Source organism: Quercus robur, chromosome 8, assembly GCF_932294415.1.
Source record: "Quercus robur chromosome 8, dhQueRobu3.1, whole genome shotgun sequence".
Taxonomy (NCBI): Eukaryota; Viridiplantae; Streptophyta; class Magnoliopsida; order Fagales; family Fagaceae; genus Quercus; species Quercus robur.
This window is the reverse complement of record NC_065541.1, coordinates 46,685,133-46,757,221: the sequence shown is the minus strand read 5'-3', so window position 1 is coordinate 46,757,221 and position 72,089 is coordinate 46,685,133. Positions and strand designations below refer to the sequence as shown.

The 72,089-nt window shown below is 33.2% G+C and overlaps 3 protein-coding genes across 6 annotated transcripts; 2 read left to right on the top strand and 1 right to left on the bottom strand.

Moving 5' to 3' along the window:
* Positions 1–2,951: 2,951 nt before the first annotated feature.
* LOC126696692 (trifunctional UDP-glucose 4,6-dehydratase/UDP-4-keto-6-deoxy-D-glucose 3,5-epimerase/UDP-4-keto-L-rhamnose-reductase RHM1-like) lies at positions 2,952–6,629 on the top strand. Of its 2 annotated transcripts, none has more exons than XM_050393374.1 (3): positions 2,952–3,112; positions 4,194–5,781; positions 5,880–6,629. In XM_050393374.1, the coding sequence occupies exons 2-3, from the start codon at positions 4,207–4,209 to the stop codon at positions 6,342–6,344; spliced, it is 2,040 nt and encodes a 679-aa protein (XP_050249331.1). In that variant the 5' UTR covers positions 2,952–3,112; positions 4,194–4,206; the 3' UTR covers positions 6,345–6,629. The 2 variants fall into 2 exon arrangements, with proteins under 2 accessions (XP_050249331.1, XP_050249332.1); XM_050393375.1 differs by lacking the exon at positions 2,952–3,112 and adding an exon at positions 3,145–3,219.
* A 21,637-nt stretch (positions 6,630–28,266) lies between these two features.
* Positions 28,267–37,184, top strand: LOC126696690 (probable galacturonosyltransferase 15). Of its 3 annotated transcripts, none has more exons than XM_050393373.1 (7): positions 28,267–28,427; positions 28,520–28,910; positions 29,724–29,767; positions 32,448–32,600; positions 35,263–35,844; positions 35,953–36,255; positions 36,587–37,184. In XM_050393373.1, the coding sequence occupies exons 2-7, from the start codon at positions 28,682–28,684 to the stop codon at positions 36,869–36,871; spliced, it is 1,596 nt and encodes a 531-aa protein (XP_050249330.1). In that variant the 5' UTR covers positions 28,267–28,427; positions 28,520–28,681; the 3' UTR covers positions 36,872–37,184. The 3 variants fall into 3 exon arrangements, with proteins under 3 accessions (XP_050249330.1, XP_050249328.1, XP_050249329.1); XM_050393371.1 differs by having other exon boundaries at positions 32,445–32,600; XM_050393372.1 differs by lacking the exon at positions 28,267–28,427 and having other exon boundaries at positions 28,434–28,910; positions 32,445–32,600.
* Positions 37,185–44,498: 7,314 nt separating this feature from the next.
* Positions 44,499–70,436, bottom strand: LOC126696689 (agamous-like MADS-box protein MADS1). The gene is made up of 9 exons (XM_050393370.1): positions 70,269–70,436; positions 69,880–70,115; positions 62,387–62,468; positions 52,620–52,681; positions 52,429–52,528; positions 52,273–52,314; positions 46,051–46,092; positions 45,809–45,975; positions 44,499–44,973 (listed from the first exon to the last, which is right to left on the bottom strand). The coding sequence occupies exons 2-8, from the start codon at positions 70,104–70,106 to the stop codon at positions 45,832–45,834; spliced, it is 699 nt and encodes a 232-aa protein (XP_050249327.1). The 5' UTR covers positions 70,107–70,115; positions 70,269–70,436; the 3' UTR covers positions 44,499–44,973; positions 45,809–45,831.
* Between the last annotated feature and the right edge of the window lie 1,653 nt (positions 70,437–72,089).

Below are 72,089 nucleotides of genomic sequence, written 5' to 3'. Positions count from 1 at the left end.
ATTAATAAGGAAAGAATAACTTAGTATTATTTCCTTTTTGTTTGTTTTGACATTAATATTTTCTGAAAATGAATCATTTTCTAAAAAGTATTTTTTTTTTAAATTATCTCATTTTTGTATGTTTTATACCAACCTTAAAATGAGTTGGAAAATTATCTCTTGACTTCCCTTTTTTAGGTTTATGTAGGATGGAGTTATTTTTTTTATCAAACTTTGCATGAGATAGAGTTGATTTCCAAAAGAATTTAGCAGAAAATAACTCTATCTCATGCCAAGCTAAATAAGAAATTTTACAAAAAAATTTACAAACTGCTAATGTGGTGAGTGATTATTAATAAATAAAAAAGTGATATTAATGGCGAGTTTAGATGAAAACTAATAAGAGGTTAGCCATATCAACATTTTGTAAAATATTGTAAAATAGTTTGTGACTATAGCATTACTCATAAGAAAGAATAATACTAAAGATACAAACTTTTTTACAAAATATTTTACAAACTGTTAATATGGTGAGTGATTATTGATAAATGAAAAAGTGCTATTAATGGTAGGCCTAGCCTAGATGAAAACCAATAAAAGGATAGCCACATCAACATTTTATAAAAATGTTATAAAATAATTTGTAATTGTAACATTACTCATAAGAAAGAATAATGTTAGAGATATAAATTTTTTTACAAAATTTTTTACAAATTGCTGATATAGTGAGTGATTATTGGTTTATGAAAAAGTGAAATTAATGGTGGGCCTAGATGAAAACCAATAAGAAGTTAGCCACATCAACATTTTGTAAAAATGTTATAAAATAGTTTATAATTGTAGCATTACTCATAAGAAAGAATAATGTTGGAGATACAAACTTTTTTACAAAAAAATTTACAAACTGCTAATATGGTGAGTGATTATTAGTAAATAATAAAAAAAATGATATTAATGGTGCCTAGATGAAAACAATAAGAGGTTTGTCATATCAACATTTTGTAACAATATTGTATAATAGTTTGTAACTGTAGCATTACTCAATAAAAAAAGTTAAAAGATAATTTTTCATTGACCCCCTTTTTTTCCCCGATACTAACAAACAAAGGAAAATGCAAAAAATGTCTTAAAATAATGTTTTCCATTTAAACAAACTGAGTAATTTATGTATTAGAATGAGCTTATTTTTTTCTGTTCCACTTCACTCAACTAGTAAAGTTTTGTGATTGAGTAAGATCTGGTTTCAAGTCCCGCTTACACATAAAATCCATGTCTTATCATTATGGGGTAGACTTCATAATAAGTTCAAAACCTATCCTATCAATTAAAAAAGAAAAATAAAAAAGATGTGCTTAGTTTTATTGCAATAAAGGTATTAACAAAACAATTTCACATCATTCTCAAATTAGCCTACCATATCATACATAAGCCCACCATAATATGTAATTTAATTTTTTTTCAATGACTCATATATATATATATATATATATATATCTGTGTGTGTGTGTGTGTGTAACCAAAGGTGAGAGAAAATCGAAATAGAATCCAAATTGGATTTCAGTTAGAGTTTAATTTTGTATCATGTGTCCCTTCTAAATCCTTTTAATTTTTTTATCTAGTGAGTTAATTCAATGTAAATTACAAGGAATCTAATATAAATGACCCATAAAAAAAAAATCCAATCATATACCTAATTATATATCTAAAATTAGAAGAAGTTAGGGTTTGAAAGATTATGTTCAACGCCATATGTTTGTCTATCTAAAAATAATTCAAATTTATCTACTTTTCACATAATTCTATGAAAAATTGTTGTTTACTAGGTTGAAACTTATATATATATATATGGCATGCATGTACTTTTTTTCTAAAAAAATCGTACTCGTGTATATGCATGAGGTTCTAACTAGTATAAATTGATAGAACAATAGAGACTCTTTTTTTTAACAATTTATTTTATTTAGAGGTGTTTACACTCCTCTCCCTTGAAGTTTAAGGGAATGACATTCCACCCCAAACTTGAAGGAAAAAAAAAAAAAAAAAATTCCCCTTTTACATCAACTTGACCAAAGTATGTTAAATTGATATTAAAAATGTTGTGTGCTAACTTACTTTTTGATTAAGGGAAAATTTCTAAAATTAACCTCCCTCTCAGAATTAAAATCAAGTGTTTTAACTTTTTAATTAAAAAATATTAGTACAACTTTTGCTTCTTTTATTTTTTCAATGGGTTGCGGAGAAATTAGTCATTGCAAGTTTTTGGTATTTGATAAATTTGGTATTTTAATTCTAAATTTATTAGTTTTTTTTTACTAAATATTGTTAAAACTTTAGTAAAAAAAAATCTTATAAATATTTAGAATATTGGATTACTAATATAAACCTAAGAAAGGGGTTTTTTTTTTTTTTTTTTTTTTTCTTTCAAATTTTGGTAAAATGTCTTTCTCTTTGACCTTAAAGGATGAGAGTATAATTACACATTTTTATTTAAAATATAAGTTGACCAAAAAAAAACTAAATCTCTCTTCAAAAAAAAAAAAAAAAAAAACTAAATCTAAAATAGGAGATTAAAAAAAGAATCTTTTTATTTATTTATAGGTTTTCTCTCTAATTTATTCTGAATCAATCGGTGAATCCCTACAAATCTGTAGGAGGCTTTAACTACAGGAACTATCAAAGTACGAAGCAATTATTCCATCTGTGTCGGCGAGCGTGCGCTTTCGGTACATGTCATTCATCTTCTCGTTGAAATCTGATAACAACCCCTAATTGAAACCTCATAAGTCATACCCCACGTTATCGTTTGTCGTGTTCACTCAAACTCAATACGTGGCCACATTTTATTGGTCAATTATTCTCCAACTACCAACTGTATCCCACACAATAACTTCTAATAGTACTACGTATTTAAAAACACAACAAACAAAAAAACAAAATACTTTCCAGTTAGGCATATTTATAAATACCTGGATCGTAGGACTTTCCCTCCTCATCCTATACACAATCTTCTGTCTCCGTGTTCTCATTGTCAAAATTCAGATTTTTTTTTTTTTAAATATATTAAAAAAAATTCTATAATTTTCTTTAATATTTTTTTTATATTCTGGGCTTTGGTTCAATCTCAGGACTACCTGTAAGTATCTCTCTCTGGTTTTTTTTTAAACACTGTACAGTAATGTCAATTAATGGCTCTCAATTATGGATTAGTTCTGTTTTTATGTTTTCAAGTTGCTTAATTATGTAAGTTATAATTGTGTTTTTTTTCATTGGTTTCGTTTTGCTATGATCTCTAGTGTTATGTATATTGTTGTTATTTAGGCATGTTAGTTTAAGTGTTCCTATGATTTTTCTTTCTTTGTTTTCTCTGTTTTGAGTTTGGGATATTGTTCAGTTGTGGCACTGTTTTGCAGATCTGGTTGTTTGTATGCATTGTGTTTCTGGGTTCTGTTTAATTTTCTGGAAAATAATGTGAGGAATATGATCTGGGTTTTTGTTTATCTTGATTTTGGGTTTGTGGGTTTTTGCTTTTTTTAGTATGATATATTGGATTCACCTTCTAGGCTTCTACAAATGCAGGGAGAGAAACAGAAAGAGATTTTTTGTGTTGCTATGGAATTTTGCTTTGCTTAACATGTTGGGAACTGGGAAGTTTGTACTCTTCTGTTTGTTTCAATAGAAAATAGTTCAGGGGAAAAGGCCTTATGTTTCCGAAGTGTGTTTTTCAAGAGAAACGTGAATAAGAGGTGGAATAAAAAATTGGTGGGACATGATATACTTTGTCTAATTCTTAAGGTCAAATGTAAATTTAGATTAATAGAGCTTTTTTGTTTTGGGGAATAAGAAAGAAAATATATTTTTTTGGGGTAAATATCTTCCAGGAAATATTGTCTATTCACCAGTACAGCAAATTGAGATGAATTTCTATTGGTGGCAGTCTGCCTTTTTCACTTTTGGGAATTATTATGTCTTCACACCTCAATTCAAATTTTTTTTTCTTTATTATTATGTTTTACTGAGATGCAGACCCGAAAAAATATTCTCCTAAATCTCACTTGGTCTTAAATTCCTTTTCTTTTGTTTTTGTTATTGTTGTGATTTTCTATTCTACTTGTTGAATATTTATCTGTTTCTCCCATGTTTCTAGGTATACTTTAGCTATTGTATGCCACTTGTTTGAGATTTTGAGTCGATTTTTTGTATGCTGTGTAATGTAGAAGTTAGTTGGAGATGGCCACTACATATGAACCAAAGAACATCCTCATCACAGGAGCCGCTGGCTTCATTGCATCCCATGTCTGCAATCGGCTCATTAGGAACCACCCTAATTATAATATTGTTGTCCTGGACAAGCTTGATTACTGTTCAAATTTGAAAAACCTGCTTCCCTCAAAATCGTCCCCTAACTTCAAGTTCGTCAAGGGAGATATTGGCAGTGCTGACCTTGTCAACTTCATCTTGCTTTCCGAGTCCATTGATACCATTATGCACTTTGCAGCCCAGACTCATGTTGACAACTCCTTTGGCAACAGCTTTGAATTTACTAAGAACAACATATATGGCACCCATGTCCTTCTAGAGGCCTGCAAAGTTACTGGCCAAATCAAGAGGTTTATCCATGTGAGCACCGATGAGGTTTATGGTGAGACAGATGAGGATGCTGTTGTGGGGAATCACGAGGCTTCTCAGCTCCTCCCAACAAACCCATATTCTGCTACTAAAGCTGGGGCAGAAATGCTTGTTATGGCATATGGGCGATCATATGGCTTGCCTGTGATTACTACCAGAGGTAACAATGTTTATGGGCCCAACCAGTTCCCTGAAAAAATGATTCCAAAATTTATCCTCTTGGCCATGAAGGGACAGCCTCTACCAATTCATGGGGATGGATCTAATGTTAGGAGTTATCTCTACTGTGAAGATGTGGCGGAGGCATTCGAAGTCATTCTCCACAGGGGTGAAGTGGGCCATGTCTACAACATTGGGACATTGAAAGAAAGGAGAGTGATTGATGTGGCCAAGGAAATTTGCCAACTTTTCTCTTTGAACCCAGATACCTATATTAAGTTAGTAGAGAATAGGCCTTTTAATGATCAAAGATACTTCTTGGATGACCAAAAGCTGAAGAGCTTGGGATGGTTCGAACGTACTTCATGGGAAGAGGGTCTAAAGAAGACCATGGAATGGTATGTCAACAATCCTGACTGGTGGGGTGATGTCTCTGGAGCACTGCTCCCTCATCCAAGAATGCTAATGGTGCCTGGAATTGAAAGAAAGTTTGATGGGCCTGATATCAGCAATTCTGATTCCACTTTTGTGGTAAATAATTCTAATCAGAGCCATATGATAGTTCCAACTCCAAAGAACAACCCCTCTATTCAGAAGCCAGCTCTGAAGTTCTTAATTTATGGTAGAACTGGGTGGATTGGGGGCCTTCTTGGGAAGATTTGTGAGAAGCAAGGTATACCCTTTGAGTATGGAAGGGGGCGCTTGCAGGAGAGGTCACAGATCTTGGCAGATATTCAAACTGTTAAGCCAACTCATGTTTTTAATGCTGCTGGAGTGACTGGCAGACCTAATGTGGATTGGTGTGAAACTCATAAGCCAGAGACAATCCGGACCAATGTTGTTGGTACTTTAACCTTGGCAGATGTCTGCAGAGAGCATAACCTTCTAATGATGAATTATGCTACTGGCTGTATTTTTGAATTTGATGCAGCACATCCGTTGGGGTCTGGAATTGGGTTTAAGGAAGAAGACAAACCTAATTTCACCGGTTCGTTCTATTCGAAAACCAAAGCCATGGTAACTTCTTACACTGTCCATTTTCAATTCTGTTTTCATCTTGAAAATTTTCTTATTATAGTTGCCAACTGAAATCTCTTTTCCAAATGTTCTGCCAGGTTGAGGAGCTTTTGAGAGACTATGACAATGTTTGCACCCTTAGAGTCCGTATGCCAATATCATCTGATCTCAGCAACCCACGTAACTTCATCACAAAGATTACACGCTATAACAAAGTGGTTGACATTCCCAACAGCATGACTATCTTGGATGAGCTGCTGCCCATTTCAGTTGAGATGGCCAAAAGGAATTGCAGGGGCATTTGGAACTTCACAAATCCTGGTGTTGTGAGTCACAATGAGATTTTGGAGATGTACAAGAACTACATTGACTCCAATTTTAAGTGGGTTAATTTCACACTGGAAGAACAGGCCAAGGTTATTGTTGCCCCTCGCAGCAACAATGAGTTGGATGCATCCAAGTTGAAGAAAGAATTCCCTGAACTTCTGCCAATCAAGGATTCACTGATCAAATATGTCTTTGAGCCCAACAAGAAAACTAGTGCTGGTGGAGTGTCAAAATAAGCATGTCATGAGCACCAATTTATGCATTCTTATTTTCTGGGTTACAGAATTTGCTTTACTATCATCTTACCATTTTTATTCATCATTCAGATTCTTCATTTCTATCAGTTCTTGTAATTTTTTATGATATCTAGGATGGTTCGACAAGCTGTATTGTTTGTAATTTCAGTTTGGTCATTGTTGAAACCAGTTTTGACTGGCTTCCAATTGTCTAAATATGTTTTGTGAGCTTATTGTCATGTAATTTTAAAATAAATCAATAAATTAAAAGATGTTTAGTATTTATTAATATTTGTACCTGTTTTACTTTCAAATTGATTTTTAAGCTGATAAATGTATGTTTATGTTAGTATGCAGACATCCCAAGGAATAATTTTTCAATTGCTAATGAAGTGTGAAATATAAGCAGGGCGTTAAAATTTGATGTGAAGCTTGTCTGCTGGCTTCTCTAGAGCATTAGATTGAGACGTTCAAAATCCCTCAACAAATTTATATGCCATTTTTCTCAATGAAAGGAAGAAAGAAAACCGTCCAGTGGTGTGTACACAGTATTTCAAAGGATAAAACCATATACATTAGCTAAAAGAATTTCCAAACTTTGGTGTCGTCTATGTTGAAATTTGTTCTCATTCGTAACCCTAATAATGGGCCTTCAACCAATAGCCTTGAAGCTTAATTAGTTGATACCTCATGATATTTTAAACGGAAACATTTAGAGTTTAATACCTTAATAATGGGCTTTTAGTCAATAGCCTTGTAGCTTAATTGGTTGACACCTCATGATATTTCAAACGAAAACATTCAGAATTGAAATTTAAAATTTCCCTCCCTCTATTGTGACTATTAGATTATTAATATATATATATATATATATATATATATAAAATAATGGCCTTTAAAATTTCTTCAATTGATTATTATTCATGTGTTTCTGTTGTAACATGTATGATTGTATTTGTACATAACTGAAATGTGTGTTCTTACTGATTTTGGAAAGAAAATATTTCACGGAGATTTTTTCTATTGATTTGGGGAGGGATTTTCGGGATTTAAAGTTAGAAAAGATTAGATTTTGATTGATTTTAGGGACTTCTTCAAAGAATTCTGATTTTGGTTTTTGGAAATGATTAGAACCCAATCCGGCTTATTTGTTAAGAGAATTTTAGATTTTCTCACCCACTAAAGAAGCTATTAATTAAGCCCATCCTTTTAAGAAAACACTACTCAAGGTGGACCTTAGCCCATCCTTTAAGAGCCCATGTAATGTTTCCTTAAAAACAAGCCCAAAAGTTTTTTTTTTGGAGAAAAAGTTTCAACTCATAGCATCTACTCTTGATTATAGCTCTTTAGTATAGGCTGAAATTGAACCTCAGATCTCTCTTATTCAACCATCAAAGATTTTACCAGTTGAGTTAACTGGAACCTACAAAAAAATGCCCAAATTAAAAGACCGTGGAGTTAATAAGATCCGCACTACACATAGCTTATATCATAGTTTAAAACTTTACTAATGATTATCACATAGGCTTGAAAACAGGATTTTAGTTAAAGTTGTAAAATTGTGTTTTAAAAAATTACAAAATTTAGCTACAAAATTGGTTGTAGTCTTATGTTATAACCTTACTTAATATCTTTTTATTAGATATGAATTTTGACAAATTCACCGTTAAATTACTTCTTCTTTTTATATCCCTCATATTTGCAAAATTTCTAGAAAATTAAAGATCAATAGCCATGTCATTAATAAATTATTTAAATTGTAAGTTTTTATAGTTTAATATTGTGCAGAAAACATAAACTTATAAATCATATAGTAAATAACATCTAATTGACACAAAAGTTGATATGTGTATTAAAAATGTAAAGAACATACAACTCAATGGTTAGATTTTCAAAATATGCAGTAATATTTATTTTATTGAGTAAGGTTGTAACTTTATACTACAACCAATTTTGTAACTAAAATTTGTCATTTAAAAAAAAAAAAAAACATGATTTCACCATTTCACAATTATAATTGAAATAATATTTTCATAAGCTATGTGCAACAATAATTAGCATTAAAATTTAGGTACAATACATTAGATTCTTTAATTAAATTCAAATATATAACTATTTTAAATTTAATTGTCCCTGAAAATTATCATTGTATGTATTTAATTGTCCTTCCATTACCAACTACTATCTTGGCACCAATTGTAAGCCACAAGTTGATCATGGAACCTATGACGATCGTGAGGCTCTCTCTCTCTCTCTCTCTCTCTCTCTCTCTCTCTCTCTCTCTCTCTCTCTCTCTCTCTCTCTCTCTCTCTCTCTCTCTCTCTCTCTCTCTCTCTCTCTCTCTCTCTCTCTCTCTCTCTCTCTCTCTCTCTCTCTCTCTCTCTCTCTCTCTCTCTCTCTCTCTCCATGGAACCTACGACCTTATAACCTCTATCCTAGTCGTCAAAGAACAAACCTAATCCAGCAGGTATGGTTGCGTTTTTCTTTTCCTTATTATTTTTATTAAAGTTTTTGTTCAATTATCATTTATAAAATCTTTACAACACCTTTGACAACCAAAATATTGTTGACCTAAAGAATTGTTAAAAGACTGAACAACCTTATCTTTGGGTTTTTCTAAAAAATTATTATTGTTTTTCAAAAATTTTGAAAATATTTGGCAAGGTAAGCAATCCCTGTAGATATTATTTCATCATCAAACACACCTTCATCAACATTATCTACAGATTTCAAGGTCATAGATTTGAACTTGTTCGTCTTGGGTAGGTTAGACTCATAAGATTGAAGGGATCCTACAAGTTCATCAACAGGAATAGTGTCCACATCCTTGCTCTCAATTATGGCTGTGACTTTGGATCTAAAGTCTTTAGTCAAGGATCTTAAGATTTTCCTAATTATCTTAGGTTCCTCATAAACTTCACCCAGATTAAAAGTGGAGTTTACTATGTCATTCAATTTGACATAAAACTCATCAAATGTCTCATCATTTGCCATTCTAATGCTCTTAAACCTAGAAGTCAACTATTGCAATTTATTAATTTTTATAGCTTTTGTACCTTCATGCACATTTTGTTGGATATTCCAAGCAGTATGTGCTATCTCTACATTAAAAATCCTTTTGAATTCTTCTATTGAAACAGCATTGAATATCTTATTCATAATCTTATTATTAAAGCTAGTTGTTTCTTTTTAAGCATCAGACCATTAAGCCATAGGAGTGGCAAGTCTTTCCCAACCAGTTTCCACAAACATCCAAACTCTCTCATCTAGAGATTTCAGGAAGGCTTTCATCATCACTAGAGAGTGACCACGTTCCATAATAGCAGGGGTAAGGATCAACTCTAGGGAAAACTACCTAATCAAGAGCAAACCTGTTCTGATACCACTTATTAGTTTATTTAGACACATGTATACTCAGATTATTTAACCTAATTAATTAACCAAGTTGTTACTTAGATTTATTATTTAGATCTAGGTTAAACATAAACAATCATATCACTAAGTGCGGAAAAGTAAAGAAGACAAACAATATGGTGACACAAGAAAACTAACGAAACCGTCCAGTTTCAAGGTAAAAAACTCTAGAGATGATTTAACCTAAAGAATTCTCAAGGTAACAAATTCACTAAATAGAAAGGAAGTTTTACAATAGATTTTTCCTAAATCTAAGGCTGTCTCTTGTAGTACTTACTCACGTGACCACACGTAGCTCCAAATCCTCAGACACTTCTATCTAAATTTGTAGCATACAAACACTCCCGTTTGTGACTCTGAGATCCCACTCAAAGTTTTAAATCATCAACTATGTATGATCTTGTATGCAATAACTTATCTCCACCGGTTCTTGTATATGGATCTTCTTTCCAATAGATGCTTATTGAGTTATAAGGTTACAAAACCTCTCAAATCTTACAGGAGTAACTCACAAGACTTCCTAGAACATCTGAAACATGACTTAGAGTTTTCATTTTATAATTAACAGTGTTGGACTCAAACCCTAAACATTTCGCTGGCTTTTGGACCTGATTTAAATTCTGCAAAAATCGACTTTCGATCAGTTGAGCTTGTCTCTCGATTAGTCGAGCAAGGCAGTTTTTGAATTCATCTTTCTGCAACTTGACTGTTCTTAAATCTTGACTTAAACCATCTTGAACAATGTCTAACACTTGTTCTAAGACATGAAGATCTTAACCTAAACATATTTTTGTTCTTGGTTTGCCAACATGCATAAAATTAGAACCTAAACATTTAATCCTAAATATTTAGAACCTAACCTACAACGATAAATTTAAGCGAACTGTTTATTACATTTAAATATTAATTAACTTTTTATTGTATTTTTTAATCTAAAAACTATTTTTCATACTTTAGATGAGATGCAAAATTTTTAATTAAATTTTGGTATTTAGGCTTTGTAATATCTCATTTTCAACTGATATAACAATTATCAACTTTAATTTCTTCTTACTTTTTGAAATGTAAATTTACTAAATAAGCTTTTGAATTTATGCTTTGTTAAAATCTCATTTTTCAATCGATGATAACTATTCCACTTATAGTATGCACTTGTCAACCGATTAAAAGCTAATTTTTTGTTTAAATTATCTACTGTTTGCAAGTCTCACACAATGTTTTGTCTTAGTTTTTATTTTAAATAATTTAACTTTTAGTTTTTGTTATAAATAAATTAGGTATAAATGCACTTTTGATCCCTACATTTTGAGCAAATTCGTATTTTGGTCCCAAAATTGATTTCATTCCTATTGTCATTCCTAAAAAAAGAAAATCGATTCTATTTTAATCTTTGCTGTCAACCCACTAACAGAAAATCCTACGTGGCTAACGGAGTGCCATGTTTGCATTGATGTGGCACTGACATGGCATTAAAATATCATTAAAAATTCTATTTGGCATTTTTTTAGTGCCACATCAGCATTTTAATTATTCTTTCAAAAACCACATCAGAAAATATAATTTTGATTTAAACTGAAAATACAAATTTGATTTAAATTAAAATTTTAACTTCTCAAGTCTTACATTTTCATGCATTTTATGTTTTCTTAACCAAACACAAATATACAAAAGATTTAGGTTTTAAGTTGGAAATTAGATCAACTTCTTTAGTTCTCTTCTCCTCTCTCTCTCTATCTGAGCTATTCCATGGCTACGTACCATGAGCCACCACCGGTGGTGATTTTTCTCCAAACCTTTATCCTCACGATCTCACTCTCTCTAATCCTTCGATACTCACAAATTGGCCAAGCCTCTATGGCCGAACCTTGAGCTTCTCATCATACTGAATTGGCAAGGCCTCTCTTTCAGTGTCCTTTGCTCCACCGCTTCGGTCACCAGAGGTTCGATCTGGGATTGTTTTTCCATCTGGGTGTTGTTTGTTTTAAATTTATGTGTTTTTCTTTTCCATGTGGGTTTAATGATTTTTCTTGATTTATGGGTTTCAGTGGAGGATGGTGTTTGGATATGGAAAATGTGAACATCGCCGGTGGTGAATGTGGCATGCAGCAAGAGGAGAATTAGTGCCCATGAGTGGGTATCTGGGTTTCTTTGATACTTGCATGATTAAGTTTGTTCAGATCTGGGTATCCTTGCTATTGATCTTGGTATGTTTGTGTTTTTGTTTTTTGGAGAGAACGTGGTGTTGTTTGTTTGGTTTAGATTTGGGTATCTTGCTTGCTCTTGTTCTGGGTTTTTTGTGTGTTTGTTTCTCAAGAGAAATTCTGGGTTTGTGGGTTTGCTTCTGATTGAGTTAGTTACTAGTTTCTGGGTTTATTTCTTCGGTTTATTTATGGTTTGGTTTGGTTTCTTTGGATTTGATAAAGATTAGATTTGGTTGCTAGAAGAACATGAAGAACAAGTTCAGTTTATCACCACAGACTTATGTTCTTACGAAAAAAAAAATTATGAAAGTAAAATAATAATAAATAAAATTAGATTTAAGGGTTTTTTTTTTTCAATTTTCTGACATGGCTTTTTAAAAAAATTAAAATGCTAAGGTGGTATTAAAAAATTCCAAATAAGATTTTTTATTATTATTTTATTAGCCACGTCAGCGCAAACATGGCACTCTATTAGCCACGTAGAATTTTCTGTTAGTGGGTTGATGGCAAGGACCAAAATAGAATCAATTTTTTTTTTTTTTTAGGGATGACAATAGGAACGAAATCAATTTTGGGACCAAAATGCGAATTGGCCCAAAATGTAGGGATCAAAAGTGCATTTACGCCAATAAATTAACTTTTAGCTTTTTATCTCACATTATACAAATTAACTACCGAAAATAAATAATTTCAAACATATAATCTCTTTATGAGATAATCGGTCTTAAATAGAATTTCATCAACTTGTGTGTGCGCGCATGCACGCCAACACTATCATCTTATTACATTATTATAAGAGAGAAATATGTTAATTTTGCTATAATTTATTGGTTATATGCTTTTGTTAGTCTCATAAGGGACGGGCGTGTAATTTTAAGGCCAAATTTCATAGCTCTTGTATGATTTGGAATAATCTTTCATATTATGGGAGGTGAAATAATATGTCATGTGTTCATCCTTACACTTTATAGGTGCAAACAAAATTCAATTCACATGCATGCAATATCTCTTTCAATTAAAGAAAATGTCTAAATCAATTTGAATTCAGATTTCGTTCAAGTGTTTGCAAAGAAATTAGAGGAAAACTCATTGTGAAAATACAAATGAAATGTCAATAATTATACTTCCAAGGAGAAGATTTGATCTGTCATTTTGATCATCTCTATTTGCAGGTAGAAATGAAATAGTAGAAATTTGTCGTCCTTTTGTTTAGAATATGATTGATACGCTTCAATTTTCCTGAAGAAATTGTCTAGATAAATTTAAAAAAATTAGTTTATATATATTCTATGAATAAACAAAAATCAGACGCTAAAAAGGTGCAGAAATTAGTATATAGTCACTATAAAAAAAAAATCTTATAGCTGTATTTTAAAAACGCGGCTATAGCTCCTGAAAACGTGACTATAGGTCGCACTTTTTTAGGCTACGTTTTCAACCATGGCCTAAAACCTATGACTATAGGCCAGGACCAATGGCCGCGTTTTTATGAACGCGGCTTAAGACCCACGTGTTTTGTAGTGAGTACTCCATTATTTTTAACTTTTGGAGAAGTTTCGTTACCAATAATTCAAAACAAATTTAAAAAAAATGTCATTATAAGTGGCATCTTTTGACGTATTTTCAGAATGCACAATTCAGCCAAAAACATGGTTTTACGTTTTTTCTAGGCTAGCATTTATATATCTCATTCGTGCATGGTTGCTTCGGCACCTCATATATTTGAATAAATTTTTTCTTCTTTTTTTTTGCACATTTACATTAGAAAATGTGTGAAAACTAATGTTCTTCGTAAGATGCATTTATGATTTAAACAGGTGCTTCAATAAAAATTAAGTTTCTCTATCTCATTGATGGGCTCTGTCTTCGCTGTGCATATGCTACATATATATGGCAGGTAATAATAGTAGGCTAATTATTACATATATGGGGACCTGGCCTGTATCCTTTATGGCTTGTTTGGATGGAGGGGGGAAGAAAGAGAAGTGAAAAGGAGTAGAGTAGAATTGGTTAAAAATAAGTTAATTTTGTACTAAATATACTTTACTCTACTCTACTCTACTCTACTCTCCCTCCCTCTTTCTCAATCCAAATAGACCATTAATGATCAAAAAAACACTTTCCATTGAGCTTGTGTGTGTGTGTTCTATACTAATGGCCTGTTTGGATGGAGGGGGAATGAGGGGGAGTGGAGATGAATAGAGTAAAGTTGGTTAAAAATAAACTAATTTTATGCTAAATTTATTATATTCTACTCTATTCCTCCTCTCACTCTCTCAATCCAAACTGATAGTAACATAATATATATATTCACAGATGGTCTTGATTTTTGTTTGTTAATATTCTTTTTATACTTGTTTAAGAATAACAAGCTGAAATGCTATGACATGACACCACAATTACAATATGTAACTTTACCCATGATTTACATGCTTTGATTTGGTAAATGGTATAATTGTGTATCAATCAGTATCATCAGTATTCTTAAAAAAAAAAAAAATAAATAAAAAAAAAAAAAAAAAAACAGTATTATCAGTACGGACTACGGAGTAAATAGGATGAGTTCAACTTCAAACCAGCCAACCCAATAATTTTGAAGAAGCTAGCCAAGAAAAAAAAAGGGGGTATAATGAGCTGGTGACACGTGAGACCATAGAAAAAGAATAAATAAATTATAGTTTACGAAAAGTGATTGTCATATCATATTCCACACAAAATTCCAAGTTGTTCGCTACAAAGTGATTCTTAAAGTTTCACCTGCCCTACATCACATGCAAATAGCAATATGCATGACTTCATTCCACTCAGCTTGTTCTCTAACGTAAAATCACGAGTGGCCTTTCAGTCTCAGAATCTCAATCATATGAATGATGGCATGAAAGACTGCATATATATATATATATATATACAGATAGATATGCGGCCAAAGAGAAAGATTAATGAGTTTATGCAGTGAATCGTTCTATTACTGTCATATGCCTAATAGTAATTAATAATATTGGTAGATATGGAAAGAGAATCAACCCAGGTTAAGATAAGGTGACTTCCTTTTGACCTCTTTTATATTTACAAGAACAATAAAATTTTTGTCCTAAATATTTGAGGTCGACTATGAAACCTTTTTTATGTGTAACATGATGGGAAAAAAGAAGAGGAAAACAAACAAACAAAAAACATATATATAAAGCAAAAGATGGTCTGGGGAATATTCTAAGAATTGTTTATTCCATCCTTGGAGAGATTTTTCCAAACCTTGTGTTAATTTCATTAAAAGTTTGTTTCCTAACTCTGATCCAACAATGGTTCTCGTACTACCTTATCATCTGCATCTCCATTAATAGATTCTTTCTCTTGTCTTGAGTATCCTGCTTGGTAACTGAAGCATAATTGCACTGTCATTTTTTACTTGTTTATATTCTATATATCCTAAAGCCATTTCAATTTCATAATCCTTTAGTAGCTTCTGTATATGTTAGCATTAATCCCATGTACCTTTACATGCATAACAATAAGCTATCATCTAAAAAAAAAAAAAAAAAAAAAGTGCAAGTCTTGGTCCTTTCTGCTTGTTATTATTCCATGGATATGGTGATCTTGTTATTCTCTTTTTCATAAGGTTGCAAACCCTTTTGCAGAAAGTAGAAACAAATAATGAAATAAATTAAACAAAACCCTTTTGCAACAAATAAAGGTTGCAAACCCTTATTTAGTAGGTTAGAATAAATAACTGTTGATATGCACTCCATGACCAACCCCACCCACCTCTCCCAAAAACTCATTTTCAACATTATTTTCTAGATTAGGGTTGGGATTTAGGAATAGTAATGGAGACCCTCACGGAATTGAAACCCAATAGTCTGTTTTTACCATATGTATTGGACTGTCAGATAGAAAGAGCTCTGTTGTCTCTCCCTTGTTTGACTTAGATTTCATCCTCAGACTTAATATTTATTTACTATTTCAGTTGAAGCATTGAGAATAGAGTAGCGTAAGGAATTTTGGGGTTATTTTCAGAATTTTCACATAATAATTATTTTTGCTTTTAAATAATAAAAAATTCATAAATCATTATGGTTTGAGGAGATTTTTTGTGCGTATTTGTGTGTTTTTTTTAACTTATACCATTCTTTTGAAAACATAAATAAAATGTTGTTAAAATTAAAACGTTTGAAATAAACAATTTTAATAATAGAACATACCATATTCCAGAGATACTTTAGAACAACCATAGATATATTAAGGTTCACTCATCAGTAGTGGATTATATTTTAGGGTGGTCATAAGAAACTTAATTTATACAAAATTTAATTTAAAAAAAAAAAAAAACACATGCAAATACATAAAATCTCACAATTTTCTTCTACGAGTTTTTTTTTTTTTTAAATTGTTGTAGGATAGTTTCATTATCAATGATGAAAATTAATGATGAAAATTACATCATCCCTTTCATAATTTTAGTTCAATAAAATTTTCTAGGGTTTTTCTTTTTGTTTGTAAGGTTCTAATATGTTGTTAAAGATACCAAAGTTTAAAAAAAAAATTTGGCTACAAACTTAGCTGTAACCTAAGGGTACAACTTTCACTAAATAAATTAACATGACCAAATATTTTGAAAATCTAACTATTAAATTTCATGTGCTTTATAGTCTTAAAACACATGTCAAATTTCATGTTAATTAGATGTTATATACTATTCAAACCATAAACTTTATTTTTTATGTATAATTTTATACTACAAAACTCGAAATTTAAGCATTTGATTAATGACATAATTATTAATCTTTGACCTTATTAAAATTTTGCAAGCACGGGATATAAGAAAAAAATGTAATCCAATGGTGATTTGTCGAAATTCACATCCAGTAAAAAATTATTGAATGGAATTGTAGCTTTGGTCTACATCCAAATTTATTGTTAAACTTTGTCCAAAGTTTAATTATGTTGGGTTTAAAAAAATTTAGGGTGGTCACAATTTTTTTAAAGGTAAAAAAAATTTTAAAAATTTATATAAAATAATTATTTTTTTCCAAGTCAAGATGGTCAAGACCATCTTGCCTTTAGTGTGAAGCTGCCCCTGTCACCCATCTCTTTACCAATGCAAAGTTTTTGCGAGAAACAACATCTTTCTCTATATTGTTGACCAAGACTAGGGCTGAGGCAAGGAGACTTTCTATCCCTAATTCTCTTTACATTTAGCAGCTAAAATTCTTTCAATACCGTTCCAAAGGGGAAAGGGCTTAGGTAAGATAAAAGGTTACAATTATGAGGTGTCTAGAAATAGTATCTTAAACTCCAAGGGGTTGGTTATGTGATTCCTAAGGTCTCATGATATTTATGAGATCCTGAGTTCAAAACTTCTTGCAAGCATCTTGGAGCCAACCCAAGGGAATCCTCCTTATAATAATCTGGTGTGTGTGGGATAGAGAAACTATATACAACCGAGAGAATAATAAGATACTTGAAGAGATCTGAATACTCTCATTTGTCAAAAAAAAAAAAAAAAAAAAGATAGAATCTCAATAAATCATTTACCAAAAAATAAAAAGGCATCTCAAAAAATCATTTCCTATGCAAATGATTTAATAGTGTTTGGATCAGAGAAATGGGGCAATATGTAAATAATTCAGGAATGTCTTAATACTTATGCTGCTTTGTCAAGGAATAAAAACAAAATATTTCAAGACTAACAATCTATTCAGCAAGATGTTCAACAGTTCACATCTAGCTTAGCAACGATTAAAAATTGCATCTTCCAATATCCAGTAATTTGGGATGACAATTTTTCCCCGTTTTGCTTAACCTGCCTCACCTCACTCAGTTCTGCAAAAGTGGTGGAGTGGGAATGGAGCAATATTTTTTCCTCTCACTCCGGGTAAGGTGAGGATGGGTTTAGACTTTTTAACCCCACCCCACCCTACTCTATTAGTGTTAAAGACTTAATTTGTATTACTAAGTATTTAAATGCGTAACTATTCAAATGTTTTGTTTTATTGTGATATTGTCTTATTAAACACTTTGGATAATATTATTCAGTCATTTCTAAAAATCAGTTTGATTTGATGTAAAAATTTTAATTGTAATTTCAAGTATATTAATGAAACATGTTTAAAAAAAAAAAATTGTAATAGGTATGGGTCAGGGTACGTATGACAAATTAACATGAAATAAAGTTTTGCCAGGTGAGGATGGGGCAAGGTAGTTTGTCCCATCATGTGGGGTGGGACAAGAACATGGTAAGACAAAACCATGCGAGGCGGAAATAAACACCTCATCCTTTGGCTGTGCCTAGCCCCATTGCCATCCCTTTCTAGTACAAGTTGGCAGATCAAGGAAAGATGCCTTTAGTGGGCTAGTTGAGAAAGTAATCAAGAATTAGTAACCTCCTCTGTTACTATATATATATATATATATATATATAAAGTTTAAGTTATACCTAATGTAACTCTAAGCAATGTTACATTACAAAATAACTTATTATTGAATTCATATTTTGAAAATCTCACCATTTGATTATATGTTTTATATGTTCTTAACATATATGCCAATTGGATGTTATTTATTATTCAATCTATAAACTCATATTTTATGCATTATTTTAAACTACAAAAAATTGAATTTAGAAAATTAATTGATGACATGACCATTGATTTTTTATCATCTTGACATTTTGCAAGTATGAAAAATATACAAAGATAATGTAATCTAATAGTGGATTTATCAAAATTCATATTTAGTTAACTAGGAATAACTTGAACACAACTCATATAGTTGTACATATTTCTAAGTTAATCAATTGGATGCCCTTCAGCTACAACATATTACAGATTCACCTCCCCTAAACTCTTAGGTGTGGATAACATTTTTTGGACAACCAGCATCTAGGGTCCTCTATTGGTCGATCAAAAGCAACGGTTTGATCCTCAAGCCCTCTAGCTAATAATGAATGGTTAGCCTTGTGTAAAACTAAGATTCATAATAGAGGTCAAGCCTGAGTATCTTCTGGGTATTCAAGCCCTCTAGCTACAAAATTCACTCTTTTGTTATCCGGATTGCAAATTTTTCTAAACATAGAACTTTTTTATTTTTTATTTTTTTTATAATGAATATAAAGTTAATTCCATCACTTTAATGCCCTTAAAATCTTAAATGTACCCGGCCTTTGACGACGTGTGATTATCTGAGATGAAATAGGTCCTTTGTTGGCTCTCTTTCTTTTAATAATAAATTCATTTATTCAAAAATAAATTTAAAAAATTGCATAATTCTTCTGATCCTAACAAACATCAAGGATAAATCCTCAATAAATTCTTGACCGTGAGATGTGACTTCTTAATCAACTATCGATATCATGGTTGCCACTTGTGGATCTAAACTTCAATCTTTTCATCATGAACTCAATTCGCATGTTACTAGGCCCGACAAATCTGTGGGTAATGGCTTCTTTTGTGGGCCACTGCAAGGCCTACATGCACCACCTTTACGCTATCAAACTATCAATTTTTTTTTTCTCTCTTTGGACAACGGCATCAATTTATGTTAATTTGTTGCGTAATGTTAGCATATAAATTCAAAGTTTGATTTCTTTTTTTTTAAAAACATATAGATTCAAAGCTAAGCCATGTGCATGCTGCTATAGATTGAGCCACGTTTACTCTTGCAAAATAAATTCGCTTTGACTATGCTCCTAACATATCTTTCGGATCAAAGATTAATTATATGGTGAAATGACATGAGAAATGGACTGTTATACTACCGACGAAAAAGAAAAGCAAATATAAATAATTTTTAGTGGGTTGTAGACCTCCAATTAACTTAATTAATAATAAAAAATTCGTCGAATCGTCTAAAAAAAATAATAATAATAAACTATTTTTACTCAATCATTCTTTTTAAATTCAATGAATTGAAAATTCAAAGTTCCGTTTGCTTCTTATATAGTTGGTGTTTGAAGTGTTAGAATTTAGAAATGATGAGATAATATTTTTATATTCTTTGATGAGATAATTGAAAACTCGCTCTCCTATCCTTTATGTGCAGTATATGATTGATGATTTGAGGCTTTTTGTTTTGTCCTATATCCTATGGGAATATATATATTAGTTAAATACAATTAAATATTAACAAAAAATAAAAGTACAATGAAAATACAAGTATAGTGAACAAGGAACACAATATTATTATTATTATTATTCTGTTGAAAAACAAGGAACACAGTGTTGAAAACTTGACATAGGTGACCACTTTTTTTTTTTTTTTTTTTTTTTTTTTTTTTTTTGAGAAAAACATAGGTAACCACTTAATTATTCAGCTAAAGAGAAGTAGTGGTCCAAGTGGACATTTAATATATATAAGAAATCAAATATAAATGCTAGTAAGTAGCTTCACATTATTTATTTATTGTGCACTTTTTGACGAGAGCTTTACATTTATGTTAGAATAATCTTTCCTGGAAAAAAAACAAAAGAGATATGGAACTAATCCGAAGAATGGATTCACCTTTTTTTTTTTTTTTTCCCATGATTTTACTTTCTGGTGGAAACTATGGGACCGTAGTCATCGTTAAAAGAAGCCGACAGTTGAGCCAAATAAGGAAATCAATTAAGTAATATTACTATCCGGTAGTTGGTACTAAGCTTTTATAAAATAATAATTCCATGTGTTGTTGTCACGTCACTATAAATGACTTCTTGTTTACACCAAACATTGAGGTCAACAGCAATTCCGTCACTGAGCATACAAGTGCAACATATGCCCCTACTTTGAAGAAAATACATTATGCATCCATGCATGTTTCCTCCGATGTATGGTATATCTCTTGAGTTTAACAATTCCAAATCATTTTTTAAAGTATTTTAGAAAAAAGAAAAAGAAAAAAAACAATTCTAGCCAATGATTTTTTTGGCTTTGACATTTTAAAAAAAAAGTTTTCATTTTTTTTTCCCCTTTTTAGTTGGATTCACCTTGATAAACATTTTATACTATATGCTTTTTGCTAATTTACTTATTTGGAAGATTTAGAATGTGAGCGGTTTAGTGATGATGCGAATGCTCAAAGTCCTTTAAATATTGATTCATTAATGTAAGTGTTGCTGTAATCATACTCAGGTCGAGTATTAATCGGATTGGTTGTCCCTAACATTTTTTGTTAGGGGAAAAAAATGCTCAAACCATTATAGGTAAAGACTTTTCCAAATTTTGTTGATGCCCATTAAGGATCCTTTTAATTAGAAAGTTGAATAACTGGCATACTTCCTTTAAATTGAGGGTTCAAAAGCAAATCCATTCAAAATTTGACAACCCTCTCATAATCATAAATGACAAAATTAAGTGTTGGATTAGATCTCTCATCAAAGACGGTCATTCTTTTTCTTTTTTCTTTTTAATAGAAACAATAGTAGACTTTATTCATTTAAAATCACTCTATATAATGAGAAAGAGAAAAGAATGACATTTTTCTAATTAAATAATGGTTTTCTCATTTTCTTTTACAGCACTAATAATAGATAGAACAAAAATATTACATTTTAAATGAACACAAAGGATATAGTAACAAATTTTTCACAAATCAACTTAAAAACTTTCCAAAATCCAGACCACTTACAAAGAGTAACTCCTATCGGCGTTCAAGAAATCTACCAATAACTTCAACAAACTGATTGCAAATTTTGAATGGCAGCATCTGTAACTTCAACAAACTAAATATGCAAAGGAAACCTCCAAAAAGGAGCCTAAAGCTAAACGGCATGAGCAAAGGAACATCTTGAACTGCCTTTAGAATTTAATTTTGTTGTAATTTATAACCAAATTCTTCTTGCTTGAAGTTAATCTAAATAAGAGCCCAACTCCTACTTATTTCTGGAATTGGAAGACTCTATGCAAGTAGTACACGAACTCTATACAGTTGATGTTGACCATTGCTAGTTTAGAACCATCAATATCTTTTCCTAACCTCTCTCATTTTTTTAATCTAAAGGTTGAATTTACAGACAAATTGTTCTTGTTGCTGTTAAACTAAGTTGGAGCATGGCGAAGACTTCCCACATGCAGTTACAACTTACACACTCTATATAGTTTAACGTTAAAATTTGGTCGTTTGTCTAGCTTAGACTATTCTTGTTTTTTCTCTTCATATTTTTTACTTTAAGTAGTTTCTTCAGATTCTGAATCCCAACATTTGTTCTAATTTCACATCATGTAGGTTCGACAAGATAGGTAAATAAAGTGTATTAATCATCGCTTTTCAATAGAGGGGGAGGCTGTATCAAAAAAAAAAAAAAATAGAGCGAATTGCAGAGAGACACCATGAAGTGAACTCATTTTTTAATTTTGTTTGATTAATTTGTTGATGTGAAATGAAGTGACCAAGTTTTTGGGACATAATTTTGGTAGTATTGTAAGTGGGATTATGATTAAGTGGGATTATGATTTTATTTGATTTGTTGATGTTGAAATGAAGTGACCAAGTTTTTGACACATAATTTTGGTAGTATATTGTAAATGGGAATCAAGATTTGGATGAATTGTGTATTTAAATTTTTTTTAAATTGAATGTGCTCTCCTGGATGTTTGTGAGAATGTCTAGATAAAATTATTTTGTGCATTTTGGCTCTCAGTTAAACTTTTATTTTTTAGAGAAAGCTCTCCGTTCAAACTTTCTTTATGAATTTGAAATGTTTTAGCATGAAAGTGTACTATAAAATAATTAAAAGTTTTTTTTAGTAAGAAAATAATTTAAAGTTTAAACCTAAATCAACTAATTTATAACCTTCTTCTAAAAAATGGTAATTTATAACCCAATATATGTACCGAAAAAGTATATTTATTAAAATTTTCAAAATGTGACCATATTTATAATTAAAAAAAAATTGATATTTTAATATATCTGTGGAGGTCGTCTAATCAATAAATTATTAAAGTCGTGTAAATTGGGCCTGTGGCCCATCCGAGGACGTAAAACTGTCCGAGGAGGCCCAAATCAGGTTGTAAGGTTAACCAAATGAAAGGAAGAGTAGATATCACGTAAGGTGAGTTCAGTATTCGTCCGAGGACAAAATCCTTCTCGGCAATATGAGTTCGAGGACGACCTGAACGCCACCTTGTTATAAACATACTTCGGAGTTACGTTACCACTAAAAGTGGGATATGGGGCCAAGGGTAAGAAAGAAAAGGGAAGCAAATATCTATGACAATAGCTGTCTTCGCATTAATTGCCTATCAACCAACCCTCTGGCCGCATTAATATGGAGGTGATGCCTGAACAGTGATGAAGCAGCCTTACAGCTGCTGGTTGGAGGTTCCAGAAGGTGTTAGATGGGACAGAAAGAAATCCCCCGAACCCAACCTACATGTGTGTGCTGAAAATGATATCAAGAGGGCAGTATATAACATGAAAGAAAGCATTGAGGGAGGGGGATCGCAACATCAAAAAAACAAAGAATACTTAGAAGAAAGCCTTATGAACCAAAGAACTGAACTTGTTTCAAGAAAAATTGATCGTTATATCTGTACTAATCTATCTATAAACGTGAGGCTTAATCATTTTTCTTTTAGAGTTAACCTAGTTCTTGGACACCCACGCTCTACAAATTTTATTGTTTGGGCCTTTAACGATCGAACCCAATACCAGTTTGGAATCGTTACAAATCGAGTCCTTACAATATCTTTAATCAATAATTAATTTAGTACTAAAAAGGTACAAAAATAAATAATAATACAAAAGCTATATAAATTTTCCCCCTTTATTGTTTGAGATAATTGTTAAAATATGTTTATTATAATTTGTGAATATTAAGTTAATTTAAGTGATTGCTAGTTGCTACATACAACTTATCACTAATGAATTTTTTAGGGAAATTAATAATGAGATTTCATCTATTTAAATTTTAAAAATGAATATAAATAACTGAATTTTATGTAAAAGATATATGCTAGTATAAAAAATAATATTATTTAGAGATATATATGGATTTTATTTGAGTTTTTGGTTTTCATAAAACCAATTATTTTATTCCTGTGGGGCCAGAGAATTTGTGATCCCGGCTCACTTTCCATTAGGGCTCAAGGCCCGCGCCGAGGAGAGTCGTTGCCGAGGACATGCAGCGAAAGTCCAAATGGCATAGAGATGCAACCAAGGATGACCCTGTTCTCGGCATCCTAAGGCCTAGAAGGGAAGAACGACACATCATCAAAGGCAGCCCCCAAAGCGCTCCCAAAAGAAAAGGCGAGTAGAATAGGACTCGCACAGGGGTACAGTGTGGGAGCGATTTAAGGAAAAAACGTCACCTCCGCATTAAATGCGCCAACAAACGTCTTAGCCACATTAATGGGAAAAGACCCATGAACAGTGTGGCTTCAGTTATTGCAACTAACAGAAAGTGGGGGAAAGCGGCTGATGGGACAGGCACTCGAGTAGTTACCTGCATGATCAACAGATGGAAGGTCAGGATCAACTAAGAGAGGCTATATAATGTAAGAATTCATGCGCAAAAAAAAAAAGGAGGACTTTGAAAACCATTGGAGGAACTCTTGAACCATTGGAACCAAAAGTAAAAGGAATAATAAGAACATTAAGCTCATCGGACGAGGTCCAATGACCGGAGCCTCTCAGGCTGTGCCAGAGAGAAAGTCTTCTCGGACAAACTTAGTTCACCTCTGTGCGACCATCATGAACACCATGACTAACAACTGTCCGGTGATTAAAGTCTAACCTTTTAACCCACTCTCTACAAATTTATTGTTTGGACCTTTAACGTTCGAACCCAATAAACCAATTTGGGGTCGTTACAAATCGAGTCCTTACAATTCCTTTTTTACTACATTTAATTTTTTTAATTATACATAATATATAGGACAAATTTTGTAGCCAATAACTGCAACTCTACTCATCTTTTATTGGTAAAGAATTTTGACAAATCCACTATTAAATAACATTTTCTTCTTCTATTCTCCATTCTTGTAAAATTTTTAGAAAATCAAAAATTAATAAGTATGTCATCAATAAAATGTTTAAATTTCAAATTTTTTGTAGTCTAAAATTATGTATAAAAAATAAACTTGTGAATTAAATAGTAAATAACATCCAATTGAGATGAAATTTGGTATACGTGTTAATAATAACATCCAATTGTATATTTTTTATGTTTTATATATATATATATATATATATGTATGTATGTATATATAAAAAAACATAAAGAACATACAATCTAATGATTATATTTTTAAAATATGTAGCCTTATTAGGTACTAAAAAAGTATAAAAATAAATAAAAATACATGAACTATATAACTATAATTTAAGGAAATCATTAATGAGATTTCGAATCTATTTAAATTTTAAATGAATATAAATAACTGATTTTTATGTAAAAGTTATATAATATAAAAATTAATTTTATTTAGATATATATATAATTTTAATTGAGATTTATGATATAATAAACCTAATTATTTTATTCATTTTTAGTACATTTAATTATATATATATAAATATATATATATATATATATATGTATATATAAATTATAGGGAGCTATGGCCCCTGTTCTTAACTATGATTCGCCACCGCTGGTCCCATACTTCGATAATTGATATCTCTTATGATTTATGAAGGTAGAGCTCATATCTCATGCGCCTGACGCATGAGAGATTTTTCCTATGAAGATAATGCCTTGCAATATGACTATCAGTAATGCTTCCATTACTTTCCCTTTTTTTATTGGATAAACTGTTTCTATCACTTCCATTTCTCTTGTCCGATCCTTACGTATTTGCATTATCACTACTGCTAAAAAATGGAGTCAATAGACTAAAAATTCTAAAGAGATACAATATGTTTTGTCCTCATTCATTGTGAGATGGCAAGTTCTCTCTCACCAAAAAAAGCCTAGTTTTTTTTCAATATTTTGAGATTATTTTTAAATTCGGTTCTTTTCACAGATTAGTAAAATTATGTTTTTTTTCTTCAATATTTTTGTTGGTGGGTAAAATTTCGTAAAAGAAATGGAGTCTTAACGAGGGTTTCAACATGGACCAAACTAAAACAATGACAAATACTTACAAGTTACAACCCAACAAACAACTTATTGAGAAAGATAAACCTTAGTTAGATCTTGACAAACTCGTGGTTGAACAGGGAGACTTTGATGATTAAGTTAGTAGACTAGTGAAATAAAATAGAAGTAAACTTCTTGTTGTTTGGTCTTGTATTGTTTTTGTTTGGTTTATGTTTGTTGCTATTTGTGCTAATATTTATTGTTGTTATTTAAGCTTCATTTTTATTTTTTATTTTTTATAAAAGGGATTGAGGATTATGTTGGGGGGGAGGGGGGAGGGGGGGGGGGGGGGGGAGGCATTAATTTTGGAGTAATGCTACGTCCAAAACATTTTTACAATAAATCTTATACAAAAGTTGTTATTGATAGGTAAAATAATAATTTAAGTATTGGGCCCAAATTAGAATCAATAACAGTTTACAACATTGGATTTGTTGTAAAATTATTGTTAAAATGTTGTCAATGCAGTACTCATATTTTTTAACCCAAATTTTGTAATTCTCAAGTCAGGTTATTCAACGTTTTTATTAGGATACTCACAATAAGTTAGTTTAGCATATAATATTTTTTTGGCAAGTATATATGTTAGTGTCATATTTTCTATGTATTGACTTATTCTTTGACAAAACGCACTTTACTTGTAATTGTGTAGATTTAAGTTGGGTTTAATATATCAACAAGTGTGTAAAGTTTACTTTACAAGTGGTATCATCAAAGATATGAAGATTGATCCAAGAAACAAGTGAAGAAAAGCTAAAACAATGAAGCTTGACATTGGTCTCGACACTAGCATCTATTGAGAATTAATGGTGAATCTTGACACAAGCTCGACACCTCTCGATTTATCAAGTTGACAGATTTCAGAATATAGCCAGTAATGTTTTATTCTAAGAGGCTATTTGTTTATAGGTTTGTATAATCTTTATAAGACTAGGAAAGTCCAATTTTGTGTAAATCTAATTGGAATAGGAGAGCCTATTTAAAAAGACTCATTAAGCTCCTATTTAAAATAATGAGGTGGAAAAAGAAAATTATAACCCTAGAAAGTTTCATAAGATTTTCTTTTTGAAACCTTAGCCTCCTCCTACAGAAGAAAGAGATATTATTGTGTTTCTTGTACGTCTTTGAGTTCTATAATCAAGCAAATTCTTTGGCACCAACAGTGAAGATTTTATTAGTGTTTCTATATGAAACTGCTGCAAATCAACTATAACAATCAAAGGGTTGCTATGGAGTTAGTCACATATTAAGATCTGTGCAAAAGAGTTAGTCACAAATTGGAGATTTGTGCAAAAGAGTTAGTCACAAATTGGAGATTTGTGCAAAAAGGGAAGAAGTCTCTATAAGATAAAGTCCAATTGGGGATTGAAACAAAGGTTCAACTATAGGTTGGTATTTTTGATTAGTAGATTATTAGAAGTGGTGTCCTGAAATTCACCTAATGAGATTTCTTCCTTGCAAGAGGTTTTCCCTATTCATCAACAAATCACTGTGTCAATTTAATTTTTGCTACAACTTAGTTTATTTGGTGATTTATTGGTGCCTCCACAATTTGCATGTAATTTTACCTAATTAATCAACTTGGATAATTGAACTAATTAACCGGGGTCAATTTATAACCCAACAATTTATATACATATTTTTGCAAGTAAGGGTGATTCAAGTGATTCAAGACATAGTTAACTCTTGAATAACCCCCTTACCCCCCCCCCCCTCCTCCCCCATTTTAATTAATTTATTTGTTTAGTTTTTTAGTTTAATAATAAAAAACTACTTAAAAATATCATCATGTTTGTGAATTTTCTTTCAAAGTCTAAAAAATATTTTGTCAAGATACAAGTAATAATAATACTACTGACATAACAAATTGCACACTTTTTATATATATATAAAAAAAAATCACAATTTTGAAACGATAATTATAATTATAATTAGTGTTATTATAACCTGTATTATGTATCAATCGCCTGTTTTCAGATTGGTCAACTTTGTTTATGCTAATCTATTCTAGACTTTTATGGTAGCAAGTAAACAAAGCTAACTGGGTACTAGGAAGCGAGAGGAAGGGAGCTGAATACGGAAAGTTTCAAAACAACTGTTGGCATGTCATTCGGCAATGTGTCGGTGAACCAAGTCCTGATACCGAATGGCAAAATCAGTAATTCCAAAGAAAAACCAAGGGCAAATCACATTGCGCTGCGCTCCTTTTCTTTCCCGCGGCTTTGAACGCGGCTTCAGTTTTGGCTTTTCACTCTCTCTCTCTCTCTCTCTCTCTCTCTCCAATTTAATTACATTTAAATATTACAATTTATTTTTATTATTATTATTATATATACATATCGTTTTCCACAATATCTGGGCAGCAAAGCACAATAGCGTGTGTGATGTGATCTCATCGAGTCTCCCAAATTGAGGTAAATGCTTTTCCCATTACCATTTTCACACTCTCCTCCTCGCATTTCAAATCTCAAGCCTCTTTTGCTTTCTACATATTTTCTCCTTCCAGATCTCGCACTCATAAATGAGCACAAACACGAGGCACCGATAGTAAAAATTTTGGAAGCTGGAACAGGTTTTTTTTTGGGGGGAATTAAAAATCTCTCATATTCATGGAATTAGAGGAGATCTTATCATTGTTGTTAAGGGGAGCGAAGGAAGGTTCTAGAAGATGAAGTTTTACATATCGACGAAGGGGATAAAGCGACTGACTATATCGAGCCCCGACACCGGGAAGGGATTGCCGGAGACGGCGAAGGCGACGACGGCGTTGAGCCGTCGGATTCCGAGCCGGACTTTGCTTCCGGTGGTGCTGGTGCTCGGGATCGTGCTGCCGTTTCTCTTCGTTAGGATTGCGTTTTTGGTTCTCGAATCCACCACTGCTTGCTATTCTCCTCTCGGTAAATTCTAATTTCCCTTTTCTTAATTTTTAGATTTTTTATTTATTTATTTTCTGAGAAGGAGTATGTGTGCAATTTTCTAAATAAAGAAATCAGAAGGACTTTCAATTTGCTTTTCTGTTTTGGAAGACTAGACTTTGAAATTTGACTATAGTACACTTTTGTTACTGGAAAATTTTCATTTTGATCCATTAGGATCATATTTACATTTGATTTTCCATTTTCATATAAATTCTAGTCATTTCTAATAGTAACATACCAACAGAATTAATATGAAAATAGCATAGGTTTTCTTTTAAGATTTTTTGGCTGAATGATTAGAAGAATAATTTAATCTTAAAATTTTTATTAAAAATGATTGGGAATGCATTGGAGTTGATTGGATTAGTTAATTAAACTGTACTGTGTGTAATTGTACATTCGGTACAAAACGTTTCTTCCCCGTAGCCTTGGGTTACATGGATTTTGGCAGAGGGTACAAGTGCTCAGAGCATGACGCATATCTACTTCAGAATATTGTGAGTTTTGTCTTATGGTACAAGCACTTCCAAACGAGTTTTGTATTAAGGCTTTGATTTTCTTCTCTTTTTTTTTCTCTTACCAAAAATAGGTTTTAATTCATATATATATTTCCTTCAAAAAGTAAAAAAAGTTATACATACATATATATATATATATATATATTATTTGTTCGGGGACCCCAAGCGTAAATGGTTTCACGGGTGTTCTATGTTTCCGACGTACATTCTTTTGTATTTTTGGATTATTCTCGTCTCAGACAAAATTAATTAATTTATTTATTTATTTTTCCAGATTGTATAGGGTGGAGATTTTTCAGTGGGGCTGACACGTCTCTGGTAAGTTTTTCAGACCTAATGACGAAAATACCCTTCATTGATTATTTTTGGAATATGCTTCTCGATTTTAATTTTACATTCTAAAAGATACCCAAAAAAAAAAAAAAACGGTGTACCATGCTTCAGTGATGTTGGCTATACACTGTGCGGTTGAAATGGAACGTTGTTAGGATACATGAAATGACATAATTTATGCCACAATTCATTTGCGTGGTAAGTGGTAGAGGTGTGTTTGTATATAAATCTATCATCACATCTCTACCGCTAACAACTCGCCACTTTAGCAAGTTGTGGCATAACTTATGTTATTATATGTATCCTTAACATTACTCCAACTAGATGGAAACTTCTATTGTCCTTGTCATTGTCTTAGGCTAAATCCACTGGAACCTTTTGTATCCATGCATGGTTGCATTTTGAGTTTTTGATGAGGTTATTTTCATTAATTCATGTTGTTTGGAAAATAATAACTGTGTTAAAAGTATTATTGTACCTTATTAAAATTAAGGTAAGCTGACTGTAAATATTTTAAACTAAAACAAACGGACACTAATTATTTTTTGTAAGGGCTTGATCTTATTGAACTTGTCACATTCACAACTGTTAGGTTTGAGTCATGAGTCACATTCACAACTGTTAGGTTTGAGTCATAACTCATGGGGGATACCTTTTTTTATATATTTTTTATGTTTCTACATATGCAGCCAATTTTTCATCAGTTTGATTTTTGACTCCTCCGTCTTTGCTTGATTGTTTTCATCCCAATTTCTTTGAATTCCCTACAATGTTTCCTACATTTTATTCTCTTTTATTTTCATATACGTGTTCTATATTCTCAATTAAGTATGACACAGAGTGAAAGACAGAAAGCAAAGCTGGTCTTGTCCAAATCATCCTACTGACGTTATTTGATAAATTATTTGCATGAGTTGTCAACAACTTTTAGAGTTTGTTTGATATGTGTGTTTAAACAACAGTTTTCAATTTTTTAAGAAACACGTATGGGTAAAAAAATGTGTAAAAATACGTATAATATTGTTTAAAAATTGAAAATTTGTGTTTAAAATGATGTACCAAACAGCCTCTTATTTTTTCTTAAACATTTGTGGTAGTATGTCTATATTAGTAATAGCAAACAGTATGATGATTTTTGTTATCCAACTTTGGTAGTTCAAGAAGAAAATGTTTAGCATTCATTTAGTATTTTTCATATTTTTGATAGTTTATTTGCATAGTAGTTATTAAAAATATATATATATATATATATAATTTTCATGTTAAATATGTTTTTTTTTTTAAACTAAAATTTTGTTTATTTTGAAAAAAAAAAAAAAAAAAAAAAGAGCTTAGACAAAAACCAAAAAGCTAAATTTTTTTCAACAACTCCTGAACGAACACTTAATTTGCGTCCCAAATTTCTAACGAAATCATACATTTTATGAAAAAAAAAATGTTAGAAAATAATTTTATTATAAAATCACTTAGGATTAGAAAATAATTTTATTATGAAATCACTTAGGATGACATTAGCATAACTTTTTCTTTTTACTAACTCCCACCTTCTCTCTCTCTCTCTCATAATCCAATATCAAATAACTTAATATGCGAAATTGCAAATTTTCAAGCCTAGTTGATTGACATTTCTTTCTGTAGTGATAATTAAACTAGAATTTTCGTTAGAAAGAATGATTTGTTTGTAGTGTGAGCAAACAATGATTTGTTTGTAGTGCGAGCAAACAATAGTATTGCGCAATTTGATGAAAACAGGGGCCCACTAAGCATCCAAGTGATCACAATCGAAATATACCAAACATTTGTTAAGATATTTATGGGGTGTTTGGTACATGCACTTAGAAATATGTGTTTTGTTGTTTGAAAATATGTGTGAAAATATGTATGGGTGAAAGTGTAAAAATACGTATAATATTGTTTAAAAATTGAAAATTATTGTTTGAAATAGCGTACCAAACACTCTTAATCTTTTTTCAAAAAAATGAAAGGAAGGAAAGATTATTCATTCTACTACTATAGCCAATAATAGTACAGTACAATCTAAAAAGCAAACTATATTCAATATTAGGTATTTTAATTTTAAAAAAAAGTATTTTAATAAAAATAATAGTCAATATTAGGTATTTTAGAATGACAAATGGCATTTTTCGTTAAAACCATTAAAAGCTCAATGGCATTATGGTCTTAGGAAATACCGAATACAGTCCGTGGATGCACTCATTTCGAGGAACCACGGATGTAGCATTTCCACCAGTTGCTTTCTTTCTAGGACACGTGGCCAGTTGTACCGCAATCATGATATTCTCGTCAAGTCATCCACTTGATTCTCTTTTCAGTTTTATCTTTATCTTTCTTTTGACAACAATAAAAAGTAGAAACAAACGAAATGCAATAATTGGTGTAGTGCAGAACTGCTAGATCCACGACTATCAAACGTTGTTATCGAAAATGTCCACGAGAGTTGCATAAATTTTCATGGAATCATCCAAAAAATATATAACTGGCATTCTAGCTTTTCTCCATCTTCATGTAATATGGACCACGTCACCACACGTCAACACGGTTTAATAGATTGCTATTTTTGTAGATTGTTTCAAAAGGGGGTAATGATAATGATTATTGATGGTGTTGTGTTTCTTACCGTGGTCATGCATGTACAATAAAGAAGCTTAGAGAGGAGCTAAGTAGAGCACTAGTTGAGGCTAATAAGGAAGGTAACAACATTAATGAGGAACGAATAGGGTCGTTCAATGAGCTAGTAAAGGAGATGACGTCAAAAAGACAAGATGTCAAGGCATTCGCTTTCAAAACCAAGGCTATGGTACTTATATTTCTACTTTTGTCTTTTATTTCTTCTTATTTGGTTTCTGTTATCTTTTGAGTCATTGTTGGGATTTATAGCATGCATAGGGTGACATCTTATCTACTATTATAGTTAGTTGGCTTTACTGTATTTGGGTCTGGGTGACTCTAATCTCTATGCATGATCTTAATGGAGTATGATTTTTATAGTAACTATATTCTTTTGAACGAACGATATAATAAGTAGTTTTCAATATTATACTTAGTGAATTGTCCTTGTCTTGAATAATGAGTCTGTGGGAGCTAGGTAGAATGGGTACCAAACCAAACCCTAAACCCTAGCCATAATTGTTTGCACAGTTATCCAAAAGCATCCAGTTATATTAACTGCAGAAACTTACAATAAGGCACGCTAAAATTGACAATAAATTAGCAAGTTGTTAAAAGTGGATAATAAAGTAGTGTCAGTGGTGTCTACCAACCCATCATATGTGAAATTTGTTTTGTTTGTAGTATTACTTAATTTATATACAAATGTTGACGTGAAAGAAGTTGTGAAAAACATTGTGTTAGCTTTAAACATAAGAGCTAAAAGAAGATAGATAACGGAGTTTATGGAAAAGCGTAGAATTTGTTCACATTACACGTGAAGTGCATGTGATGAGTGATAGGTTGAAAATTGGCAACTCTACAACAATAGGCCGTCTAAGAGAGTTTAATTTCATTGGTTTATTAATCTTAGCATTGGTACATAAACAAAGTAAATACATAAGCCAAACAAGTGGATGGCATGAAAGGAAAAGCACTTTTCTTTGATGGCATGAAATTCTTTAGCTATCATTACTATGTCATTTCTTTTTTTTTTAATGTTATATAGCTATTTATGATGAAGTGTAGCAGTTACAGTACATCTTTTGCAGGAATTTTATGAGTTTTTTTGTTAGGGCTGTTGGGACCACTAGGTATGATCTTTGAAAAGGTAGCAACTTTTTTTTTTTGGGTGAAAAAAAGGGTAGCAACTTGGCTGAATCAATCATGGTCTAGATTTTATACAGGTTCTGCAAGCTGCAACTTTAAAAATGGAATAAGAAAAAGGAACTTTTGTTTAGGGTTTGAATCTGAGTTGAAATGAGTAGTGGTTCACAAACAAATCATTGTCAATTCCTTCTTAATAAATTTATCTGAAGTAAGAAAATAGTTTTTAACATTTAGTCCTTGTAAGTATATGGTTAAATTCTTAAATTGGCTCCTAGCTTCATTTAATTAATAAAAGTGTGCCTAATATTGGTTGACCTCTATCATTTTTAATGTTTGGAAATTTAGGTTTGAATCATGGATTTCAAATTCTCCGTAGATGAAGTAGATTTAAGTAAATGATCCGTGCTTCACTTAGTTTTTGAGACAAACATATAAATTAAGATGCCTTGTCAATTCTTACCCTTCTTTTTGTATTCAGCATCTTTTTTTCTTTTTTCTTTCTTTTTTTTTTTTTTTAATCTTTTTCTTTTCCCAAAAAAACTTTAGATTTCTCAATGGGCTTTAGCTGTTATTTTTCATGGATCATATTCTTTGATATACCTTACTTTTTTTTTTCAAATTGCTGGTCGAAGCTTGCTATGCATCCTCGAAGAATTTATAGTGAATATAGTCTTCTGAAAAGCTTTAGTTTGACCTGCATGTAGCCTCCTCATAGGCAGCTTCTATGATGTGATGTGCTGCACAAATGGGGCAATAAGTATAAAGCATTTATATGATATGATTGTATTTTTAGCCCGATAGTTTATTGGCCTTTTGGGTTTGTGGGACCTGAAATAGAAGGAAGAAATGTATGCCTTTTCACTCATCTCTTGACCTCCATTAGAGGGGCAAGTGGCACCCGTTCTTCCCTTCTGCTCCCCAAGAGCCAACTAATCGGTTTTTTCAGACTTGTGTTTCCTATATTGCACGGATGCTTCTAGAAAAGAGTCATATTTGTATTAGATACAATACTTCTCGGATGCTTTCCAATGCAATTTGATAAATCATCTACAGTTTGTAAACTTATGCATCAAATACACCTTAAGCTCTTAGATATGTTCCTCTTTAGTGTACAATGGGCATATAACTGTAAATAATAAATAGGAAGGCATAACAAAATGTATAACTATGAAATATCTGCCATTTTATGCTACTTTTTAATATTTTTTCTGTATCAACCTATCCACATTTCATTGTACCCATATCCTTTTCTTCTGTCCATGCTTCCTTTGATGCTACTCATTTGTAAAAACTACTTGGTTTGAATTGTGTGTGACTGCGCAAGTGAATGTAGACATGTAGGTGGGTATAGTGTCTATGCGTGTGTATGTATGTTGGGTTGGCTGTTGTTGTTTTGATCATCTAAGTATAGGAAGGAAGAGCACGGGGGCAGCTTGGTTACCTGATTGTTATGTGGATTATTTATGTTCCTATGAGAATTAACTGTATGAGAAAAGTAATAGCATGAATATAATTGATTGATGTAGATCATTTTGCATTACTACTTTGTATAAAAATGAATTAGCAAAACTGTCATGGGATTATCATTTCATAGAGAAATAGGCCAGTTTGATGCTTAATTCTGCATTTAAAAAAAAACAATTATATTACAAAGTGTCAATCCTTTCAAAGTCTAAGAGGAAATTTATTTTCAAAATATCCAGCTACAACAGATGGAGCACAAGGTACAGTCAGCCAGACAGCGTGAGTCTATTTACTGGCATTTAGCTTCACATGGTGTCCCTAAGAGCTTACATTGTCTTTGCCTCAAACTGGCTGAAGAGTATGCTGTAAATGCCATGGCTCGATCTCGTTTACCCCCACCAGAATATGTTTCTCGCCTTGCTGACTCCTCATTTCTTCACCTTGTCCTCCTAACTGATAATGTCCTTGCTGCCTCTGTTGTTGTCTCTTCTACGATCCAAAACTCAGCCAACCCCGAAAAATTAGTGTTCCACATAGTTACTGACAAAAAAACGTACACCCCAATGCATGCTTGGTTTGCAACCAATCCTGTTAAATCTGCTGTGGTGGAAGTTAAGGGATTGCACCAATATGACTGGTCTCAGGAAGCAAATGTTGAAGTTAAAGAGATGTTAGAGATTCATCGCATAATTTGGAAGCAATACTACAATAATTTGAAAAAAGAAGATTTTGAGTATGATGGAGCACATACAAGATATCTCGAGCCTTTAAGCCCCAGCTCCCTCTCCCTCCTTAATCATCTCCGAGTCTATATCCCTGAGGTAATTATCCAAAATTTTCACAGCATCTTCTCTAGTTGAATGATAAATATCGAATATGAATACTTTATGATTTATTGATTTATCATCTCATTTTCATGGGCCACACAGCTGTTTCCAGATCTCAACAAGATAGTGTTCTTGGATGATGATATTGTAGTACAACATGACATATCATCTTTGTGGGAATTAGATCTCAACGGGAAAGTTGTTGGTGCAGTTTTTAATTCATGGTGTGGAGGTGACTGTTGCCCGGGAAGAAAATACAGCGACTACTTGAACTTTTCGCATCCATATATATCATCCCACTTTGACCATGATCGTTGTGCATGGCTGTATGGCATGAATGTCTTTGATATAGGAGCTTGGAGGAGAACCAATATGACTGCAACTTACCATCAATGGTTAAAACTTGTAAGCATATTCCCTTATACTTGTTAATCTCCAGATGGGTGTAGAATAAAGATCTTTTGTGAAATGTCATTTTCAAAGAGGTGGTGTTTAATACTTGTTTCAATCCTTATGCCCATGGGTGATTGACCAAATGTGATTGGTCTCATACGGAGGAAGAGGAAAAATGTTTTCTTATTGTTGAACATGAGTGAATTGAAAAATGATCTCTCTGGTTCACAAATATTATTCTAGATTTCCTGCATTCATGATTAATTACGTTTATTTTGGTCCTCATAATGAAAAGTTATGTCATCCTAGTTTGTGGCCATAATATTGTTACCTTATTTCGCAGAACCTGGAATCCGGGTTGGCATTATGGTCTCCAGGAGTTCTTCCACCTTCCTTGCTAGCTTTCAAGGGTCATGTACATCCTATTGATCCATCTTGGCATGTGGCTGGATTAGGTTATCAATACCCAGAAGTTTATCAAGAGACATTGGAAGATGCTGCTGTTATACATTTCAGTGGCCCTGCAAAGCCGTGGCTTGAAATTGGGCTTCCAGAGGTACGGAGATTATGGAATAAGCATGTAAATTTTTCAAACAAGTTCATTAGGAAATGTAGAATCATGGGGTAAAGAGGGCGAAGTTCTCTTGCACATATTTTAATTTTGGGAAAATACCAGAGGCACAGTATGGGACCAGAGGGAAGAAGGTTTTGCCTTCAGTCTCTGCTCACGCTCAGCTCTGTATAGCACTGTATTAGTTACTTTTTGTCCATAATAGAAAATAGCCACAGGCTCCACGCAATATACCTATAGCGCCAGGATCTTTAAACCTTCAAGAGATATAAGGAACGTGTAGCTGTCTAACAATATTGTAAATTACTTTTAGTCAGGTAATTTGAACCTGTTAGTGATCTTTAATGGTGAAACCGGTTTATTATGGTTAGTTTTCTATTTAAGCATATATGGGTGTAGCGGATATTGGTTTACCATTTGATAGTTTTGTTGACATAACTGATGGGTTTTATCCATCATTTTCCAAAGTAATTAATGTTGAAAAAATAATCAAGAACCAAAATTAAATAGCAGGAAAAATGAAGTTTTTGTTTATTATGAAGAGAGGAATTACAAGGCTAGAGTGAAATCTCTTAGAATGATTGGGAATGACTCACAAATGAGAGGAACGTACTCTGGAATTTAGAAACTCTACTGTGATATCATCAAATGTCTGGATCAAATTAGATTGGACTGTATGAGTGTACTGTGTAGACCTATGTTGAGCCATACATTGGATCTGTATTAAATCAATTCAGGCTATATAAGCAATTTGAATCTCAACTGTAAGTGTAACTTGATTACCCTGTGGGTATAACACAAATGTGACTAGTATTCTCTCGGACCATGACAAATGATAACTTGATAATACTGTGATATCCACTCCCTCATATGGCAATGTGCTATGTTTGGTATCATGGTAGTGCACTGTTAGTGCAATATTTTATTTGGAAGAAAACTGTATGATTCCAAATTTAACCGTCGTATGAGTAAAATGGGTTTCAGCTTTCAGCCTTTAATGGTAAGCATGCTACACAGTACACCGCATCAGTTGTTCAAATAAGAAATACTTTATTAATGAACTAAATCAACTTGGAATACATAATCCAGCTGAGTTGGTAGATTTTCTATCCATATATCAAGATCTGCAAATTGAACTACTCTTCTAGCAGGGAAATGAGAATCAGTTGTCTCTTGATTAGAAGTAAAATGACCAGAATTGTTTAGTAAGTGCAATTATTCTTGTCATTGGCTGTAAATACTGAGTTGTAACTAGCTAGTCTTTAGGTTGAACCAACTGTTAATTACTACCGGTAGGGTGAGCGTTAAAGAATTGCACTTGGAACCCCTAGTGAGATTGGGGCTCTAGAATGTGCAAGATTAGACTGCGTGTGAGACTTGAGACCATCACGCCAATCATTGTATATAGTATGCGAGTTTGCATTGTTGCCTACAAAAGTAATCGATTCCTTCAGATTATGTCAAATTGTCAATGCAATTCAATTTCAAAAAAAGTAGAGCTCTAAATTAAAAGTATAGGAGTGAAAGTTAAACTTGCTGGAGTGAATAATTAAAGCAAGCAAATAGTTCATGCGACAGTTGATTGAGTGAGATGGCCCAAAATCTGATTCAGAATTTTGCTAGAAAAATTGATTTCTGCCTAACCTAAATTCACCCGTATGAGATTTCATAAGAACATTTTATTTTAGGGGAAAAAAAAAAAAAAAAATCCCAAATGTGTGGAAATTAACATCCAATACAGCATAGGTAACAACACTATGGGACCTCCTAATTGAATATAGACCCAAAAAACCTACCGAATATTCTACACCCTATCTCTTTCATTTGTCCCAAGTCCTTCTAGTACCACATAAAGTGGCACAGAAAAAGCCACAACTCGCCCATGTGGCAAGTTGTGGTTGGTGAGTGGGTGGTGATGGGACACCCCTCCACCAATCATAGCTCGCCACATGGGCAAGTTGTGGCTTTTTTTGTGCCACTTTATGTGACACAAGACTTTACCCATTTGTCCCTATCTCATGTTTATTAATGCTTGAATCTGATTGGTTGATTCATATTCATATCACACACATGCATTCAAGGAATTATCCCTATATTAATTTATGGGAAAAGTTAAATGAACTATTTTTAAAAAGTATGTTACTCAAAAGAAAAAAAAAAATTAACAGTTTTTTCAATTTCCAATAAAAGTGATATAAAATTTTTTCCTAAACCATTACTCTAAGGGCATCTATTAACATAATCCTTAATTTATTAGTTTAAACAAATTAATTAAAAGTTTAAAATTTAATTGAAAGATATAATCTTATTAGTTAATTTTGATTACGGTGGACCATAGACATGCAAGATGCAACCACTAGATCATTTCATATGGATAATGCGTTATTTTTTTAATTTATTTTAAGATAATTATATTTATCCTCTAGATAATGTATATATCTTGATTAATTAATTAGGATTTTAATAGTGGAAGATCACAATCAAAGAAAAGAGTTCAATCTTACTTAAGAGTCAATCTCTTAAGAAACTAATGGTTCTTTCTAGAGCTCTTTCTGTCTGGTGTTAGTCACGTAATTCGGCTAGATGGCTTACATCTACAGAAAAAGCTTTTAACAGCCACATATTTATTATATGCTTAATTGTATATATGTTAAAAAAAAACATATATATATATATATATTGATTATTGGACCTCTTGTCCCATTACAAATAAGGACACATAAACCCAATATCACGTATTTTAATTCTTAAACATTAATGAATCGCGTCAATAAATATAGAAACATATGTCGTATGACCTATTTATTGATGTGGCTTAGCGCAGTTGTCTTTCTTTCTTTTTCTTTTTCTTTTCTTTTCTTTTTTTTTTTTTTTTTTTTTTTTTTTTAGAAAAAGGTAAGCGAAATTTTATTAATAATAAAAAACGAACTACAAAAAAAGCAACGAAACAAAAACCAATTTAAGAAAGATCCGACTGGAAAACAACATCCACGTCCTCGGGTAAGTCTTCTACCCAAACCTCAAAACCTGCAAATAAAACTGCTTTTTTAGCTAGACAGTGAGCTAATCTATTCCCATCCCTCCTGACATGTTGGAACATACAACTTCGTAATACTCCACCAAGTCTTTTTGTCTCATCAATGATATGGCTAAACAGCAGCGAGGCCAACACGCAGCAAAGCCTGAATAACAGTAAGGCAGTCACCTTCAACAATAATGTCAAACAAACTCATCTCCCTGGCGAAAATCACAGCTCTTCGAGCAGCCAAAGCTTCAGCCATCTCAACTAACTGCACCTTGCCCAAATTCTGACATAGAGCCGCAATAGCTTGCCCGGAATGATCTCGACAAACTACACCAATACCTGCTGAACCCGAATCCTCAAAATAAGCTGCATCAAAATTTATTTTGAAACGGTCCTCAGGCGGAGGAGACCAGCGAACCACTGAACGAGGGATAGACGCACCATGCTATTTTGAATTCACGTTCCAAAATTCATCAACCATCCTATGCGCATGTTCACCCAGCTCATGAAGCTGCCAAGATGGCTGACGTTGCCTCATACGATTTCGACGCTGCCATAAACACCATGCCACAGTGACGAACAGAGCGACCTTCCGATTCGACTCTGTACTAAGAACTTCCTCCAATAATTCATAAAAGGTCCGAAACTTCTTATGAACCAAAGACCGAAACTCCTGGAGCGACATCCATACTGACCGCACTTGATCACAGAGCCATAAGCAATGCACAGTCGACTCCGTATGCTCACCACACCCATCACAAACCTCATTAATTGGGATATGCCGGGCTTTTAAGTTCTGTTTCGTAGGCAGAGAATCCTTTGCAGCGCGCCAAATAAAGTGCCGGATCTTATTAGGAACTCTCATCTTCCAAATTTTCTTCCACACCAACCCAGGATTACCCGAACTAGATGAGCTCGGCTGAAGAATAGAATCGACAGATACTAACATTCGGTAAGCACTCCTAACACTATAATCCCCATCACTGGTTAGAGGCCAAATCAGAGTGTCCTTTGCCCCATCCTCACAGACTTGAATCCTCCTCACCAATTCTGCCTCCCATGGAATTAAACAACTCTCAAGACGACCCGGGTCCTAAACTCTTGTATCAGGGAAGAACAAATCACAAACTCGATGAACTGAAGAGTCAGTTCTGGGAGAAATAATCTTACTGTGATTAGGATCAGGCAGCCACCTATGTCGCCACACATCAATCAAATTTCCATCACCAACCCTCCAAATAGCCCCTTGTTCAATAACTCCACGTGCTTGAAGAATACTCCGCCAGGCATAAGAACATTTAGGATGAACCTCCACCTCCATAATATTACCATGAGGGAAATACTTAGCACTAAAAACTTTAAAAAGAAGGGAGTCTCGATTATGGATAAGACGCCAAACCTGTTTTGCTAACAAAGCATTATTAAACTTTTGGAAATCCCAAAACCCCATCCCGCCAATTGATTTTGGGGAACAAAGAGAGCTCCATTTCACCCAATGAATCTTCTTAGCATCCCCATTACCCCACCAAAATTTTCGAACCATGGCTTCAATGTCTTTACACAGGCTAACTGGAAGCTTGAACACACTCATCAAATAAACCGGAATGGATTGGACCACTGCCTTAATCATAATCTCCCTGCCAGCTTGAGACAACAACTTTTCCTTCCAACCTTGCATAGGACCCCATATTCTTTCTTTTATTTGAGTAAAGCACGCCGTTCTATTTCTTCCAATAAAAGAGGGTAAGCCCAAATACTTCTCATAATGCCTAATGGCTGGAACATCAAGGGCTACTTTTATGGCTTCCTGGGTTACTTCATCTGTATTCCTACTGAAACAAAGAGTAGTCTTTTCCTTATTAATCACTTGGTCTGATGCAATCTCATAATAATCTAAGAGCTCTTGAATTTTATTGCACTCATCTAAGGTAGACCTGCAAAAGATTAGGCAATCATCTGCAAAAAATAAATGAGTTAGTTTAGGTCCATTACGACAAAGGGAGAAACCCTGAATTTCACCATTCACTACAGCACCTCGTAAGAGTGCATTCAACCCCTCTGCACAGAAAAGAAATAAACAAGGAGAGAGTGGATCTCCTTGTCTTAAACCTCTAGAAGGGACTATCATACCCTTCGGCTCCCCATTCACAAGGATAGAGTACGAGACAATGGTAATATACTCCATAATCAAAGCTACCCAAGCACCTGGGAAACCCATCTTCAGAAGAATTTTTTCAAGAAACACCCATTCCACCCTATCATATGCCTTGCTCATATCTAATTTCATAGCCATGAAACCTTTCTTCCCTGTACAACTATTCTTCATATGATGCAAAGATTCAAAGGCAATTAGAATATTATCAGTGATCAATCTATCAGCAATAAAAGCGCTCTGGGTCTTAGATATAATGGAAGTAAGAATAGGCTTAAGGCGATTAGCAATTGTCTTGCTAATAATCTTATAGATCACATTACATAGGCTTATAGGTCAAAAATCTGAGATCCTTTCAGGATTGGGAACTTTGGGAATCAAAGTAATAAAGGTATGGTTAATAGATTTAAGAATAGACCTTGAATTTAAGCAAGATAGAACTGCTTGAGCAACATCCATACCGATATCAGTCCGATAAGTCTGGTAAAATAAAGGCGGCATACCATCTGAACCAGGAGCTTTTAGTGGGGCCATTTCCTTGATTGTCATCCCCACCTCTTCACTAGTAAAAGGCCTCATCAGCTCTGCATTCATAGTCTCAGTAACCACAGTATTGACCCCATCTAAAACCCTGTCAAGCCCTTGTGGATTTGAAGAAGTAAATAGATTAGTATAGAAATCAGTAATGATGGCCGAAAAAACCTCTTCATCCTCCTGCCAAACTCCATTCCCATCACGCAACCCCTTAATAAAATTCTTCCTCTTTCTTTGAGTAGCAGTCCCATGAAAAAACTTTGTGTTCTAATCACCATTCTTCAACCACTGAACCCTGGACATTTGTTGCCACATCTTCTCCTCTTTCTCATATAGTGCATTCAATTCTGATTTAAACCGAATAACCTCCTCATGCTCCCCAGTCCTGGCCAAAACCTCTTCAGCTTGCCATAATAAATCCTTTACTTGCTTTATCTGCTTCTTCACATGAACCCGACTCCAAGACTTTAACTGTTTCTTACAATTCTTAAGCTTAAGTTCGGAATAAGTTTGCACAAGTGTTCCATGGTCACTAAGCTTAAGAATTGTAAGAAACAGTTAAAGTCTTGGAGTCGGGTTCATTTTGGCAATGTGAAGAAGCAGATAAAGCAAGTAAAGGATCTATTATGGCATAAGTTTGCCATAATATATTTTGAAGTCAGGGGGTTCATTTGAACCCCTTGATAAATCATCTAAAGTTTGTAAACTTATATTTTGAAGTTCGGAATAAGTTCGGAATAAGTTTGCCATAATATATTTTGAAGTCAGGGGGTTCATTTGAACCCCTTGAACAAAGGGTAAAGCCGCCCTTGGTTTAGGTTTTTTAGAGAATCAAGTTGTTTGTTTTGGGTAAAATTGGTTGTATTAGATTTAATTAATTTTTTTAAACTTTGCTATTAGTAATTTTTGTTGTTTGACTAAATTTTTTGGGCTTGTATAAATTTTTTTTAAAGATTTTAGATCTATAAATTTTTTTATGGCAAGAGGAAAATTAGGGGTGGCAATTCATGTTGGCGGGTCGGGTTCGTATCTTGTTGAGCCATGAGTACTCAACAATATGGGTTGACCCGAACCCAACCTGTTTAGTAAATGTGTCAAGAATCCTTAACCCTAACCCGACTTGTTTATTAATCAGGTCGACCTAACATGACATATTTAACTTATTTAATTAACAAGTCATGTAAAGATCAGCACAAATGACCCGTTTAATAACCTATTGGATTAATAGGTCATATCTAACCTGAATAACTTATCATCAATTTTCATATATTTAAAATTAAAATACAATTACAATCATAAATATAGTAATAAACAAATAATTACAATAACAAATTAAGCAATAATATTTTCTCAAAAAAAAAAGCAATAATAACAAAATAATAATAAAAATAATTTAATACCTAAACAGGTCAGATGGGTTCATATGTTGAACATAAACACGACTCATTTATTAAATAGGTTAGTCTTATCGACCTGAATATGATCCGAACCTGTTTAGCCTCAACCCATGACCTATTTATAAATGGATTAAATGTGTCAGGTTCATGAGTCGTGTAAGATTTTTTCCACCTCTAAGGAAAATGTTAAAATTACAATTTTTTTTTACAAATTGCTAATGTGATAAATGATTATTGATAAATAAAAATATGATATAAACCAATAAGCATTTGTTACCTCAATAGTTTATAAAAATGTTTAGCAAAGTTTTTGGTTATGATATTACTCATAAATAAATTAATGATATTTTTAAGAGAAAAAAGTGTAATTTTATAAAACAAAATTACTAAAATTAGTACTTATACATATACTAATGTTAAAAAAAATAAATAAAAAAATAAAACTTTTGAGAGGTCATTGCCCCCAAAGTCCAAGAGTGCCTAAAGCCTTGGTGAAACCCCATAATCCATTTCGAGCAATGCATACATCAAACTTTTTGTGCTTACAGACTTTTTCATTTCGAGCAAAGTTATAAATTTATGAACAAGCATAAGTAAACTGAATAATATTTTTGGAAATCGTCTACATACTTACTGGGGCCCAATAACACTGCCAAAATTAGTCTACAGAGAATCAGTGGCAGATTTTAATATTATTGAAGTTTTCATTGCCACAGATAAAAATACATTGAAAACACAAGGTGATATTTGTAAAAAGACCTTGAACTTTGCATTTGCATGCAGACACACACACACATGCAATGAGCAGCAAAATATGCAGCGTAAGCAAGTTTCAAGCTCACTATGTTATCGTAGTATTTGCAGGAACATACAACTGGAATACGTTTCTAGTAACACAAATTTATGACTTGTGGAGAAAACTCTAAATAGCACTAATTATTTGAACTGGGACAAACTGCTTTTCAGTAATACACAAATTAAAATTTCAACCAGACATAGGAAAGGCAGGGATACAATATAACACCAGTTTTCTTCCTTCAGGCTAGGTCAACTGCACCCAAAAACCAAAATGCAGAAAAAAAAAACTTATATCAACACATAAGAGTAAATAGGACATCTTTTATGATGTGATCAAGGGGAAGTGATCAGGTCAAATAAAAGATATTTTATAGAACTCAAGCACTTAGATGCACACAGAAAGGGATAAGGGATTATACAATGATAACATGAAAATATTGAAGAGGGAATTATCTTGCTACAGTAGATATATTGTTCATAGAAACCCCAACTCAGTAAATTGCATAGTAAAAAATATTCATGCTATTTTTCTTGTATTTTTTTAAAAAAATCTTGGTGATGCTTTCATGGCTTAGGTTACTTCTTGTGAACATTATTGTAGTAGATAGGTGAACACATGTCTACAAGTCTACATTGTTTTCAGGTTTTATTGATCCTATTCTCCACACTAGTCAAATAGGCATAGGTGAGATCATCACTATCATGGAATAGTCTCACCAAATTATCAAGACCAATGGAGTTATCATCTGTAGTCTGTACCACCAGTTTAGGTCACTGTTTTGTTGTGCACAAAATTATCTCATAATGGTTAACTTTTTATATTCTTTTTAAATAGTACAGTTCCATGCTTGCATGCAAAATTACAATTTTTTTAGTAATAATTCAAATTGGCAGCCATTCTTTGTTTTGAAATATAATTGTGGTACTGTTAATTGTAGTGAAATTTTGTGCGAGTATTAAATGATACTCTTCCAAAGTTCCAATATTTGAGTCCCCACCGTACCACATTATCTGCGTAGGAATGAAGCAATCACCCCATTGGTGGAGATCTTTTATGAACTAACTGTTGAGGGAAGATGGAATCTTACACTGGTTAGAGAGAAGTCTGGTCTTAGCGAGAGTAATGATGATTGGATTCCAGAAGGTTTGCTGGGAGGTAGTTCCGATCATATGTTTGTGAGGACACGGACTCGTACACAGTTTCTGGCATCAAGTTTGTTCCTTGCTGCTGCTGTGCTCTCTCATTTTCAGCTATCTACACCAGAAAACAATTATTTTATCATCAAAATTAACTTTAGAGAGAGAGAGACAGACAGACAGACAGACAGACCTTTGCTCGCAGGTAATTGTTCTCATTTTGCAGCTCAACTTCCTGCACAATGGTTTCAAGTAAGAAGAACATATATTTCAGTTTCATTGGAAGCATTAGGCCCATAAGGGTGGTGGGTTTCATTATCATAGGATTGAAACATAGGCATACATGATTAATGTGTTTCGTAAAGGATGTTAACCTGTTAAAACGAGTCAAATCATTATTAATATAATTACTTAATGTTGGATTAAATTAAAATTTTGACTCCTAAAGATTGAGTTTGTTTTCATTTTGGTCTACTAATTTTGATTCCATTACCAAAATGGTCCTTCTGTCCATGCTTGAGTAATAATCTAAGTGATAACAAAATGGGGGAAAAGAAGACACATTGTTTGGACTTAAAAGGCCAAATTAGTCACATAGATAAAAGGAAAAATCATTTTGAAAACAAAATCCAACTTACTAGACCAAAATATAACATCTTAAACTTAAGAGAGACCAAAATGAAAATTATCTCAAACTTAAAGGTCAAAAGAATAATTAATCTCTAATGTTGATGTATAAGGGATACTATAGACTTCATATGGAGAAATCGTTAGATGTCAACCTGCAAGAAATTCAAAAGATAAAATAGTACTAGTAGAAGTAATTAAAAACAATGACAAAATTGAGTAAAATTTGATGACATGAAGGGAATCACCAATTTAGGGTTGTAAATTAACCGAGCCTAACCAAGTTTAAAAGTTCAGGCTTGTTCATTTAAATTTATTTCAAACAAGAGCTGAGCTTGAGTTCATTACCGAATAAAATTACACGTTCAAGTTTGGTTCATTGTATTGTCAAACAAGCTTGAACTTGTTCATGAACTATATGATTAACTTATTCTTTTCTCCTATATAGAAAAGCTATGACTAAATTTTTTTCACCTTCACAAATCTATGAATTTTTACTACAAATTGACTAATTATATAGGGAAAAAATAGGCTGCAAATAGTAATTTAATATCATATGAACTTATTTATAAACTTATACAAACCAATTTTAAATCTATGTAGTTAAATTTTTAGACAAGTGTATATATATATATATATATATAGAGAGAGAGAGAGAGAGAGAGAGAGAGAGAGAAATCGAACCTCGTGTTTAAAGGCTTGTTCATGAACACATTATTATGGTTGAGCTTGACTTGTTTGTTAAATAAATGAATGTAAACAAAATTTTGTAGAGCTAAGCTTGCACTATTCATAAATAACTTAGTATATTTATAATTGCAATCTTCATGAGGATCAAAACCCATTGCCTTTGGCAATGACATATGCCATTTTTCGAGAAAATTTATTCAATTAGACTTCTTTTTTTTTTTTTTTTTTTTTTTTTAATGGTAATTTTTTCAATATAAAATAAGGAATAAGGTATTGTTTATATATTACTTTATTATGATACATTTCCTAGATTCCATAAGATTTGGTTTTGTAATTTTCTCAAATTTTCCTATATTCTAGCTTAAAATTGTGTTTAACAGGAATTATGATTTTTAAGTGTCTTGAGGATTTCTAGGAATTCTTCTCGTGGTTTTAAGGGTTATTTTCTTGAGATAGACATGTTATAGGCTTGTTTGGTAAGGGAGTTCAAACAACAGTTTTCAGTGTTTAAACACTGAAAACTGTGGGCCAAAAACAAAAAAACAAAAAAAAACAAAACAACGCGTTTGGTAAAGGATTTCATTTAGGAGTGTTTGGGTTACGTTTCTCATTTTAGGATGTTTAAAATTTAAACACTGAATTTAGAGAACTCATCTTACTAGTTTTCAATTTTGAAATAATATTACTCAATGACACTTTTGTGAATATTTAGAAAAGTGTGAGACCCACTTGATAAGACTTAACATAACTACAATTCTCTCTCTCACATGCACACCTCATATTTTTCTTCTCTTATTCTTTCTTTCTCTCTTTTCCTCCCTTCTCCCTCACATGTACTCCTCTAATAAATATTAATAAAATAATTGTACTTGTTAGAAAGTTACCACTTAAAAAGAAAAAAAAAAATACATACACATTCCAAACACACAATTATATTTTTTTTTACATTTTAAAATTTGTTGTTTGAAATATTGTATCAAACACATTTTTTGCATTATAAGTATTTTAAACACGTATTTTCATAACACTTTTTAAACCATAGTTTCCACATCATTTTGAACTAGGCTTATCCAACCCATTCACCAGACCAACCCACTCGCCCAAACTGACCAAACCAACTAGAAAACTGCCGGATTTGAGGCTTGTGACGGTCGACAGCGGGTTCAAACTTCCAGAAATCGATTCCAGCGGGTCGATTGGCGGTTGTTGCTTCAAAGTCCGACTCCAACCGACCCGACTAATCTCCACCAACAAATAGCTACCATTCATAGTCGTTTGAAGCATTATTCAGTCAGATCTCGCTAGATCCAGTGAGATCTCAACAAGATCTAGAGGATTTTAGCTAAATCCAGTTAAATACCGTCGAACTTCGACCAAATCCGGTCAAATTCAACCCAAGTCCAACCAAGATTGGCCGTTGCCCAACAAGAACTCAACCAGTCCAACCTGAGTCCTACACTAGTTGGTAGCAAGTCTGGAAATTGCACACCCGATTTGGTCGGGTCAGTTCCGGGTTGGGCACAAACCCAACCCAAACCAACCCGTGGAAGCCCCTATTTTGAACAACAATACTTGAAAGTTACTACCAAACATGCCCTATGTTTCTTATAACTTTCCGCATGCTTCAAGTGATATCAGAGTCTTGTCCTTACTATGGTCTAATGGTTAATAAACGTGATGACAACACTTTCAATGATGTAGAGATTAACAGAGAAGGCCCTGTGAAGATTGAATCCGTCAATTTTCAATAAAATAGCTAGAAAGTATTATTCAAAATATAGTAAGCAGTCACTAACCTTTAACTAGAAAGTATTATACAAAATATAGAAAGCATTTACTACCTTTCTTGCTAGGGAGCCCAACCACGATGATAATGGTCTTTACAACAATAGAATTTAGCTTGCCCAACCTATTAGTGGTCATGGAGCAATCCAACAAAATAGAACTCTAGTTTGTGAGGAAGGATGCTCTGAAGATGAGACCTACGACGCAAGGCATTACTGAGGAAAGTTGCAGTCAAGTTAGAGGTGAAGATGCTAGAGCATGTCAGGACCAAGGTGAAGATCATGGTTTTGGAAATCAAGAACGCAGAGATTACCGAATGAAGATGGATCTTCCATCTTTCAATGATCATCCTCAGACAGAAGATTTCCTAGATTGGGTCATCAAAGTTGAAAGTTTCTTTGAGTTCATGGAGATCCCAAAAGTCAATCAAGTGAAAGGTGCCTTAATGCACATCTTAGTGCCTTAATGCACATGGTGTAGGATGATCAGGAAGCTGATGAGGGTGATTTTTACCACTAGATTACCATCAAGACTTGTTCAAGCAAAAACAAGAGTGATGAACGTAACAGAAGCAATTTTAGTGATGTAGATATTGGTGAAGAAGTCCTTACAAGGACTGGATTCGGCCAATTTCAACAAAATACCTAGCAAGTATTATGCAAACTATGAGTTAGCCTTCTTGCTGAGGAACCTAACCACAATGATAATGGTCTGCATGACAACATGAATGAGTGTGCCTAACTTGTTCGTGGTCTGGGAGCAATCTAACCAAACAAATTTCTTGTTTGAGAAGAAGGAAGCATTGAAGACAAGACATAAACCCAAGACTATACCTAAAAGAGATCCAGATCCTTCACTAACAAGTAGATTATTTACTCAGTAAAGGACATACCCAAGAAATTACGAGTCCTTATTTTGTGCTAGCTATCCTAACATCGAAGAATGATGGAAGTTTGTGCATGTGTGTGGATAGTTGTGCTATCAACAGTATTACAATTAAGTACATATTTCTGATATCACAGTTTGGGTGATATATTTGATATGCTGAGTGAATCTAAGTTCTACGTGAAAATTGATCTTAAAAGTGGGTACCATCATATCCAACTTCGACCCATGGATGAAGGGAAGACTGCGTTTAAGACCAAGGAAGGAATTTATAAATAGTTGCTGGTGATGCATTTGTGCTATCCAATGCCCTAAAAACCTTAATTCGACTCATAAATGAGGTTTTAAAACCATTATAAGTTTGTCATTGTTCATTTTGACAATATTCTCGTTTTTCTGTTTGAGCAAATCTTAGCACTACATGTATGTATGAGAAGTGTTAACGGTCTTTTCAACATGCAAGTACATTGTATATCAACTTGAACAATACTGTTTCTTGATTAACTGATTATTATTCTTGGGAACAATGCAATGTTGAGGATATTCATGTTGATGAAGATAAGGTCCTGGTTATCCAAGAATATAGACAATGATTAATGCATGGAGTTTCCACAGTCTATCAACCTTCTACTGGAGGTTTTTTCAAAGTTTTAGTATTAAAGTGGCCCCTATCACCTAATGCTTAAAGAAGAGAATCATAGGGAGAAACAAAAGTCTAAAGCTTCGCTCTAATTGAAAAGAAGCTGAGCACTGTCCCGTTAGCATCAATGTTTTACTTTCACAAGAAGGCCGAGGCATGAAAATAATGGTTAGCATATGAGCTTGAGATGTATGTTCTTGATATAGGGGAAGTTTGTGATGTTCATGAATTAGCAGGCTTTAAATTTCGTCAACAACCAAATTTGCTATCAACCAGATGTGGTATGAATCTTCCACAAACCCAATGTGGTATGAATTTTGTTTTTGTAATGGTTGACAAGTACTAAAAACAACTAATTTCATTTCTTGTAAAAAGATCTTAGACACCACATAAGTAGTCAACTTATTTTTTAAAGTAGTATGCCTCCATAGAGTACCATATTCCATTACCTCATATCGAGATATGATATTCCTCAATCACTTCTGGAGGACTTTGTGGAAGCAGTTTATTATATTCCTAAATTACAACACCACTAGTCATCCTTACGTAGATGGCCAGAATGAGGTGGTATATTGAACCTTGGGTAATTTGATGTAACTTGGGGCCTTGGGGGAAAAGTCCAAATAATAGGATGTTGCTTTGGCCTAAGCAAAATTCTCTTACAATAGCACTATCAACCGAAGCATAAATAAGTTCTCATTCTCCATCGTCTATTCTGTGCCCCCAAAACACACATTAGACTTGGTGCCAGTGCCATTACTTGACCCTCCTAGAATGAGCCAGCAAAAAATATGGCCGATCGACTGCTAGAGGATGAAATCCAACAATGGTTTGAAGCCTTAGATTCCATGTATAAGTAGGCAAGTGTAGCTAACAAGAAAAGATTTGATAAAATCTTCAACGAAGGAGACTAATTTTTCCTTTTATTTTAATTACAAAATCAAATATTTTATTTTGTAATTTTACCAATTTTGTCCTTATTTTGGCAATTTTTCTTCTTCTATTTTCTAGCCTAATTTTGGTCTTAACATGAATCAAGGCTTTCTAGGGCTTTTTAATGATCTCCTAGTTTCGTAAGATTTCTTTACTGTATATATTGTGATTGTAGTATTTTTGGAATTCACACTTTGATTAATAATATTTTTTTAGATGTTTTCCTTCCTTTCTTTTCTTTTCTTTTTTCTAGTGGGTTACATGAATCCTTTTGTGGATTCAAATAACAATAGCCTTTGGAGACCAAATCAATGCAGTGTTAGATATCCCTTGTAAATTCCAGAAATTTTTTAGAGAGGTTTCCTTTTTATATATTTTTTAGATGGACATTTTTTGTGTCTTATAGCTTTCTGTGCAGCAAATGTTGTGCTTACATTCGATTGCTTGTCTGTGACATTTGGCATCCAAGTCATAGGCAACAAGGTGAAGAGAGATATTCTTTGAACTCTATAGAATACCTATATCCCTTCACCGTGTTACCTTCAATGGCACCAATCAAAAGTTAGCTTTTATATTTATGAATTAAATATAGTTTCTGTGTTGAGGTTTAAGATTAGTTAAATTGAAATGAGTATAATTTCTATATTAATTCATTTAAAAGCTTTTGAGATTTTCTTTTACTGATGAAACAAAACTAGGGCATTTTTGCCACTCAATGAACAACAGTCCTTCAAAACCACAAAAAAGAAAAAAGAAAAAATGGCACTGAAGAAACACAGAAAACAGTCTCACATTATATGAAAGAGAAGTAACACAAAGAGAAACAAAAGACTAGGAACAGGAAACAATAGATACCCTCTTTTGCATGAACTCGATCTCAGCAAGGAGCATTTCATTCTGTCAAAATTCGAGCGTTGTTAGTCCTTAAGAGATTAACATTCCCTAATCAAAACAAACAGTGAAAACCGTGTCAGTAGATATATTCATAATCCTCACTGTGAAGTGTAGTACCTTTTTGGTTCTAACTCTTGTGATTCCTTTCTCCAATCTTCCCTCCAGGTTCTTGAGTTCCTTAAAGGTCATTGAGCTAAGTGCTTCACCCACTATATGCCTAAAAACCAACATTATTTTATAAGACTATTCTATAAGTATAATAAGCATCTCAAATGCACTTTAATGGAAAAATCCAATGAACCCTTTACCTGTTCAGATTTTGGATTTCTCGGATCTGTCTTCGAAGTTTGGATGATTCTTGCTGGTAAAACTGAGGATGTAGTAATTAATAATATCAGTGTATGTGTATCTCACAAAATGGGATTTTGAGTGGAAGGATTACTTGGTAACCATATCTTATTTTGTGCGTGTGATTTTGTGAAAGAGAGGGAGAGAGCTAGATGAATTGACTTCCTAGACAGTGCAAATTAAATTACACCATATAATGATATGTTTAATTTTCTGCTTAGTGTTCATTAGTTTATTTGACTTAATATATATAAATATATATGAGTTGGGTTCAAGTTATACTTAGTGTAACTCTAAACAATGTTACACCACCCAATAACTTGTTATTGAATTAATATTTTGAAAATCCAACCGTTAAATTACATATTCTATATGTTCTTAACATGCATGCCAATTTTCATATCAATTGGATACTATTTACCATTTTATCTATAAACTTATCTTTTATGTATTATTTTAAACTACAAAAATTTGAATTTTAACAATTGATTGATGACATAACTATTAATCTTTGATCATTTCGAAATTTTGCAAGCATGTAGAATATACAAAGATAATGTAATCTAACAGTTGTCAATATTTGTATCTAATTAAAAAATATTGAGTGGTGTAACATTACTTAGAGTTACACCAGGTGTAATTTGAACCCAACTCCTTCCCATTTTAACTTCTAAAACATCTGTTTCTCCCCAAAAAAAAAAAAAAACATCTAAAACATCTATCCAAACGTATCCATCCCTCTCTCCACTACTTCTCCCTCATATCATTTACTATCAACTCTCTCCAAACTTTCAATTATAAAATAAAATATAAGTTGGATAAAAATAAGTTGAAATTATAAAAAGTGGCTTTCTTGGAGCAAGGTACAACATCTAAGGAATTACATTTGCTTCTTTATAATAATTTGATGGTTATAATAATGAGGGAGTGAGAATTAGAAATTCTAATTTTCCTTATAAAGAAGAAAATATAATTTGAATAAAGAAAAATTAGGATTTGTCAAGCCAGGGAGTGTACTTTAGCCCAAAAGATTTGTTTATATTTCAAGGAGCTTTGAATATCGAGGCGGTGGCTCGTACTTTCCGGCCTCTTTGGAGAACGAGGGACTGTTTTCATATTTCAAATGCAGGAAACAATATCTTACTCTTCAATTTTGATATGGAAGTTGACGCGGAAAAAGTTCTTCTCGGTGAACCTTGGTCCTACGATAGACACCTGGTGAGTGTTCAACGTTTTGATGGCAGGAAGGCCATTAAAGATATCGACTTTAAGTTCTGTGCTTTTTGGATTCAAATACATGATATACCTTATAAGTATATGACAAAGGAGACGGCGAAGGAAATCGGAGATACTATCGGTCCCGTTATCAAGCAAAGTGATGATGCTGAATGGAAGGGAGGGACTTTTCTACGCGTCAGGGTCAAAGTGGATACGACCCGCCCCCTCTGTCGTGGTAGGAAAGTGACATTCGAAGAAGGCCAGAAACAGTGGGTCTCCTTTCAGTATGAAAGACTCCCCAATGTGTGTTACTGGTGCGGCAGGCTCTTGCACGACGACAAAGAATGTGAAGTCTAGATAAAAAGCAAAGGGACTCTCTCAGTTGATCAACAACAATTTGGTAACTGGATTAGAGCAAAACCGTTTGGCCCAAATAGGAGCAGGTGCTTAGAAGTCAAAGACTTTGAGTCCAGGTAGACCAGTTCACAGGGGGCGAGAATGGGAAATGAGGACAAAGCCGTGAAACAAAGGACTCAAACCAGTGAAGCTATGGGTTCAGGCGGTGGAGAAGTAGAACGAACGGAGGCAGCGACGGAGGAGGATGAAATTTTTCCTGAACCCAACTTGGCAGTCGGTTTCCGAGAAATGTCAAAAAATAGAAATAAAGAAACAATCTTCGAGGCAGCTGGTATGGAGAGTGGAAAGGTAGCTTCACCAACGCAGCCCTTGTCAAATCCCAGGAAATCAGATAGTGGGCAGCAGACAAAAGATAACTTTTTGGGACTACGCTCACAGGAAGACCCAACGGTTATAAGGGAGAGTCTAGTTAGTAAATCTACAGTTCAGATTTCCCAAGGAGAGAACAGGCAGAACAGGGGGTTAGTCTCGTTGGGAAGCGGTTCGGAGCAGGTTACTATAGACTTATTAAAAAAGGGTGCGAAAGAGGAAAAAGGCAATACAACAAAAACTGGGGTTGGGCCTGGCCCATTGAGCAAAGGATATTCCAACAGAATTATCTCAGAAACACAAGGGCTAACGGACATTGGCCCGGTCCAGTGGGTGAAGTTAAGAAAGGCCAGTGGACAAGATTAAAAAATAGGCCCAATTTGGAAATGAGGGAGGAGTTTATGCATGGGACTGAAGCTCTGAAACGTAAAGCAGGGGAATTAGAAGGCAGTGAAGAGTTTTCTGCAGAAAAGATGAAAAAACAGAGAAAGGAGGAGGAAACAAAAAAGCTAAGTGAGTTGCTTGCTATGCATCTTAGATCGGCGGAGGTTGTTGAGCAACCTCGCCGGAGTCAATGAGTATTCTATGCTGGAACTGTTGAGGGCTTGGGAACCGGTAGACAGTTCAAGAGCTCGGCGACTTAGTTCGGGCACAAGATCCCTCAGTGATGTTTTTAGCTGAAATATGGCTGGATGAATTTAGGCTAATCAGTGTACGTGATTCATTTCGTTTTGGTCATCATCATGGGGTCTCTAGATCAACCTGTGGTGGTGGTTTGGTGTTGTTTTGGAAAAAAGATTTGGATTTACAGGTAATGTCTTCCTCCTATAATCACATTGATGCCTTGATTAATAGAGGAAATGAAAATGGCTGGCATTTTACGGGGTTTTACGGAGCACCTAAAACTCAACTTCGTTGGAAATCTTGGGACTTATTAAGAGATTTAAGTAATCGCTTTTCGATTCTGTGGCTGTGCGGAGGTGATTTTAACAAACTTCTGAAAACTCATGAAAAGTTAGGAGGTCGGTTACGACCATATGGGCAAATGCAAAAATTCCGAGAAGTTCTTGATGAATGTGGTTTGTTCGATCTTGGCTTCGAAGGAAACAAATTCACTTGGTTCAAAAAATTCCCGGATGGTGGTGTTGTTTGGGAAAGGCTGGATAGAGCAGTCAGTTCGGTTGCATGGTATGATTTATTTCCTGCTTCAAAGGTTATTACGTTGGTTTGTGCCTCCTCCGACCATAGCCCAATCTTGATCCTTCCTGAGGGGATCACGTCGAAGCCTCAACGCCCCTGGAGGTTTGAACAAATGTGGCTTGAGGAGCAGGGCTGCCACGATCCTGTTAAAAGAGCTTGGAAAACTATTTCCTCTGAGTCGCCCATGCCCAGAGTTATCCAGAATGTTGAATCCTGTAAAACTCAATTGAAAGTGTGGAGTAAGAAGGAATTTTGCAACGTTGCCAATACTTTAAGGGAGAAAAAAAAGACTTTGAAGGAAGCTGAAGAAGTGGTAGTGAATGGAGGAAGTATAGAGTTTTTTCTCCAACTAAAAGGGGAGGTTGCCGAGCTTCTTAGATTGGAGGAAAAAATGTGGCAGCAGCGAAGTCATGTTCACTGGATGGTTTCGGGTGATAAAAATACTAGTTATTTTCATAATCGGGCTTCTCAGCGATTTCGACGAAATAACATTTCTGAGCTTAAAGATCTTGAGGGCAGATTGTTTTCGGGTAATGAAGAGGTTTCGAGGATGATTGTAGAGTACTATAAAAACCTGTTTACTTCCTCCAATCCGCAAGAGCTTGAGGAGGTAGTTCTATGCACAAAACAAGTGGTTTCTGAGGATATGAACAGCAGCCTAACCAAAAACTTCTCAAAGGAAGAGGTGGAGATTGCTTTAAAGTAAATGGCCCCTTTGAAAGCGCCAGGTCCTGATGGAATGCCTCCGATTTTCTTCGAACATTATTGGGAGAGCATTGGAGATGATGTAGTCAAAGCGGTGGTCTCTTGTCTAAATTCATCCTCAATTGAATCAGGTCTGAATCACACTTTCATTACTCTTATTCCTAAAGTGAAATGTCCTGAATTTGTTTCTGAATTTCATCCCATTGCTCTTTGTAATATTCTGTATAAATTGGTATCAAAAGTGTTGGCAAACAGGCTGAAGAAAGTGTTACCCCACATCATCTCTGAATCTCAGAGTGCGTTCCAATCGGATAAAGCCATTTCCGATAATATCTTGGTAGCCTTTGAGACTTTACACCATATGAAAAGGAAAAAATTGGGAAAAACGGGTTATATGGCCTTAAAGTTGGATATGAGTAAAGCGTATGATCGCTTAGAGTGGGTTTTCCTCCAAAGGATCATGGAGAAGATGGGATTTAATTCAACTTGGATAGGATGGATTATGGAGTGCGTAAAATCTGTGACTTATTCAATTTTGGTCAATGGTGAACCTCAAGGCCACATTATTCTGACTCGTGGCATTCGCCAAGGGGACCCTCTTTCCCCTTACCTTTTCCTAATATGCTCCGAAGGCCTTAATGGGTTAATTGAACAAGCGGTGGATAGGAAATGCATTGAGGGAGTGTCTCTTTGTAGAAATGGTCCAAAGATCTCTCATCTCCTTTTCGCCGACGATAGTTTATTATTTTGCCGTGCTCAAGTGGGGGATGTGGAAAAAATTCAAGAGATATTGGGCAAATATGAACGGGCCTCGGGTCAAAAAATAAATTCGGATAAGACAACTCTTTTCTTCAGTAACAATGCCTCTTTTGCTACTAAGGAAGAAATTAAAAATCTGCTTGGAGTGCCCGAAATTAAGGAATACGAAAGGTATCTTGGGCTGCCAGCAGTGGTGGGAAGAAGAAAGAAGGCAAGCTTGAATTACATCAAAGATAGAGTGTGGGGTAAGCTTCAAGGGTGGAAGGAAAAAATTTTGTCTCAAGCGGGTAAAGAAGTCCTTTTGAAGGCGGTAGTTCAAGCCATCCCTATGTTTGCCATGAGTTGTTTTCGGTTGCCTATTGGGCTATGCCAAGATATTGAGAAGCTCATTAGAAAATTTTGATGGGGTCAAAGGGGAGATAGGAGAAAAATCCACTGGGCAAAATGGGAGGTATTGTGTCAACAAACGAGCGAAGGGGGTCTTGGCTTTAAAGATCTTTGCAAATTCAATAAAGCAATGTTGGCGAAACAGCTGTGGAGGTTGCTTCATGATAGGGAAACTCTATTCTATAGAGTTTTCATGGCAAAATATTTCCCAAATAGTTCTATTTTTGAGGCTAAATCTTCTTCCGGCTCCTTTGCTTGGAAGAGCATCCTATGGTCCAGAGACTTAATTGAAAGGGGTTCCTCTTAGAGAGTGGGCAATGGTGATATTGTCCGAATTTATAAGGATGTTTGGCTGCCAAGTCCTAATGGTAGAATTAATTCCCCTGCCTTTCATCTTGCTCCGGAGTCTACTGTGAAGTCTTTGATTGATCCAGATACAGGGTGGTGGAATATTAATCTTATTGATTTGTGTTTTCATCCACCTGATGCAAAACTCATTAAGTCTCTGCCTCTTAGTTTCACTCCCCAACCTGACATCTTGGTTTGGAAGTCTGAAAAATCTGGAGTTTATTCCGTTAAATCCGGTTACAAGTCTCTATGCGAACTTCACTATAGGGATACAAATCATCCTCTTGTTTCTGATGTTCAGAGGGGTTTTTGGAAGTGTTTATGGAGGTTGAAGGTTCCAGGGAAGATTAAGCATTTTCTTTGGAAGGCTTGCACAAACTCGCTGCCTTCTAAGGTAAATTTAAGGAAGCAGAAAATCTTGGAGGATGCTGATTGTCCACGTTGTGCTGGTGGCCCGGAAACTGTTGAACATGCTTTATGGAGTTGCGAGTGTATTAAAGTTGTCTGGGATGCAGAATTTGGTTGGGTGGATAGAAGTGCAGCGGCTTTTGAATCATTTTCTGACGTTCGGGACAAACCAGCTGCACTACCGTTATTTGCAGTTACTGCTTGGGCTATCTGGACTCAGAGGAACAAGGTTCGGCTCCATGACAACCCTCTGCCTCTCTGTAATGTCGCTGGCTTTGCCAAGACTTACCTCCAGGATTTTAAAAAACACACGGACAGCCCCCCAATTATCAGGAATCGGATTACCCCTCGCAGGTGGACTCCGCCAGCAGTTGGTTCAGTGAAGATTAATTACGACGGAGCTATGTTTGGGGAGTCTGACAGGGCGGGGTTGGGTGTGGTAATTCGGTCTTGCGAGGGTCAGGTGGTGGCAGCTCTATCCGAGCAAATTACAAAACCTCCAACTGTGGAGATCCTGGAACTCTTGGCGGCAAGACGTGCGGTTTCTTTTTCTGCAGAATTGGGACATTCTCAGTGTGTCTGCGAAGGCGACTCTCTTTCAGTGGTTAGTGCCTTAAAGGGATCCGGATTGGTTCATTCTAGTGGAGGTCATCTCTTATTTGATATCTCTTCTCTCTCAAACTCTTTTCAGAGTATCTCTTTCGCTCATGTAGGTCGGCAAGGTAATGCGGTTGCGCATACCTTAGCCCAACGAGCGAGATCTTCTCTTTCGACTCAAATTTGGTTGGAGTGTGTTCCAACGAATATCATGTCTTTTGTATTGGATGATTTTCCAAACTCTTGATGCTAATCTATCAAATAGTTTTTCTTCTCAAAAAAAAAAAAAAAAAAGTGTGTTCAAGGTAATTTTAACTAAGATGTTCTAATGTAATACTATCATTAAAATCTTGATGTAGAGAAGTAAGAACTTTCAGACATTGCTATATAAACAACACAACAAGAAATTAAAAAAGAATCTAATACAAGATATGGCCAGCACAAACCTACTGTTGACTTTCACAAAACATATAAGAGGAAGCATTATAAAAAATAAAAAGAAGAAGAAGAAAGAAACAAAAAAGAAAAATAGAGGCCACAATGTTTTAATCGCATATAATACTTTTGCATTTAACATGCTTAAGATCTTACACTTTATTTTCTTAGTCTTATATATTCACATCATGGAGGGAAAGAAAATGTTAACCCTATCCTTGTACTTGTACCTCAAACTCCATGTTCAAGCATTTGGGCAGTGATGTCAGGAGAAAAGTTAATAAAGTAGCACATAGGTGATCAAAAATTTAAGATGATTACAAGACCAAAGGTTTAGCATAGGCAATACTATGGTATCTCTTAGGCTACGGTCTTAGAATTAAAAAACTAAAAGGGATAAAAATTGGGAAGTTTTATAGCCCCTATCCTGATCACTCTTCTATAACTATAATTATATAATTTTAAAAATTTTGCAGCCCCTAAAGAGATAAAATTTGCATTTTAAAAGTTGACTAAGTACTTTAGGGTCCATTTGTTTGAGGTGAAAATAAGGATGATAGAAAATGGCGAAGAGAAAATAGGTTTTTGGGTTGTTTGATTGGGGTGGAAATAGGGGAGATTTTAGTGGGGGTTTAAGTATTTCCTCTCTGAGCCTACTAAAGTCTTATCTCTCCAATTTAGGATGATTTTAGCAGAGAAAATGGAGAAACGTGAGGTAGATGATAAAAACACCAACTTTGCCCCTCCCTCCCCAATGTGTCATTGAAGCTCTATGCTTCCCCACTTTCAAAGTGTTTTTATATTTATACTTTTAAATTTTAATCAAACAGTGACTTTTTTGTTTTTTGAATCAATGGTGAGTTTTTATTTTTAACCAAATGGTGGCTTTCAGCCTTTCACCTCCAACTTATATATATAATATAATATAATAATAAAGAAAAATAAAATAAAATAAATTATGGGTTGATTATTAAGATGTTATTCTATTAATTTTAATAATCATTAATAAGTGTGGGGGAGGATTTTGTTCCACGCCCCGCAAGCTTATTGTCCTCTTTGGAGAGCCAAGCCCGCAAGGTTTTTGTTTCTCAGCCCCGAGTATGGAAGTCCAGGATTTTCACCTCAGGCCAAGGGCTTTGCCTTGTAGCCATTTTGGCTTGACGCCTTTGTCCCACATCGGTTGGAGATGTACCCCACTCATGACTTATAAGCCTTTGGAGCAACCATAAGTGTACCACTACTCAGCACTTGGCTCCCCAAAGAGGACAATAAGCTTGCGGGGTGTGGAACAAAATCCTCCCCCACAATAAGTAATATTTTTTAATAATTATAAAAAATGTATTTATTATCTTATATTCTAGGGACATGAGAGTAAATTTATACAAATTTCATTTTTTATCATCTCATTTTTTAAACTCCAAAAAAAAAAAGTTTTAAATCCCTTCACTTTTTCAACCCCTTAATTAACCAAACATATTATGGGAAAACTAAAATCTCTTTTATTCCCTAACTTTTACACATTTTCCCAATTTTTTATTCTTTCACTTTTTCATCTTCTCAACCAAACAGACCCTTGATATTTATGTTGTGTCTAAAAACAAATATTTCATTTATTACAATAATTAATTAAGTTATAAATATATTTTTTTTTTTTGTTTATTTTTTCCTTTTTTAAAGAAGTTTCATACACAACTATGTATATTCCACCAAATCATAGGCTCTTGAATCATCAATTACTTGTTTAATTAATCTTTTTTTTTTTTTTGGTTGCACACATATTGTAATTGTGCTTATAGGAGTAATTAAAAGTTTTTTTTTTTTTTTATATTAATATTTTAAAGTAATGAACTAGAGTTGTTCCCACTCAAAAAAAAAAAAAAAAAAAAAAAAAAAAAAAAAAACTAGAGTTGTTATTTAATATCTATATGTAAAATTGCAATTTTTGTATGAGCCAAAGGTCAAAAATGTTTTTCAAGAACACGACCAAATATTGGAAAATAAACAGATTTTCTCTTTAAAAAAACTAATTTACACCAAACAAATGGGATCTAATTATAAGACAACTACGTACCACCTTCAAACTATTTGAACCCTATTTATACTTGCCTAAAATTACCGTTAATCATATATAAGATATTAAATTCGAAATAAATTCAAATTAGCTTTTAATTGTAATCAAAATTTGCATGAAATAACTATTTTATTTATTTATTTTTTTTAATTTGATGTCACGCGATTCATTCATAATATTCACTCAAAAGCCCAAATGATCATCTCACTCACCTCAATATATAAGACCATCTTATTGTCACTAATATTGAATGATTCTGTAGGTAAGCAAGATTTACAGCTTATTCTTTATATGAAAGGGGTTTATTTATCACCAAACAATTGAACTCGAACATTTTAAGCTTTAGTAATATAATCTGCTGCAAATTTAAGTTTCTTAAATGTGAACTGTTGTAATCACATTTGAGTAATAAAATAAGTATGATTTTTTTTTTTGAGTAATATAATAGGTATGATTTGGTTGTTAACGATATCAATACCCAATCTTGGCTAAGGCCATAGTTTTTTTTTTTTTTTTTTTTTGAGAAGAAGGCCTAAGTTTGTTATTTATGTTTATTGTATCTAATACTTTTTTTAGTGCAAGTAAAGTAATTCTAATCTTATTTAGATTGTAAGCCAAAAAAATCCAAAGTTCACTTGTATTACAAGTACAGTAAACCTAGATAGTGCAACTATAAGTATCCTTCAATGAATTTATTGTAAATTTGTAATACACAAAGTTTAGCCTAATTACGTGAATTCTTGCTTTTTCTCTCTTTCTTTTCATTCTTTTTCATATTTTATGTTTTTTCTTTTTCTAATTTAAACCATAACTTCAATATTCTTTGTCAGAACCATTTTATTGATTTGTTAAAATCAACGGAAAGAAGTTTACCTGCGCATTAAGTTCAGCAACAGATCCCGGGTTGGAGGACTCAGTAGACACTTTCTTGTACCTGTTAATTGTTCCTCTAACACTGCAAAAGTGCATGAAAAATTACGAGCTTTAACAACTAGAAGCATCATATGCATTTGTAAAGAGATAACATTTTCATTACATTTTAATACTCTACTAGCTAGTTCATAAAGTTCAAACGAGGATTGGACTGCAACATCTGAATGCTAGAGAAAATATGCAATGAAATTATTATTGAGATTGTATTCGAGGAATGAAGCGCTGAAGCAAGATATCATTGCCATCAATATGTAAATCTCTACAATGATGCCCATAAGTCCTTGAGGAAGATGAAATAAAGGGTTCTTAAGTACAGCTTGGCAAAGATATACTCCTGTTTACAAAGGTTTTATAGTCCACTAAAACTCATCTTACCTACCATAGGAACCTACAGCACACGATTTTGACTAGTGAGATAGTAAAATAATCTTACAAATATGAAAAAAGGATGTAATAAAATAAAGATTTACAAGATCCAGAAATTGGTGATGCAAATTTTTTTTATAGTCGTTGATGAAACTCGTGATGAGTTAACGAAGGAGCAAATGATTATAATTTTAAGATTTCTTGAAAAAGATGGCTTTGTGCAAAAACACTTTTTTGGGGTATGTAAATGTGTATAAACTCAAAAAAATCAACTATAGTCACCTTGCCTCATCAAGTCTAGATAATCAAAATGATCAAGAGTAGGTATATGACGGTGCAATTAGTATGTGAATTGAGAAGAATGAAAAACAAGATATAGTTTCAAATGATTGACTATATTTTTACTACATCTATTGTTTCACACATAGCTTAGTGGAAGCATCAAAATAAATTATCTATGTTCATTTTATTTTTACTATATTTACTATATTGTCAATATTGTCAGTGCTTTATGCAAGCGTAAAGAGCAACTGAACCTATTGAAATTACATATATTATTGACATTGAAAAGCTCTAGATTGAAACAAGACCTAATCAAATTGACACTTTACAATGAGCTTGAAATAATCGGCGGAGTTTTTACTTGATATCAGTTTCCAACTTGCAGCGTAAAGATGTTTGATGTAACATGTGTTTTTTTACTTAACATGGTGAATGAAGGAACTACTCTTAACGAGGAGAAGTAATCTCATCATATTGGGCATTGAGTTCATTTGAATTGATCTTCATCTTGCATCTCATGAAAGAAACTACATAAATTACTCATTCACTTTGTCAAGCTTTAATTACAGTAATAGTCTCAAGACATTTTAAATGTGATCATTTTATATATATATATATATATATATACCAAAGTATTTAACCAAAAATTCATAGATCATAATTGATGTGATGGTTTACTTGCCATTGTCAAATTATTTTGTGAGACAGAATGTAGATGCCCTATATATGAATGCTCGTTGTGTTGAGGCATGGGGTAATGCTCATCATCAACAAGATGATTTTATTATTGAGCATCATTAGCAAGTAAATATTATTTTATCATGTAATAAAGACTCAATTATAGAATTAAATCACTGGTTTAATTAGCATATAATGAAATTTTTTCACTTGGAAGTTGACGTTGCCTTCAAAAAACAAATGTTTAAGGCATTTTATAGCCCACATAGCTTCCTAAATGAAATAAAATTTAGGAAAGTCTGGTGATTGTTATGAACTCTTGTCTATAAAATTGTGTAAAGGAATTGAAGTTCTTACGAAAAACTAAGGAAAAAAAATTAAAATGTTAGATGAGATGAATTTCAGTATTTGTGGAATAGTAACCAGCTACAAAATGAGACAGCTGGCTTAGATGGCCAAATCTGTGGCATGAAGGGCATTTAATGTCCTTGTTTGAAGTGATATTGCTACAGATCAAGATTTTGTAGAGTTCTTTAGATAACTATACTACGTAATTCTTACAATCTTAAAGTATTTTGAAATACACGGATTGGATTTTATTACATCGCAGTTATATTTTAATAGATACACCAAAATTGTGATAGACTTACCCTAAAAAATTAGGATCCTAATTCCTAAATCTATAGTGGCTAGGATGTGAAGAACTAGGATAAGAGGCTAGTCATAACTTTTAACTCATAAAAGTGTAGAGCAAGGCTGTGAAGAAAAAGTATGATTAAATAACATTTTATCAACTAATCAAAAATAATCTATTTGCCTATGCTTGAAGCTGACATATATAAGATTAAAATTTTTTATGCGATCATGTGGCAACAATGAGAAGAAAATCATGGACAAAAAATAACTATATTTTTTTGAGAGAAAGATAAAAATTTTAAAAATTAAAAAAAAAAAAAATTGAACAACTATATATGTGCAGTACTAAACACATTTATTATTCTCATAAGCATTTTCCATTGCATATATTATTCTGAGAATTAGTTGTTAATTATTCCTCATTTGTATAAGCATCTGGATATACTAAACTCCCTTCTTCTTTTTTTCTCATAAGCATTTTCCCTAAAACATTTCTATATCTATATTATTCTCTTAAAAAAATAGTCTTTTTTTTTTAAATGAGAAAAATACAAAACACAAGACCATACAGTTAGCACTTGTCATGAGTTTGGATAAACATGAAGTGACAATGTATAAAAATGATCGTACCATGCCATAAAGAAAGGTCTTTAAAAGGCAAAGCATTCCACTCAATGCAACAGGGTGGAACAGCCGGACTGTCAGTTTTACTTTCTTTTTTTTCTCAACAGTATCACTATTCTCTCATTCTCGGTTCTCACCACCATTGTGTATTTACTAGGACATTGCTAAACCACCATAAACGAGAGCCTATACGGAGATTCCTTAAAAACCCAATTTTGGCTGAGCAACAAAGAGAAACGGCTACACAAATTATTGCAATCTCACTAAAACTATATAACCTGGATTTTTCATTCATAATTTTCAATTTATTTGGCAATCATACATTAAATTGGTGATCAATTTTGATTCAAGTTACCAATTATAATATTTTCATTCCAGTGTAGTAACTTATTTAAAACTTTCATTGAGAGTGGCTAAATCTGACCTAAGTCTCACCCACAAGCCCTTGCAAAATATTCTCTGGTAATCTTTTAAACTAGTATCCAAAAAGTGCATAAAAAATAAATGAGATTACGCTAGAAAAAAAAAAATAATGTAGAAAGAAATTATTATAACAGAATAAGTAATTCCTGAGAATTCACATTCAAGTAAAAATCTGAGAGATCTAGAGCTTTTGTCATGCAACCAAGCCTGATCAAATTTGTCCTAATTTAGATTTAATTTGACATATATGGGAGTTTTTCTAATAATCCATTTGTCATTATTTTCAGTCTTTAACAACATCAATGTTATATGAAAATTTTAGATTCATACATCCTTATGAAGAATTCAACTGAAAGGTCAATTAAATAAATTTCAACCCACTTGCACAATTCTTGATATATAAATTTAACATAACAAAGGTATAAAGATCAACTATATGAATTTTTTTTGTTTCTGTGTGTGCACGTACGTGCGTGTTATTCAATCTGTATTTAAAACTTTGAGTAACTAAATATATAATCATTATTATAGTTTTTTTTTTTATTAAAAAAATTAAGGTAAAATGTTTGCAACTTAGAAAATTGAAACAAAACATTAATATAAAATTTTGAGAAATAACATATATTTTATTATAAATTGATTATATCCAACAAAATCTTTTGGTAAGTATTTTGTTCAAATTTTTACAAAATCTGCCTGGCTAGATCAGCTTTATAATACACAGCCTCAGAATATACATGATAGCTGTCTTTGTGCCTAAAAGAACTTTGCTTTTGTTTGTAAATCTTTATATTAGAGTTCTTGTACCTCCACAACAATTTTTCATAACAAAGCTGATGTGATAATTCATTATAAATCAAAATAAAATAAAGAGCACATTTAGACTCACTGCATTTCAAAATAAGGTTTTAGTCAATAAATTGTGAGATTTTATTGTATCTGTGTTCTTTTTAAATTAAATGTTAAATGGAAAGGTTAATTAAGCTTAATTTAGAGAAAATTGGTTGTAACTAACTTCACCTCAAGCTTGAAAAAGGTTATAAGGAGTAGAGTAGGACAGATTAAGGTAAACCTTAATAAACTGAAATCTTATCAATAGTAAGGTTTATTTAAAAATTAATAATATCTATATTCATATTTTGTATTAAAAATGTTCAATGTCTGAGTAAATTTTAACATCTTCTCAAAAAAAAAAAAAAAAAAGAAGTAATTTTTTACCGCTTTCTTAGTCTTTCCTTTTGACCTTTCAAAGTGTTCTATTAAATAGTTATATTTGAAGGTTATATATATAAAAGGTCTAGGCGATTCTTAGGATATTTATTAATAAATTATTTTAAAAAAAATTTAGTACCACTTTTATCAAAAAAATATATAAAAAAACCTATCAAAATTTTTCTTTTCTAATAAAAAGTTTTAGAAATAATTTTCTTTTAAAGGTAAAAATATAAGGAAAAAAAACACACACATATATACATATTATCAAAAAATAACACACACATATATACTATTTTGTACTTATGAACATAAAGAAGCACCTAACTAACAATCAGTATGCTGTAACCTTAATTATCTCGAGCCAGTGATTGGTTGTCTCTGCCACGCTGGCACAAGATGCCCCATTTTGACTGGCTTTTAACTCTATATCTATACTCATATCTGCCACGTGCACTAAAACCATTGGACTAAGTGTAATGACCATGAGAGCTCACTATTACCCACCTCCATCAGCCCAGGGACCAAAATCTAGATCTCATATTTCTTTTTTCTTTTTTCTTTTTTTTTTCTTTTTTTTTTTTTTTGGTTAAAAGATCTAATATTTCCACAATTGAAGCATGAATAGATTATGTTCAAATTAAAAAAATAGAAAAAAAAAAAAAAAAAAAAAAAAAAAAAAAAAAAATCATGTGCTTGTGTGTCTGAGACCGATCGAGAAGTCTGCTCTTGCAGCCATTCTTGCATCCCCATGCATGAAAAGAGCCATAATGTGCAGAGCCTGCCATTGGCTCGTACCCTTTGCTTCCCTCTATATTTTGTGTCACCTCAAACTTTACTTCAAACCTCTCTCTCTCATGCCCATGAAACGCACAGCTTTTTGGAATATACATGTAAGGGACATAAAATACATGTATAGGATCCATAAGTTTTGAGGAGTTTGTTTCCAAAAATATGAAAGTTATCACTCTCCCTGTTTAAATTCAAACGGGTACAACAATGATTAATATGACTTTGTTTACAAGTTTAAACTATGTACACTTTAATGATTTGGACATTGTTACAGTCAATATGAAGTAGACAGATCATGAACTTTGAGAACTTCATAATAATTACAATTAAAGCTCTCTCTCTTTAATGTGCAATGTATTAAAGTAAAGCTCTACCTTGATTCATAACTCCACGTTGTTTAGGTTTTGGCTTATGAAGTTCAAAAGAAGTGGGGGCCAAACTGCCAAAGTGATCTATATTAGGATTTTTTTTTTTTTTTTTTTTTGTGGTGAAATTAATCTATATAGGAAACTTCAGGATGGTTTTTTAAACCGTTTTGAGTTTTTTCATTAATTATTTAGTTGAAAAAGGAAAAAGGAAAAAGGAAAAATTAATTGGATAAGAAAAAACCAGAAGAGGAATCATGACACCACCTTGTTGTCAGGAGTGAAGAACTGAAAAATCAGTCTGACGTGACAAAAGATTCGTGTGTTGGGTAACCTTAAACCATATAGCTCATTAACCATTTCAAGGGCAAGACGGTCAATAAAAGAGACAATATCCAACACTTACTTGCCAAAAATGTCTTATTTGCCTCTTGACTGATTGAAATAAGACTTAGCAGAAGTTCGAAATAGAAACCCATTTTGGAGTTTTGAGTATTCAAGCCCTAGCTAACAGGACTCCTATTATAACCTTCTTTTATAGATCTGATTAGGTTAAAAGTGGTTAGAGTAGGTTAAAGTTTAGAAACACCCATTTCCCTTTAACTTCTACATATGTTGCTCTGTGGGTTTGATTGAAGAAATAATAATGTGTCTGAAGATTTTATGGCATACCCAATATTGGGTTTAAAAACCCTAATTGCTTTCTGATTGTTCTTTCTTACTATGTTCTCAAGAGGGTGATAAAGGAAAAAAAATTGGGTTCTGAAACCCTAATAATCATCATTTGATATGTTTTTTGTCACTTTGTTATTATGCACGCAATTAAACGGGTAAAATCAGAGGCACCCATTAACCCTAAAAAAAAAAAAAAAAAATCAATGAGCACTGAAAGGCCAAAACGCTTTTTTCTCTTTTTTGGTACCAGCCTTTTCCTTTTCTTTTAGGCTAAATATGGAATTCATCTAAACAGGGCTACAACGCGTGCATCGGGCAATAAAATTCCCTTATAAGAAAGATCATGAAAACAATAAAAGATTTTGGGTGAGCTCTACAATATAATCAATTGGCATTTGGAACCCTAATCAAAAACTTCTCCAAGGGTAAAATGGACAATAATAGGGACAAATTTAAGTACTCAAAGAGTTTGTTTGATTCTCTCATATTTACTATTTCACGTCTTAACGAGTGTGAAATAGTGTTTTTTTTTAGTCTTCAAATTACCCTTGAAATCCATATTTAGTTCTCACATGTACTAAGCAATTAAAGATCCGCAATTTAATCTCCAATTTGGTAGGGTCCTTTGTGTTTCACTGTTTTGCTGAAGTGACATGTTATGAAGGATGGGTCAAGCGATGCGAGAGAATGGGCTAACCCCAATGAGAGTGTGACACCTTTAGCTGGCATGACTCTTTAGCTGATGGATGACATGTGGAGAGAGAGAGAGAGAGAGAGAAGAAATGTATAGTTTAACAAGAAGGGAGATAGAAGGAAGCTGATCTTACAGACCTGAAAGTCTTTGTAACCCTAAACTGTGCCTGCTTATCTCTTCCAAGTTTTCTATTAATACACTGTTACACAACACTTCCATTTCCATCTATTACTTACAGATCTGCGTATCTACTGAGTAGAAAACTGGGACAAAGTATTAAAAGAAGAAAAAATCCCACAAAGCTCATAAAGGAAACAAAACAAAGCAAAAAATAAGAGCAAGAACGAGAAATAAGACAAGCGAATCTTGTTCACTGTAGACCTAAAAAGTAAAAACTCAATCTAAATTGCATAAAATGACCATGTTCTCATTTTTGTTTTTTTGGAAAAAAAAATCTATAAAATTGTTTTGACCGAAGCTGCAAATCTAAGCACGTAATACCCATCTCAAGTATCCAGCTCAAGAATATTCAAAAACCAACAATTTAACAAAGAAAAAAATCGAAAGGAAAGAAAGAAAAGAAATGAGAAGAATAGAGAAAGATCAAACACACACACATGAAGATACAGGAGAATAGTTAAGAGCATGAAGATTGATTAGAAGTAAAGGTGAAAAACGTTACAAACCTGTTGTTAGAATACTCATAGAGGCGGCCACGACTGGAGAAGACGATGAGTGCAACTTCAGCATCACAAAGAACAGATAGTTCATAGGCTTTCTTTAGCAAACCGTTGCGGCGCTTGCAGAAGGTGACTTGCCGATTTGTTGTGTTTTCGATCCGCTTAATTTCGATTTTTCCTCTTCCGATTTTCCTCTGCGAAGATCCCTCCAGTGCTTGATTCGGAAACTCCATGGATGCAAGCTGAAAAATGAGCAAAACCAAGATGATTGTTGTGTATAACCTTGTTAGCAATAGAAAATAAGCTGACTTTAACCTTGAGTTGGGAAAACCCAATAAACCAGACTACAAACTTGTGCTAATGGATTACGTATGATTTTGTATTTGGTCACCGACCTGGTAAAGAAACTAGGAGGAATGGAAAAATTTTGGATAAAAACAAGTATTTCTAGGTGAGTTTGGCTTAGACCAAATTCTATGATGTAGTTTTCAGCAGCAGTTCTTTCTTTTCTTTCTCTCTCTCACTTTTTTTCTTCAAATGATTTTGCTCAGGTTACACCAACAGTTACAGATGCAGAAAATGGAAGAGGGTTAGTCTAGAAAGTGAATATTTATGAAAAGGAAAATAGACCCTCCAACCATCACTTGCACTGTTATTTTCTTTTTACTCTTTTTTTCAAAAAATAATTTAATAACAAGTGGTTAAAATGTTTTGCCTTTTTTCTTTTGCTCTAAATTGGATTGAACAAATTTCCTCCACTGTTAATGACCCACAAGTGTATTATTTTCATTCATGTGATTTATTTAAGAATCATATAATATATTTGTGCCATTTGGTAAAATGGTCTTAACCACCTTTTCAAAATACAGTTTTCTATTTACAATTTTTTCCAACAATCCCATTCACAAAAGGTTGAAAAAGAGGCTATTCCAAAAAGACACTTGGTCACTAACTAATAATCAAACAATACAATTAAAACTCATATTATTATTAAGTTAATTACTTGTGTGATTAAAAACATACTTAAATAGTGTTTTAGATTGCGACCTAGTTTTATTGCGAGAATTCTAATTATTATTTTAATTTGTTAAATATTTTTCAAATTGCAATGCCATAGTAATAAGTCCCTAAGCTTTTTCAAATTTCTTTTAAAAAAAAAAAAAAAAGTCCCTACGCTTTATTTTACTATTATTTTTATTTTTATTTTTTTTTGATTTCCACCGTATATCCTCAAAGTTTTTAATCACAAAATAATCACTGTTGGCGATAGGTGGGTCCTAGTGGGGTAAATCGCTGGCCCAATAAATTATTTCAAAGTGCAGGTACTCAGAGTCGAACTGATGAGTACACCCAGTCAAACTTGGGACAAGTACTTTGAGACCAAATGCCCAACCACTTGACCAACCCTATTAGTTTCCTACGCTCTATTTGATATGTAGAAAAGGATGAAAAAAGAGAAGGCCTTCAGTTTCATTTTCACGGTCCATCAACCATACATTTTTCCTAGATGGGAAAAGAGGGAAAAAAAAAAATGATGGTAATGGGGTTGGAAATTACCCCTAGGCTAAGTTGCACTCAAGAGCTAAGCTAATATAATGGAGGGTTGAAAAAAAAAAAAAAAATGGCGGACCTCCCATGTTATTTGCTTTTGGAAAATATTGATTTTGGAGACTTTTTCGACATCTGTTTCTGACCTCAACCCCAGTGGTTGAAAGTTTTCACGAGCCCCGATCTTTCTCTCACACACAGACATTATTGGAATTTTTGTTTTTCATAATAAGTGGTGACGTAACTGAAGGAGACTCCCCCATGTGAAATCCTGCTCAAAATCTCCAGTTCTTTAGTGCATTTATGGTAACGAAGAAAGGCCCTCTTTCATAATGTTTTAGCTACTTTATTTTGTCTCTTCCTTATATCAGGGACGCTGGTGAGATGCCCAACCCCAACACCAAACTACCTGCAGGTACCACTCCATCTTCTTTTTTCGCCTTGCCTATGCTTAGCATTTTACTTTCTCTCTTTCTCATTGAGAGAGAGAGAGATATATATAGACCTCTGTATATCGTGCAAACTCAGATCATTATGCTTTTTATGCCTTCATGTTCATGTTGATCTAAGACTATATATGATATATCCATGTAACGATATATATATATCATGTTAGAAGAAATGAATTGTGTATGATTCATGCTTTATAAAATAAATCCATACATTCC

What these genes read in the sequence shown, in the direction of transcription:
- LOC126696692 (XM_050393374.1), top strand. Translation starts at nt 4,207, where the DNA reads ATGGCCACTACATATGAACCAAAGAACATCCTCATCACAGGAGCCGCT. An exon ending in ATTCGAAAACCAAAGCCATG is followed by an intron (nt 5,782 to 5,879) that starts GTAACTTCTTAC and finishes ATGTTCTGCCAG; the next exon opens with GTTGAGGAGCTTTTGAGAGA.
- LOC126696689 (XM_050393370.1), bottom strand. Translation starts at nt 70,106, where the DNA reads ATGGAGTTTCCGAATCAAGCACTGGAGGGATCTTCGCAGAGGAAAATC. An exon ending in TATGAGTATTCTAACAACAG is followed by an intron (nt 62,469 to 69,879) that starts GTTTGTAACGTT and finishes GCACTTTTGCAG; the next exon opens with TGTTAGAGGAACAATTAACA. An exon ending in ACAATTACCTGCGAGCAAAG is followed by an intron (nt 45,976 to 46,050) that starts GTCTGTCTGTCT and finishes TTTCTGGTGTAG; the next exon opens with ATAGCTGAAAATGAGAGAGC.
- LOC126696690 (XM_050393371.1), top strand. Translation starts at nt 28,682, where the DNA reads ATGAAGTTTTACATATCGACGAAGGGGATAAAGCGACTGACTATATCG. An exon ending in TGCTTGCTATTCTCCTCTCG is followed by an intron (nt 28,911 to 29,723) that starts GTAAATTCTAAT and finishes TTATTTTTCCAG; the next exon opens with ATTGTATAGGGTGGAGATTT. An exon ending in CTTTCAAAACCAAGGCTATG is followed by an intron (nt 32,601 to 35,262) that starts GTACTTATATTT and finishes CAAAATATCCAG; the next exon opens with CTACAACAGATGGAGCACAA.